The 72,089-nt window shown below is 38.8% G+C and overlaps 1 protein-coding gene across 1 annotated transcript; it reads left to right on the top strand.

The window, feature by feature from the left end:
* Positions 1 to 7,582: 7,582 nt before the first annotated feature.
* Positions 7,583 to 18,277, top strand: LOC133876787 (uncharacterized). The gene is made up of 5 exons (XM_062315033.1): positions 7,583 to 7,706; positions 15,182 to 15,198; positions 16,452 to 16,922; positions 17,015 to 17,146; positions 17,435 to 18,277. The coding sequence occupies exons 1-5, from the start codon at positions 7,583 to 7,585 to the stop codon at positions 18,275 to 18,277; spliced, it is 1,587 nt and encodes a 528-aa protein (XP_062171017.1).
* Positions 18,278 to 72,089: the final 53,812 nt, after the last annotated feature.

The raw sequence follows: 72,089 nt of genomic DNA on the forward strand, positions 1-72,089 counted from the left end.
AACAACAACATTACATAAAAGTGATTTGGTCAACAGAATACAACCAATCAAAAACTAACAGGTTGGATTCATTGAATGATTTAATATGCATTCTTACGGAACTTTGTACAATGTAAAAGGCCTATTTGTTTATCGGTTGTATGAGTAAAATACAAGAATATGGTATTTGATTTGGCGAGATGGATTCTGAAAACCTTAGTGCTTTCCATCAATTGTGTTTGTTAGTATTTTTGTTGGCTACATTCTGGATAAAACAAAAACACTTTATGTAATGGTTGTGTTTTAACAGGACAGTCGGTTTTTCAATCTTCATGTTTTAGGGTAGACGGTTTTCAAATCATAATCTTCATATATTCAGACATCTACTGTTCCCAAGCTTCTAGAAGATATCCATGAAGAGTCCATTACAAAAACCAAGACAAATCAGTCGGTTCCTATGCAACTGTCTAGACGAGTCTTTGAAAATGTTCGGACGCCCTGCAGTGTCTTACAGATAAACATGGAAGACTTCTGGACGTCAGAACAACACCGTCTGGACATTTGGTCAATCAATATTCGACAAGGAGTCTGTTTTCAGAAATTGACACTGTTTGGGAAGTCTTTGCAATCTGTACAGACGACTCGGCTACATGTCCGGACGATGTTCAGTATTTGCAGACCGTCCGGACAACTTGGCAACACGTCCGGACGATATCCAGTAGTTCAGATAAACTCCAGATTTCCGTTCGAAAAGGATTTTAGCGAAGACCGTCCGGACGCTCGGTTAAGCCATCCGGACACAAACCTGATAAGGATAGAATTGTGCTGTTTCTAAAGGATATCGCAGAAATCCGTCCGGATGTGGCAAACTTCCGCCTGGACGTTCGACAGACAGAGTCTGAATCTCAGCAGTTTTTTAGGTCTCTTAAAGCCTATAAATAGGGGACTCTAGGTCTGTGTTTTGTACAAAATTCGGTGGTGAATGCCATAGTGCTTTGAGGGGTGTATAGGGAGAATTGAAGATCCGCTAGCTCTCAAGCCGTTGCCGGTGTGTGCTCGTTGTTTGTGTGAAGTCTATCGTAGGGGTCATCCCTAAAGTAAAGGAATCCATCAAAAACCCCTTCAGATGGAAGATCTGGTTGGTAAGCGTTCGTGTTGGGCTACACGTCAGAGTTAAAGGTATGACTACTGTATAGGGTTATGTGAGTACGAGTGTCTTGTAACTAGCTTTGTTTTTGGATAGTGGATTTCCTGGGTTTGGCTGCCCTGGAGTGGTTTTTTCTCTTCATAGAGTTTCCACTTCGTAACAAAAATCTTGTCTTATTTAAATTATGTATTTAAGATATTTGTTTGCACACAAACACACACACTTGGTTTAAATTAGAAGTCAATAATTATTTTCGATTGGTATCAGAGCTTGGTACACTCTGGTTAAGATTCATTTCTTGAGTGTGATCTTTTATTGACTTCTTGTTTTTAATGGAAAAATCCTGTGATATGGGTGATAATAATACTACATCTTCCTCACATGCTATGCCTACTCATAGAACTATGTTTGTTAAGCCTGGCATGTCTACTCATTATTCGTCTAGTAGGAATATAGATAAAAGGTACAAATCTATCCCTACTTGTCATTATTGTGGTATTATTGGTCAGACTTATCCTAACTGCTTTCAAATACGTTCTTAGGAACCATGGGATAGAAAGCATGTTCTTAAGGAAAATGAGCCTGGTATTAGAAATCAGATCAATAATCTATGTGATCAAGTAAAACTCATCAGTGAAAAATTAGAAAATCCTACCCTTTTTAATAAAAATTATGTCATGGCCAAAAAGGAAAAAGATGTCTCTAAACATCTGTGGGTTAAGAAAAGTGACAATCTATGTTTAGTTGCTAATACTACTTTAAAAGTCCTACATACTTGCTTGTGGTATTTGCATAGTGCTTGCTCCAAACATATTGAAAAATAAATGGACTTATAATTTAACAGTGTGTGTGAACAGTGTACAACAAAATATTAAATGTGGAATTAAAGGAGATAAATATTTTGTTGAAGAAGTGGAAATTCAATTAAGAGAAAAACCACTCCGGGGCTGCCAAACCCAGGATATCCACTATTAAGAAGACAAGACTAGATACAAAGTAGTAACACTCACATACCTCTGATGCAGTGGTTGTACCTTGCTCTCTAACGTGTAACCCAACACAAACGCCTCCCAACCAGGTCTCTTACTTCAAGGGGTCTTCAATGGAATCCTTTACCTTAGGGCCAACCCCTAAAATAGACTTTAAAGCTGATCAAATCACACACTGGCAAAGCTAGAGAGCTAGCAGATCTTCAATATCTCCCTCAACACCCTCTCTAAGCTGTAGAGAATTCACCACTGAATTCTATCTTGAAAGCATGCCTCAAGCCTCTTATTTATAGGCTTTGGAGACCCAAAATCGAGTCAAAAACGGATTCTGAGGCATGTGCGTCCGGACGAGAGCCAGGGCCATCCGGACGGGCCAAGTTTTTCTTGTCTGGAAAGTAATTCTTGAATTTTCTGCAGGGCCCTCCGGACGGAAAAATCTTTCCGTCCGGACGCTATTAATGGCCGTCTGGACACTCAATTTACACAACTTTTTCTTAGCTTTCCAACGACACCAATTTCGTCCCAATCCGATATTTGAGTAAAACGTTATGACCAAAATACCCGAGGGTGTCCGGACGGTTGACTGAGCGTCCGGACTGTCAACTGCAACTGCCTTTCCAAAATAGCGCTGAAAGCTTTTCATAATAAGGCTGCGTTCGGATGGTGTTGCCCTAGCGTCTGGACGGTTGCACTTTGAAGGCACGTAATTACCATAATAAGGCTTTGGAACGTCCGGACCCTGAAGGCTGATATCCAGATGGTTGAACTAGTGCACGCAATTTCCATATATGAAGCTTGATCGTCCGGACCATGAAGACTGACGTCCGGATGGTTGAACTTTGTATGCACGTCTTGCCTTATAGAGAACATCGTCCGGACGGGATCGCACATCGTCTGGACGGTAGCAGCCGTCTTCCCATAATTGTGTCTTGAGTCAGAAACCCTAATGCTTGTCAAACACTGAATGGTGTCCGGACTGATGCGCTGGAACTTTGGGATCTTCTCAAACTCTGAAGAGCATCCGGACGATTTGCCATTACGTCCGGACGGATGCAACCTTGAACTGTTCGAAGCTTCTAGACACTGATGGGCATCCGGACGGAAAGATCTCGTCGTCTGGATGGATGTTGCTGACTGATGAGCGTCCGGACGGAATACCACGTCGTCCGGATGGCTGATAGGGAACCGAAATAAATCTTTAAAAACTTCACAGAATCTTCTCGAAGAACATAGCTTAAGAGTAGACTCTGGATAAAGCAGCATCCCTGTGAAAGCATCAACATTACCTAGAAGTGATTTTGTCCAACAGAATGCAGCCAACACAAAAACTAACACATATGATAGGTGACAGGGGACTTCTTAAAGACATTCAAATGGCTAGAGGAGGAAGAATTACTTTTGGAGATGAAAGCCAAGCCAAAGTGATTGGAAATGGGCAGATTAGCATTCCATGGTTAGAAGTATCTCAAAAAGCCCTATATGTAGAGGGTCTCAAGGTAAATCTTCTCAGTATCAGCCAATTGTGTGATGATGACCTGGTTGTCCAATTCTCTAAGAAGGAATGCAACATCTTTGACAGCAATGGAAAATGGCTAATGGGAGGAGAGAGGACTAGTGACAACTGTTATGGCATTCCAAATCTCTCTTCAAATTCTCAAATCATCTGCAATAAAACTACCATTAAAGAAAGTGAACTATGAAATCAACGGTTGGGTCATTTAAACTTTACCAACATGTTCAAAATTGCAAGCAAGGAAGTTGTCAAAGATCTTCCTAAAATGAAAGATACTGGGAAAGGAGTTTGTGGTCCATGCCATCTGGGAAAACAGGCTCGTACTGCTCACAAGAAAACATCAGGTATCCTTACTTCTAGTAATTTTGAATTGCTGCATATGGATCTCATGGGTTCCACCCGAACCTCTAGTCTCGGTGGGAAGAAATATATTCTGGTTATTGTAAATGACTATTCCTGATACACTTGGGTTCTTCTTCTTCGGGAAAAATCTGATGCTTTTGAAGCTTCTCAGCAGTTGTTCAAAAAAATTTAGATAGAGCAAAATAGTCATATCATGAGGATTCGCAGTGATCATGGCAAAGAATTTGAGAATGCTTGGTTTGAAGAATACTGTCATTGATATGGCATTCAACATGAGTTTTCTTCTCCTATTACTCCACAACAAAATGGAGTTGTGGAGCGGAAAAATAGAGTTTTACAGGAAATGGCTCGAGTATCATATCATCAATAGAGTCTATCTGAGGCCAGAAACTAGCAAGAACCCATACGAGATTTGGTGAGGTAAAAAACCCACTGTTAAATATTTTTGAACTTTTGGTAGTATATGCTATATTCTACGAGATAGGAAAAATCTGGGAAAGTTTGATCCAAAAAGTGATGAAGGCATATTCTTGGGATACTCCACCAATAGTCGTGCCTACAGAGTCTATAACACCAGGACAGAAACAGTGATGGAGTCTATAAATGTGGTCATTGATGATGAGATTAGGGCACATAGCAAGGGGGAGATTTCTCAGTCCACCCTAGAGACACTACCTTCTCTCACAGGTAATGTAAGTGAGACTTCCTCTATAGTAATAGAACTTGTATCTATTCTTCCTATCTCTCCTACAGCAACAAATGTTCTTCTTGACTCACCGGATGCTGTACCGTCTGAGGAAACTGATCCTACTTCAGATCAAGATTCAGAGCCGATAAATCCTCCGATTGAACCCGCATCTTGGGTCAAACTCAATCATCCTTCCAGGCAGCTTATTGGGAATCTCAATGAAGGTAGATGATTAAGAAGTAGAATAATCAACCCCTTTAACGAGATTGCTAATCAAGTGACTTACAATTGCTATCTGGCTCAATTTGAACCAAAGAAAGTGGAGGAAGCCTTACAAGATGACAGTTGGGTCATTGCTATGCATGATGACTTACATCAGTTCTCTTGTAATGATGTCTGGACTCTAGTTTCCAAACCATCTGATCAAAATATCATCAGCACAAAGTGGATTCTTGAGAACAAGTCAGACGAACATGGTACGGTGATTTGAAATAAAGTACGGCTTGTTGCTCAAGGGTACATCCAGATTGAAGGAATAGATTTTGACGAAACTTTTGTTCCAGCTGTCCGCCTTGAATCAATCAGAATTCTGCTCTCTGTATCTTGTCATCTAGGCTTCAAGCTTTATAAAATGGATGTTAAGAGTGCTTTTCTGAACGGCATTCTTCAAAAAGAAATTTATGTAGAACAACCAAAAGGATTTATGGATCCTCACTATCCTTCTCATGTCTATAAGCTGAAGAAAGCCTTGTATGGTCTGAAACAAGCTCCACAAGCATGGTATGAGAGACTAACCACTTATCTTCTGGAAAAAAGGGTTCACAAGAGGACAGGCAAATTGGACCCTTTTCATCCGAAATCAAGGATATCACAAACTCGTTGTACAAATCTATGTAGATGATATCATCTTCGGAGCAACCTTAGATTCTCAAGCTCATGAGTTTGCCGAAGAAATGAAACAAGGATTTGAGATGAGTATGATAGCTGAGTTGACCTATTTTCTGGGGATGCAAGCCAAACAAACTTGTGAAGGGATATTTATTTCTCAAGCTAAATATGCAAAAGATCTTGTAAAACGGTTGGGTCTGGATGGGAAAAGCCATGCTCGTACTCCCATGAGCACAAATGTCAAGATTAGTTCTGATCCAACAAGCAAACAAGTAGATCCCACCCTTTATAGAAGTATGATTGGCAGTCTTCTCTATCTTATGGCAAGTCGAATAGATATTGCTTTTCAGTTGGAGTTTGTGCTAGATTTCAAGCTAATCCTAAGGAATCTCATCTTACTGCAGTCAAGTGCATCATTAGGTACGTAAATGCCACTGTTAATTATGGTATATGTTTTTCTAGAGAAAAAAAATTTGTGCTTGCAGGATACTCTGATGCAAATTGGGCTGGAAATGCTGATGATAGAAAAAGTACCTCTGGTGGTTGTTTTTATGTTGGTACAAATCTGGTAGCTTGGACGAGTCAGAAACAAGCCTCAATTTCTCTTTCTACTGCAGAAGCTGAGTATATTGCTGCTGGAAGTTGTTGTACCCAGTTATTGTGGATGAAGAAATTACTTTGTGATTATGGCTTCACTCAAGACACTATGGTCATTCACTGTGATAATACCAGTGCCATCAATATTTCAAAGAATCCAGTTTAGAATTCTCAGACCAAGCACATTGACATCCGGCATCATTTCATCTGTGACCTTGTCGAATCCAGGGAAGTAGCTCTTATGTTTATTCCCACAGAAAATCAATTGGCCGATATCCTTACCAAACCTCTTGATGGAAGCAGGTTTGAATCTCTTAGAAAAGCCATTGGCATTTGTGACATGTCCTAGACATGTTTTTAATTCATGCTCAGATACGTTTTTTCTTTTCCTCTTAGTCTCTTCCGTGGGTTGCATGATTTTTTATAATAAAAAGAAATAAAAAATTTTGGGGGAATTTGGTGCAAGGGTTCTGCTTCAACATCTTTCAGCTATCTCATGTATATTTATCTGTGTCGACAGTTCTCTATGCTTTGATAACATATACATTCATATGGTTCAGTTTCTAAATCTGATATGTGCTGAATTTTCCTGCTGCATCTCTACTAGATAGTTACTTTTCTCATGCGATGAAACCCGTGCACTATCCAAGGCTCCCTTAAGATATTTTTTTTCTCTCCTCTGACTTGTAGCTTCTAGATTTTTTTTAAAAAAAAATGGGAGAGATTTTTGCCAAGATGGTCAAATTGACCAACTCGCTAGGTGAACCTAGAACCCATAAACTCTAGTATTCTTTCTAGGTTGCAGCACCAAGTGATAAAAGACATTGAAAACTGAATAATCATGGATAAATAAAAAGATCCACTTCTTATAGTAAATATGTTCTTGATCTTGTCCCTAGAGAAACAGTTAGTGACCACATCATTGCGAAAATAGACATCACTAAAGGACATAGTAAAAGAAAAGTGCTGCAACTTTGGGGGAGTATACCAGATGAGGGTATCTAGGCCCTAGCATAAAAAGGTTTGACTTTTGACTGATCTAACATCGGTTTTCTCTCTTCTTTGAAAAATCTGGGTGTTTTAAGTCATATCAGTGAACTTTATATCTTATTGAGAAAGCTTTCACACACACACGCATTGCATGAGTGAAGTTTACTGTTTAAAAAGTTCTGTTTGAAGAGAGCAAAGATTTGTAAGAAATGAAGATTGAAAAGTTAGTGGGATCTCTTCAAACTTATGAGCTGTCCTCGTCCCCAGTTAAGAAGCTAAAAACCATTGCTCTGAAAGCTTCCAAGAAGAAGGTCGAAGTCTCATATGGAGATGACTCTGAGGAAGAAGAAAAAGCTGTGGCCATTCTAGCCAAGAACTTCGGAAAATTAATGAGAAATGAGCGGTTCAAAAAGAAATGTTTCGAAAAAATGAAGAAGGTTCCCAGAGATGCTGAACCTGAGGAAGCCGAGAAGAAAGATCCTAGGGACCCAAGATGTTATGAATGCTCAGGGTTTGGGAATATCCGAGCCAATTGTGGGAATCTCCGGCAAGGTAATGGGATGCTTATTGAAAAATTGAAATGACTTCTAAAATTAAAGTGTGTGCATAAGTGTGAACAAAAATTAAAGCACAGCGGAAAGTAAATGACACAGAGATTTTTGTTGACGAAGTGGAAACTCAGTTAAGAGAAAAACCACTCCGAGGCAGCCAAACCCAGGAATTCCACTATTCAGAAGACATAGCTAGATACAAGACAGTAACACTCACATGTGCCGATGCAGTGGTCGTACCTTGATCTCTGACGTGTAACCCAACACGAACGCTTCCCAACCAGGTTCACCTACCTGAAGGGGTTTTCAATGGAACTCCTTACCTTAGAGCCGACCTCTAAGATAGACTTCGGTTTACAGCACAGCACACTTGTAAAACGGCTTCAGAGGGATTGATGTCTTCTCTAAGCTCTAATGGAATTCACACCCTTGGCAAGGCTTTAAAGGAAATATCACGTCTCAAAGCTGTAGAGAATTCACCACCGAATTCTGTGTTGAAAGCATGCCTCAAGCCTCTTATTTATAGGCTTTGGAAATCCAAAATCGACTAAAAAACGGAGTCTGAAACACGCGCGTCCAGACGGGAGCCAGGGCCGTCCGGACGGGTCAAGTTTTTCTTGTCCGGAAAGTAATTCTGGAATTTTCTGCAGGGCCGTCCGGATGCTTCTAGGGTCCGTCCGGACACTCAAATTACAGCATTTTTTCTAAGCTTTCCAATGAAGCCAATTTTGTCCCAATCCAATATTTGAGTAAAAAGTTATGATCAAAATACCCGAGGGTGTCCAGACGGCTTGACCGAGCGTCCGGACGGTCAACTGCAACCGCCTCTCCAAGATAGCGCTGAAAGCTTCCATAACAAGGCCGCGTCCGGACGGTTACACTTCGGCTGCACAAAATTACCATAATAAGGCTTGGAGCGTCCAGACCTTGAAGGCTAATGTCTAGACGGTTGAACTGGTGCACGCAATTTCCATATATGAGCTTAATCGTCCAGACGGTAGCAGCCGTCTTCCCATAACTGTGTCTTGAGGCAGAAACCCTATTTCTTGTCAAATACTGAATGGCGTCCGGACGGTATAACCACATCGTCCTGACGGATGCGTTGGAACACTGGGATTTTTTCGAACTCTAAAGAGCGTCTGGACGATTTGCCATTATGTACGGACGGATGCAACCTTGAACTATTCAAAGCTTCTAGACACTGATGGGCGTCCAGACGGAAAGATCTCATCGTCCGGATAGATGTTGCTAACTGATGAGCATTCGGACGGAATACCACACCGTCCGGACGGCTGACAGAGAACCGAAATAAATCCTTGAAAACTTCACAGAATCTTCTCGAAGAACATAGCTGAAGAGTAGACTCTGGATAAAGCAACATTCCTATGAAAGCAGCAATATTACATAGAAGTGATTTTGTCCAACAGAATGTAGCCAACACAAAAACTAACAAACTCCACTTTTGCCATTCTGGGACAAAAATCACTTGACCGGTTAAAAATACAATCCCAGTCCAAATCAACAATTACTCCCCCTTTTTGTCACAAAGGGACAAAGGGTAAAACAGAGTAATGAGAAAAACCACACAACAATTTCTCCCCCTCAATGTCTCAGAAGTACAAGGGTAAACGGAGTAATAATATCCACAGACAAAAACTTTCTAAAATCCAAAGCAATAGGAAAAAAGAGAAATGTCTGTAAATGGCCCAAAAGAGAGGAACAGAAATCCTCCAAGTATCAAATCCCAAGACCTTTGGAAATTAAACATCCGACTTTAACAATAGTCAGTTTTCCAAAGGATGCATCTGTCAATCACTGTGCTGGAAGCCGCTGGATGTCGTATCCCTGAAAAACCAATCAGAAATATCTCCAAAAATACCATTAGATCCTGTTAGTTCCAAACATAATGTGGTATTTAACACGGCTGTCAAATGGATGCCAAAAAGAAATATAAGCAATGCAGCTACTCATAAGGCATAAATATATCATGATCAGCCCAACACACAGACAGAAAAAGGATTATTCATGCACAATATCTCAAGAAAATATCCCAACAAATATTCCAATATTCTAAAAGCACAAAGACTTAAAAGAATAACGGAAGACACAAAGAAGATCATGGGATGAGAAGAGATGTGCAACAAATGCCAAAATCTCGGGAGAAATCCACAAGAAAAACACACAAGATGCCATGATAAATCAATAAAAATGCAAAGATGTGTGTATGGCAGAGAAAGAGAAGCAAGTCTTAAACCTATAGAGATCCTGACCGGATGAGCAATTGCTAGGTCAGCATATGGTAAGACTGCTCTCGTTTTGGACATAAGAATAAGTCCGTCCAAACACAACACACTGAAAATTTTGAAACTTGAGGAAAATTTGCAAACAAATAATTTTTCCAAAGGCATTTTGAGAAACACGCATGTATAATCAACTGATAACACAATCAGAGAGCATCTCAAAACTATGCAGAGATAAAAAAGAGAGTTGAGATTTCAATAAGCACAAATAACTTTTCCTGATCACAGAAAATTCAAATAGGCAACTCAACTCAAGCAATGCGTGTGTGTGTGGAGACTCTTTTCACACAAGGTATGACTTTCCAAGACATGACAAAGAGCAACTAGATTTTCTAGGCACGAGAGAAAATCAGAGACAGATAAGCCAAAAGTCAAACCTTATAACTTACTAGGGCCTAGCCACCCTTATCTGATACACTCCCCCAAAGAAACAGCACATATTCTGGTTTACTTGTACCATGTAGGACAAGATAAATTTTTACTTGCTCATAGAGGGCAAGGTAAATTTAAGCACATAAGCAGTGATTAAACAAATTTAAAGCACATAACTTTTTATGAATTACTGCTCTAATCTTATGGTACTGCAAACTGAAGGGAGTGCCAGAATTTATAGATGCTAGGTTCAACTAGCCTGTGGTCAATTTGGCCATCTAATCAAGGACTTCTACTCATATCCAAAATCTCCAAAAGCAACGAGTCAGAGAAGGAAAGAAGTACCTTAGGGGAGCTCGGGATAGTGCACTTTTTCCATCGCATGAGGAAAGAAGCTATCCTAATTTTGCATAAACAGGAAAAACACTTGGCTAATATAGTCAAAACTCTCGAATATATCTAAGCATAGTAAATTAATGCTCACAGAGGAAAGATATCAGGTAAGGATACATATAGTACCTAATAAGCCAAGAGAAAGAAAATCCTGCAAATTCTCCCCAATTTTTATTTTTTTTTTGTTGAAAACCGATAAACAGAAAAACAACAAACACATGCTCAGAAAAGGAAATGACATCTAATCCCAGCATGTAAGGTAAAACCAAACCTATCCACATGGAGAGAGGTTTAGAAATACCAAGACAGAGAAGCAGCCACCCGACGTACTTTAACTGTCATCCCAAAAAATATTTGCAGAAGCTTCTCAAGATAACAAGAGAAAATATGGGGATAAAATAAACAGTTCCTCAAACAGAATGCAAGGCATGAATAAAATATGACAAGATAGACAATGCAATGCAAACATACCTGACATGCACTAGGATTAAGGAACCACAATCCTAGGCATGGGAGACTTCACCTTTACTAGGTAAGTCCACTCCCCCTCAAGGGGTGAATGGTCACATCCTTCCTGACCCATACCTGCTTCACCCGAGGCGGTAGCTTGCAGGTTTTACCCATGTTGTCCATTCTCCGTAGCATACCTTGTATTAGGTTCAGCAATCCTTCATGGGCATGGTTGCCATTGGGCTTATGCGGCTTTCTCTTGTAACACCTTGATTTGCCACTTTGATTAGCAGGGACAAACTTCTGCTGATGCCGTAGAGCCTGAAGAGCCATCTGAGGTGTAGGTCTTATTGGCAGCTTCCTCTAAACCTTCAACTTCTGGAGTTGTGGACATTTGGGTCAGATGTGACCGGTGATGCCGCAGTGATGACAGGTGGGCAAGCTTCTTTTGTTTGAATGCTTATTGACATTCTTTGCAAAATTATGGTTAGCATTCTTACACATAACAGTGCCCTTACCTTCTATATGTCTCCTATGCGGAGGAACATATTTTGATGAGGAAGAATCTTCAACTTTACATTTCCTCATAGCATCCTGCTTGATCCAAGGCCTGTGGGATTTCAACAAACAACAATTTGGCCTAATATGACCAATCTTCCCACAATTATGACAAGTAGGGACAAACTTACCATGAGCTTGTGTACCTGTGTCTTTGGATTTTGGCATCACACAATCATTCAAGCAAGAATTATCCAAACAAGTAGTATCTACTATCATAGGCTCAATAATAAAGGAATCTAATTCAGAATCAGAAACATTTAAAGTAGAAGCACTCAAATCATCAACAACTAAATCAAGCTTGTTGGAAATATCTGAATGAATACACATCATGCTTTTCAAATTATCACTAAAGAAAACAGAATCTTTTAATTTAATCTCTAGTGAATCAATAATTTTAAACAGCATGGTATTCTCAGATCTCAAAGAGCCAATTAAGGCATGTGATTCAGACAATTGAACAATCAAAGACTCTTTTTCTTGCTTCACCTTTTTAAGCTCTTTATGTGAAATTTTAGAATGATGATCATTCTTCAATTTATTAAAAACCTTCAAGAGCTTAATATCAGAATCGTCATTTGATAACAGAGAAGAATTCATGATAAAAGGTGTAATAAAAAAAATAAAAGTCACAAAGAGATGAGGATCACACTCAGGAATTAAATTCTAGACAGAGTGTGCCGGCTCTGATACCAATTGAAAAATTGAAATGACTTCTAAAAGTAAAGTGTGAGCATAAGTGTCAACAAAAATTAAAGTACAGCGGAAAGTAAATGACACAGAGATTTTTGTTGACGAAGTGGAAACTCGTTAAGAGAAAAACCACTCCGGGGCAGCCAAACCAAGGAATTCCACTATTTAGAAGACATAGCTAGATACAACACAGTAACACTCACATGTACCGATGCAGTGGTCATACCTTGATCTCTGACGTGTAACCCAACACGAACGCTTCCTAACCAGATTCACCTACCTGAAGGGGTCTTCAATGGAACTCCTTACCTTAGAGCCGACCTCTAAGATAGACTTCGGTTTACAGCATAGCACACTTGTAAAACGGCTTTGATGCCTTCTTTGAGCTCTAATGGAATTCACACCCTTGGCAAGGCTTTAGAGGAAATATCACGTCTCTAAGCTGTAGAGAATTCACCACCGAATTTTGTGTTGAAAGCATGCCTCAAGCCTCTTATTTATAGGATTTGGAAATCCAAAATTGACTCAAAAACGGAGTCTGAAACACGCGCGTCCGGACGGGAGCCAAGGCTGTCTGGACGGGTCAAGTTTTTCTTGTCCGGAAAGTAATTCTGGAATTTTTTTGCAGGGCCGTCCGCACGGGCAAATCTTTCCATCCGGACGGAGGCCGTCCGGATGCTTCTAGGGTCCAGCCGGACACTCAAATTACAGCATTTTTTCTAATCTTTCCAATGAAGCCAATTTCGTCCCAATCCGATATTTGAGAAAAAAGTTATGATCAAAATACCCGAGGGTGTCCGGACGGCTTGACCGAGTGTCCGGACGGTCAACTGCAACCGCCTCCCCAAGATAGCGCTGAAAGCTTCCATAACAAGGCCGCTTTCGGACGGTGTTGCCCTAGTGTCCGGACGGTTACACTTCGGCTGCACGAAATTACCATAATAAGGATTGGAGCGTCCAGACCTTGAAGGCTAACGTCCAGACGGTTTAACTGGTGCACGCAATTTCCATATATGAAGCTTGATCGTCCGGACCATGAAGGCTGACGTCCGGACGGTTGAACTTGGTATGCACGTTCTTGCCTTATAGAGGACATCGTCCGGACGGTAGCAGCCATCTTCCCACAACTGTGTCTTAAGGTAGAAACCCTATTTCTTGTCAAACACTGAATGGCGTACGGACGGTATAACCACGTCGTCCAGACGGATGCGCTGGAACACTGGGATTTTCTCGAACTCTGAAGAGCGTCCGGACGATTTCCCATTACGTCCGGACGGATGCAACCTTGAACTGTTCGAAGCTTCTAGACACTGATGGGTGTCCGGACGGAAAGATATCGTCGTCCGGACGGGTGTTGCTGACTGATGAGCGTCCGGACGGAATACCACATCGTCCGGACGGTTGACAGAGAACCGAAATAAATCCTTGAAAACTTCATAGAATCTTCTCGAAGAACATAGCTGAAGAGTAGACTCTGGATAAAGCAGCATCCCTGTGAAAGCAGCAACATTACATAGAAGTGATTTTGTCCAACAGAATGTAGCCAACACAAAAACTAACACTTATAATGAGACTCTCAGTGATGAGTCCGAAGAAGAAGAAGCTCTTTAGCAAGAGAAACTTTTGCCCCATATTTCTCTTGAGAGAATATTATAGGTACTATCTGGGGAAGACAGGAAAAGCAAGTCGAGCGACTGTTTTTCTATATTGGCAACATGGAGCTTGTACAGGTTTGATATTGCCTTGCTTGTTATATGATGTCATTTCCATATAGCATTTTTTTAATAAAAATTGGTGAAGAATTTGCAGGAAATTTTTTTTCTTTACTTGGCATGTTAGATATTGCTTGTGTTTTTACCTGATATCTCAATTCTTTTTACACTAATTTACTTTGCTTAGATATGATTGAGAGTTTATGACTATATCTGCTAAGTTCTTCCTGTATATGCAAAAATTGGATAGCTTCTTTCCTCATGCGATGAAAATGTACACTATCCTAGACTCCCCTAAAGGTTGCAACATCAAAAGAATCAACCAGTTACTCTTATGACTTATGCGCTATGTATGTATATTCACTGCTTATGTGCTGAATTTGCAGTATGCCTTGTTGATAAGCGTTGAATGTTTACATTCAAAGCTCCTTAATTTACATATGTTAAACCCTAATTTGTGTTGTTAAATAATATGTTATTATGTTTTAGTGTTTTATCTCTTTTTTAGGTCTTAATTGAAAACAAGAAAAAAAATCAACAAGTTAAGCCAAATGAAGACATTTGAAGTTCAAGTGCTCCTACCTAGAAGAGGAAAATCGATCAAGTACATTCAATAGATCAAAATTTCCTTGAGTGAAACATCGATTGATCGATTCTTCAATCGACCTTAAATCGATCGATCTACATTGGATCAATCGAAATCTCCAAGGCAAAATAAATCGATCGATCGACTTCGGATATTTCAGAAAAGATCTTCAAATGTCGACAAATTTTTGTGTGGCCTAAAATCATCGTCAAGTTGTGCGGTCTTAATCAGAAGTTGTCACCCATCATTTTGTGTAGCTGAGAGTGATTGTTTTAGCTAGGTTTGTTGTACCAAATCCTCTATAAATAGAAGATGGATGTGAGAGTTAAAGGGAGAGAGAGTTTTTAGTTGATAATTTCATTTTTAGTTTTTGTGCATTCATGTGATGCACCCTTTTCTTCATGTTTTCCAGAGAGCTTAGTTTTCAAGGTATGTTGATGTTGTAACTTATTTTAAATCCATTTTTGGGAAAGTAAAGTTGGAATCTAGTTTATGCAAGTGTTCTTTACATTTTCCAGCAACTTCTTTCTTCTTCTTTCTCTTATTTGTGTTATTTTATGTTGAATACAACTCTGGAATCCTTAAATTCCAGAGTCCGTAGCTTGTTCTTTAATGTTCCTCTTAGATTTTCTTTCCTTTAAAGTTTGTTTTTGAGTATTTTTAGTTGTTAAGTTAGATTCCTTCATTAAAGTTAGTTGTTTTACATCTTGTTAGTGTGGTAGAGAAATGGGTTCTTCTTCTTCTATAAGAGAATCCCATATCTCCATGAGTAGCTAATTTAGTTGTAGGGTGTTAATGAACTCTTTCTAAGTGCCATGGGTTGATTGTGTTGTTCTTGGATTTCCATACAAGTGTAATGATTACATAGCCTAAAGATGGTTGTATAATGGTGCTTATGACACAATTTATGTGAATTTGATAACTCATGCTAGGGAACACATATTACTCCACACTCTTTTTAGTTTAAATATTGCTTAGATGCTTTTCAATTCTATTGTAATTTTATGTGGAGATTATGTGTTAACTAAGATGGTTTATGCTTTTTCCATAGATGTGTATGCTTATTAATAGGTCTTATAGTCCATACTAGGGAGCATGAATCATTCGACCCTAGTTATTAGTTGAATGACTTTTGTATAAGTAAATGGATTATCATTGTCTTTAACTAAAGTAATTTCATGTTGAGGTCGTCGTGTGATTGACAATCATTACGCACTCGTATTACACTTGTGAAGGAAATCTGGGAGGAATATAGTATGCCATGTGTATGAGGATTGAGTGAAATCAATGCCCTATACTTTCCTTGTTCTTAAACCTCTCCATTTTACTTGTTTTAGCTTAGTGATAAAACTAAACAATTCATCTTTTTCATAATTAAATTAGGCAACGTCTTAAGTATTTCATAACTAAAACAACCCCCCAATCCTTGTGGTACGATACCCTTCTTAGTTCTATACTGTAAAGTCCCGTACTATTGCGAGTTGTTACAAATATTAAAATCCACGTAGTTGTGAAAACCGATAAATTGCAAAACCAAAATTCTTATTTTTAATCATCGGTTGGAACGCTATCAATTTTTGGCGCCATTGCCGGGGATTGCAAACGGTTGTTTATGAAGTATTTAGGATTTTATCAAGTTTGATACTGTTCATATTTTATCTAGTTTGATTCTGTTTATCTAGTTTTATGAAGCATGTTTAGAGGCATTCGAGAAGCTTCACTCTCTATTATCCTCAGCTCCGATTATGAAGACTCCCAATTGGTCTCTCCCTTTTGAGATCATGTGTGATGCATCCGACTATGCAGTGGGTGCTGTTTTAGGTCAACGCGAGGACAAGCTCCCTCACGCGATATATTATGCTAGTAAGACTCTATTAGAAGCACAAGCAAATTATACCACCACAGAGGAGTTACTAGCAGTTGTTTTCGCCTTGGACAAATTCCGCTCTTATCTTTTAGGGTCCAAGGTGATTGTATACTTTGATCATGCCGCGTTGAGGCATTTAATGGCCAAAAAGGAAACGAAACCCCGTTTGATTCGATGGATACTTTTATTACAAGAGTTTGATTTAAAGATACGGGACAAGAAAGAATCTGATAATGTTGTAGCTGACCATCTTTCTCGTATATTTCTTGAGTCCTTTCTCATCCCAGTGCGTGATTTCCTTTCCGGATGAGCAACTGCTAGAGATCACGCCTCAAGGAATACCTTGGTACGCTGACATAGTTAATTATCTTGCTATAGGTAAGGTCCCTTCGTATTGGTCTAAGCAAGCTAAGGACCATTTCTTCAAGCAGATCCGATCCAATTTTTGGGAGGATCCTGAACTTTTCAAGTACTGTGCTGATCAGATTACTCGCCGTTGTGTACCTCAAGGTGAAATTCATAGTATCCTTACATTTTGCCATACTCTAGCATGTGGAGGACATTTTAGTGCGCAAAAGACTGCGGCGAAGGTTTTGCAGAGTGGATTCTTCTTGCCATCCTTATTTAAGGATTCTTTCATATTTTGTAAGCCGTTTGATCGATGTCAACGCCTTGGAAGAATGTCCCGAAGGGACATGATGCCTTTAAACCCCATCCTAATTGTGGAAATTTTTGATTTATGGGGGATAGACTTCATGGGATCATTCCTGCCATCTTTCGGATTCGAGTATATTTTAGTGTGCGGTGGACTATGTTTCAAAATGGATAGAGGATGTGGCAACCAAAACCAATGATCATAAAGTTGTTGTGAAGTTCATTCGGACAAATATTTTTAGTAGATTTGGTATGCCTCGAGCAATTATCAATGACGGAGGAACACATTTTTGTAATAGATTCATAAAAACATTACTTGGCAAATACTCTGTCACTCATAAAGTTGCCACACCCTACCATCCTCAGACAAGTGGCCAGGTGGAATTATCTAATAGGGAGATAAAGAGAATTTTAGAGAAAACGGTTCGGCCGGATCGCAAGGATTGGTCCTTGCGCCTCAATGATGCATTATGGGCCTACCGTATAGCTTTCAAGACACCAATTGGCATGTCGCCATATCGGCTAGTTTATGGCAAGGCATGCCATCTCCCTGTTGAGTTAGAGCACAAGGTTTGGTGGGCAATCAAGACCTATAATTTTGATATGAAATTTGCAGGGTCCCACAGAAGGTTACAATTGAGCGAGCTTGAAGAGCTACGCAATGATGCTTACGAAAGTGCTCGGATGTACAAGGAAAGAACAAAAGCATTTCATGATAAACACATTAGGCCGAAGACTTTCATTCCAGATCAAAACGTATGGCTTTACAATTCTAGACTTAGCCTGTTTCCTGGTAAACTCCGTTTGCGATGGGATGGGCCCTTTATAGTCACATTTGTATCCCCTCACGGAGGGGTTGAGTTAAAGGATCCCAAAACTAGCCAATTTTTTAAGGTTAACGGTCAGAGATTAAAATCCTACATTCAGGGCATTGAGCATAACGAAGATGTGGAATCCGTTGATCTAACAGATCCCATCTACTTTTGATAATTAGAGCTTCATGTTGTACAATAATTGCATAAGTATATAAGACTGTATTTTTGTTTTGTTGTAAATAAGTTTTATCACCCTTTATTCATTTTTTTTTTGTATCATTTCTTTTTACTTTTCTTGTTTCTCTGTTTTCAAGATCTTTGATAAAAAAAAAAAAAAAAATATATTGTGGAGAAGTTTCGATCGATCTCATTCCAAGTAGATCGATCGAGTTTCGATCAATCTCTTTATAAGTAGATTGATTGAGATGTCGATCGATCGATTTTAAAGTCGATCGATCGACATCGCCCAGTAGCCACGTGACAGGGTTTTAAAACCCCCGTGCCCCCACTCATTCCCTCATTTCTTCATCTTTTTTTTCAAGCCACCGAGAGCCCTCCCTCACAACTCTCGGTACTTTCTTCCCAACCTTCCCATTTTCTCAATTTCCCATCTTTCTCCTTCATTTCATTTCCATTTAATCTCTTCCTCTTCCCTTTTCTTCCATTTCCCACCAATTCAAAATCCAAAAATTTGCCTTCCTTGGCAAATTTTATTTGGCACACCACATGTTCGACAAAAGTCCTCAAAGAGCATTTTTCATGGAACCTGCCTCTCCTCCCTCTCCCGACAGTTCCGAACATCCCGGTGAGTTCATCCTAAGAGAATGGCAGCGAAGAACATTCAATGTCGAAACCCGTTTCGACATTGTCGGTGCGTTCCAAGAGAAAGAAGAAGTGAAGTGGGCTTATCGTCAATTCCGGAAGCACAACTTGTTGCCACTTTTGAAGCCTGCCAGTGATTTCTTCTACCCGCCATTTGTCCGTGTGTTCTACCAGAATCTCACATATGACACGGACAATCTGGCTTACTTGTCTTCCGTCTTCTTGGGCCAAAAAGTGTACGTGAGCGTTGACGATATTGCTAGAGCACTTGATTGCCCTACTACCGACCCGAGAGGCCACTTTGGTGAGTACCCTCCACACTGTGATTTGCATTTCATTATTTGTGACATGTTTGGAGGGGCTTACAGCGATATTCGACGCACTTGTGCAAAGAGAGCACAATTGCCACCTCACCTATTACTCGTCGACTCGTTCTTAAAGAAGAATGTGTGTCCATTGGGGCATAAGACACAGAGGATAGGTAACATTTTAGCTGGTCTTTATGCTTTTGAGAAGAAGTTTTGGGTGAGCATTCCAGAGCTGATTTGGAGGCAAATGCACAAGTCCTGGGAAGATATGATCGAGAAGAGGCTGCCGAGTGCTGCACAGAGACCACTTCCCTTTCCATGCCTCGTTACCAAGCTCATCTTAGATAGTGGCATTCCTCTTCCCGTATTCGGACTAGCTTAGTGGACGCAGAGTATTTCCCACATGCTCCAGTTGGGTGAGCCACAGGTCAACATGGAGGTTGATGATGCACGTGCAGATGAGACGCACGAGGGTGAGCAGTCATCTCCTGGGCAGGCTTCAGTTCCGTCCTCTATCACCGATTCTCATTACTGCAGATTCAGTTGGACACTTTAGCTACTGAGATGCAAGAGACTCTCACGGAGATCCTGGCTCGGCAGAGTGCTATGGAGGACATGTTACTTCAGATTCTCGGACGTCTTCCACCAACTCCTGATGCCGCGCCATGAGTGTTGTTGGGCACCTATTTTTCTTTGTTTTGTTTTGATTATGACATGTATTTTTGATAGACATTGTGTTTTCTTTTGGATATTTTATGTTTTGCACAATGTACTTTTAATATGTCATTTTGATGTAACAGACAACATTTTCGTTTTAATACTGCCATTCGGAATGTGAAATGTTTCTTTCTTGTTTCTTTTTCTCTTGTATATTATTCTTGTTTTCAGTTTTGCTTTTCAGGTTAACTGTTTCCACTCTCTATGTTTGGGGGTATGCTCTGAGCCATACTTTCCCCAATCAGGTTTTCTTTTATACCTGATCTTGTTCTTACCTTTGATATACACATTGAGGACCATGTGTCCTTTAAGTTTGGGGGTATGGAGACACTTTTCAGATTTTGTCCATAATTTTTATTTTAACATGTGCATATTTTTATGATACTCCTTAGAATACGGTTGATATATAATTGTGAATTGCATTTCATTGACAAATTTAAGCCTTTGAACACAAGATCATACAAGTAGAGACTCTTAAGTGTGTTTACTCACCTTTGGCTATGAGAATGCATGTGTTGAAGAATTTGAAAATCACGAAATACATTGGCATTTCATTTGTGGGGTATGATTTTAAGTTGTAAACCATACATAGTTGTTTAGAGTGTCTTAGATGGAATTTGAGTGTCTTGTGGGATGGATGACGTGGGCATAGTGTTCAAAAAAAAAAAAAAAAGAGAGCTTCATTGAGTAACCGGACCTCTTGCCTCATTAAGCATAGAGTGTTCGCGTCAAAAGGTGTAAGTAAATAAAAAAATGGTTAGTTTGACTTCGTAGTTCTTTTTTACTTGAGTTATTAAGCTCTTTGGGATGTTCTACATCTAGTGCCCTAAAGCCGTCCGGTTTGGGAGTCACTGGCCTAACACTTGTACATAGGTCAATTAGACGCTTAATGGAGTAGAGCATTGCACAACCATATTAATATTGTAAATAAAATTAAAACATTGCCTATGCCTTGGTTATTCCATCTTGTGAGCAATTTGAAGAAATTTGAGACATTAGAAGCACATATATGTAGGAAATACTTTGAAGCCCCATAGCTATATGTTAATATCTGAGTGCAACGATTTGAACATATCATATCTTGTCCAGCCATTTGTGAGTGAGTAGACATGAATTCTCTAAATTGTGTGAGATGGGTTTGTTAGTTTAAGATTGGTCATGAATAGGAGTCCATTATTGTGAGATACTTCATTCTTAGGGTTAACATGTATATTTTCTAAAAAAATGTTTGTAGGTATCATTTCTGCTAAACCTACACCAGAGTTCACTCGTCCACTAGGGTAGCCTATGGGTTTAAAAGGCTTGTTGCATGTGTTAACTGCAATCGTGTTTCCCACGAAAGAGGATTTATAGTAGTCGTTTATATTTAATTTTTAGATTATAATGCTAGGGACTAGCATTATGTAAGTTTGGGGGTGTGATAAGCGTTGAATGTTTACATTCAAAGCTCCTTAATTTACATATGTTAAACCCTAATTTATGTTGTTAAATAATATGTTATAATGTTTTAGTGTTTCATCTCTTTTTTAGGTCTTAATTGAAAACAAGAAAAAAAATCAACACGTTAAGCCTAATGAAGAGATTTGAAGTTCAAGTGCTCCTGCCTAGAAGAGGAGAATCGATCAAGTACATTCGATTGATCGAATTTCCTTGAGTGAAAAATCGATCGATCGATTCTTCAGTCGAACTTAAATCGGTCGATCTACATTTGATCGATCGAAATCTCCAAGGCAAAATAAATCGATCGATTGACTTCGGATATTTCAGAAAAGATCTTCAGATGTCGGCAAATTTTTGTGTGGCCTAAAAACTTCCTCAAGTTGTGCGGTCCTAATCAGAAGTTGTCACCATCATTTTGTGCAGCTGAGAGTGATTGTTTTAGCTAGGTTTGTTGTACCAAATCCTCTATAAATAGAAGATGGATGTGGGAGTTAAAGGGAGAGAGAGTTTTTAGTTGATAATTTCATTTTTAGTTTTTGTGCATTCATGTGATGCACCCTTTTCTTCATGTTTTCCATAGAGATTAGTTTTCAAGGTATGTTGATGTTGTAACTTATTTTAAATCCGTTTTTAGGAAAGTAAAGTTGGAATCTAGTTGAGCAAGTGTTCTTTACATTTTCCAGCAACTTCTTTCTTCTTCTTTCTCTTGTTTGTGTTATTTTATGTTGAATACAACTCTGGAATCCTTAAATTCCAAAGTCTGTAGCTTGTTCTTTAATGTTCCTCTTAGATTTTCTTTCCTTTAAAGCTTGTTTTTGAGTATTTTTAGTTGTTAAGTTAGATTCCTTCATTAAAGTTAGTTGTTTTATATCTTGTTAGTGTGGGTTATAGTTCTTATACCTCTTAGAGAAATGGGTTCTTCTTCTTCTATAAGAGAATCCCATATCTCCATGAGTAGTTAATTTAGTTGTAAGGTGTTGATGAACTCTTTCTAAGTGTCATGGGTTGGTTGTGTTGTTCTTGGATTTCCATACAAGTGTAATGATTACATAGCCTAAAGATGGTTGTGTAATGGTGCTTATGACACAATTTATGTGAATTTGATAACTCATGCTAGGGAACACATATTACTCCACACTCTTTTTAGTTTAAATATTGCTTAGATGCTTTTCAATTCTAGTGTAATTTTATGTGGAGATTATGTGTTAACTAAGATGGTTTATGCTTTTTCCATAGATGTGTATGCTTATTAATAGGTCTTATAGTCCATACTAGGGAGCATGAATCATTCAACCCTAGTTATTAGTTGGATGACTTTTGTATAAGTAGATGGATTATCATTGTCTTTAACTAAAGTAATTTCATGTTAAGGTCGTCGTGTGATTGACAATCATTACGCGCTCGTATTACACTTGTGAAGGAAATCCGGGAGGAATATAGTATGCCATGTGTATGAGGATTGAGTGAAATCAATGCCCTATACTTTCCTTGTTCTTAAACCTCTCCATTTCACTTGTTTTAGCTTAGTAATAAAACTAAACAATTCATATTTTTCATAATTAAATTAGGCAATGTCTTAAGTATTTCATAACTAAAACAACCCCCCCATTCCTTGGGGTACGATACCCTCCTTAGTTCTATACTGCGAAGTCCCGTACTGTAGCGCCCCAGATTTTAAGTGATTAAATAAAATGTCTTAAATTGGAATTTAAGACCGAATAAAATGGACAAGTCTAGAATTGACATTCGATTCATAAGACTTGACGCTCGAACGGCTTAATATTGTTGGAAACAATATTCACATCGATCAAATAATAAAATATGTGGCTTTAAACACGATATTATTAATCCCCGATAAATAATAAGGAATATATGGATATTTATGAAAATAAATATTCCTTAGTCTTATTATTTATAAACTGTAATTTTATAAATGAAGAATAATATTAATATACTCTAATAATATTATGGGACTAATTAATAGACAGATTGAATTAATCAGTGAATTAATTGACGCGATAATATTATCAAATAATATTAATGTGTAATATTTACTGTTTGTAATATTATTGTATAAATTATATATATATATATATATATATATATATATATATATATATATATATATATATATATATATATATATATATATATATGTTTGCAATGTATATATTGATGGTGTTATAATATTATTGAGATAATAATATTACCGATGAAACGAACTAGACACAAAACGGACTCAGATTGTAATCTTGATAAATTATACATAATAGTAAAGACCAACGTAAAAATATCTATAGGGATATTTCTATGAGAGATATTTTTAGAAGAGATTTTTACAGAAGATATTTTTATATTTTAATAAAAGATATTTTATAAAAACTTAGCTATTGAGTTTTGTACAAAATATAAGTGGATATTTAACTAAAACTTAATGATTAAGTTAATACAAATATCTCAGCTTATATTTTTATAAAAACTGAATTACTCTCTCTCCAATTCCCACGCCCAGTTCTTCCTCCCTCTTTATTATTTTCTTCTTTTTCCTCTTTACTTCTTTCTTCTTTCTCCTTCTTGTTCTTTGTTCTTCCTTCTCCTTGCTCAAACCGAAGGCAGCGGGAGAGGGAGATGCCGAGAGATTGAGAGAGAAAGAGAGACTTGAGAAATGGAGAGAGAGATGTCGAGAAAGAGACAGAGAGGGACCAAGAGATCGGGAGAGGGAGCCGAGCCCAGTAGCTCGAACCGGTGGACCCGTGAGCCCAGGGAGCTCCGATCCTCCGTGATCGGCGGCTGGGATTGAAATCTGGCGCTGGGAGAGCTTCGGCGGAACCCAGGGGTTTGAATCCGCAACCCGTCAAACCAGAGAAAGAAAACCCGCGACCCGCAAGTTAAACCCAACGGATCCGGGAGAATCCGTGTGACCCAATCCTTCCGGAGGTCCGATCCTCCATGTCTGGCGGTTCCAACGGCGGTTTCCGGTGAGCCGTGACCTGTGTGCAGCAACCCAGACGAAGACCCAAAGGCCCGTGACCCAAAACCCGACCCGGTGACCCGTCAGACCGAGAGGAAGACCCGGTTCTTCCTTTGCGTTTTCCGGAGGCTTTTCCGGCGGAATCGTTGGCTTTCTCCGGTGGATTTGCTATGAAAAATCCTTGGGGTAATTTCTAACAACCTATGATGATTAATTTTGTGGATTGGTTTATTTATTAAGGAATTAGGGTTTGATGATTTTTGGGCATTTTTAGAACTGAAATTGAATCTCTGTTTTTGATCAAATGCTCCATGTTTTTGTGCTAGCCGAATAGTGGTGATTTTAGGATGGATCAACTGTTTTGATTTAGGGTTTATGCGTGTGTGGTGTTCGGTGGCTGTAAATTCCAGTGATGTGTGTGTTTTGGGACCAGCTGTGTGTTAGTGTTGGCTGATTTAGAGTGTGTGGATTGTGGGCAGTGTATGTAGTTGTTAGACTTGTGATATTTCCTGTTGATGATTTACTTTGCTATGTTTTTTGCCCTTGACTGGTTGCTGGGGTTGAGTAGTTGGGATCCTCTATTTTGAGTGTTGAGAAATCTCAGTGGGTGTGCTAAACTATGAAGGATTTTCTGTGTTGTGGATTTTAGTTGGATAGGTGTTTTGTTCTCCTGTTTTGTGCTAGCCGGCTGGTGTAAAGATTTTTGTGTATGTCCTAAAATGTTATCTGTTTTGGGATGATTTGGCCAAGTGTGTTTGTGGGCTAAATTGAGGTGTTGGCTGGATTGTTGGCTGATTGGATATATAGACATATTATGGTGAGATGGGTGTTCAATTGGATTATTTGCTGCCTTGGTAATGGGAGATTTAATGAGTTGGCGGATTAAAAGGATAAGTGAAGAGTTTGCTGATTTTCTGATTATAAGTTTTGTTAATGAATTTAGTTATATTGAAGATGGGACAGATGGTATTGATAGGATGATTTTGGTAGATTTAATGTGATTAGCTGTGTATGAGCTGATTTGGAGTTGTTGGAAACGTTTAGTGTTCTTGCCGGCTATGTAGGGTATTGAGCAGTAATTTGTGATTTTCTTGTGTATGTGTTTTGGTTGTTCTTGGTGGAATCGATCTAGAACAAAAATTGGATTCCCTGTTTTTGGTGTTAGCTGTGAGGTGGATTCGATTATATGGAAGTGGTAATTGGTAATTGATTTTATATGATTCGATTTCTTTAATTAAAGCTTGGTTATATAATCTAAGGAGAATATATGAATATTGTTATAGAATGGTTATATGATTTAAATATGAGAACATGTTCATATGTTGAGTTCTCTTTAATTATAATTATGTTCAAATATCTTTTCTGGTTGGTTGTGTATTATGGTTAAAAGCTTTTGAAGTTGACAATGTGGTAATAATACCTTACTAAAAATATGCATGGGTTTCTTTATGACTAATTGATCTATGCTTTGGAAATGAAGTATAATATTTTAGCTGTGTTCTTTGTTATGATAGGAATATAGATTATAGTATTAATGTTTGGAAATTAACATGTTGAATTCTAGTCATGATGATTGCTTCTATGTATGTGTATATGTATAAAAATGGAATTCATGTTTAGGCAAGAGTTTCTAGAAAGAAACGATATTGACCTTGTATGCACATGTATATGTATTTGCTGCAGATGATGAACTGTGACTGCACGAAAGGGCTGTAAGTATAAATTACTTACTGAGGGTAGTACTGGATTTCAATAATGTTGTGTTTATGTTTTATTTTAATTGGATGTGTGTGATTGATCATTGCATACATTTAATAATTAACCTATTAATATTGGTTGCTACCGTCTTCCAAAGGTTCAGGATGGGAATAGTGCCTGGAACCGAAAACCCAATAATTCATATTGATTGCTACTGTCTTTCAAAGTGCTAGTGGAGTGACGTGGGACATACTCTGCTAGGGCGGAAACCATGCTAATAAAATGTAATGTAGAGGGTACGGCCTCGAGATATACGCTGACTGGGGGTACGGCCCTTATATGAGTGGAGTGTCATGACTATATTAAACTGTTAAACTTTGCATGAAAACTATCACTACATCATTATGTCATATTTCTGTTCCTTAAATAACGCATAAATCATGATGTTGTTGAATGACAGTTAGCTCACTTATGGAACTATGGGATTGTGGCGGTAACCACCTTCTCATAGATGTTTGCGCAGGTTTTGAAGATTATGGATTGGATTAATTGCTAGCTTAAGAGATTTAAAGTTGTGTACTTAGGATTTTAGTACTTTGTACTCATAAATGTTTGTACTATTTGCGTGCAACATGTTTAGACATTTACTTGTATTTATTAAGTTCCATGTATGCTTTAGTGTCATATGTGACACATGTTTCTTTGTAAATAGTGTAAAGACTTTTAATGTATTTCTAGAGGATGTCAGTTAAAGCTCTAAATGTATTGTAAGGGAATTGTCCCTAATGTTTGAAAAAAAAAAGATATTCGTATTTTCTACTGCCAGATTTATCATCTCTGAATGGTTAATGACACGTAATTATCTAGATATAATTACTTACGTTTTTTTGTAAAAAGCGGGTCGTTACACGTACTATTGCGAGTGGTTACAAATTGTTAGTTTTTGTATTGGCTGCATTCTATTGGACAAAATCACTTCTATGTAATGTTGCTGCTTTGACAAGGATGCTGCTTTATCCAGAGTCTACTCTTCAGCTATGTTCTTCGAGAAGATTCTGTGAAGTTTTCAAGGATTTATTTCGGTTCCCTGTCAGCCGTCCGGACGACGTGGTATTCCGTCCGGACGCTCATCAGTCAGCAACATCTGTCCGGAGGACGAGATCTTTCCGACCGGACGCCCATCAGTGTCTAGAAGCTTCGAACAGTTCAAGGTTGCATTCGTCTGGACGTAATGGCAAATCGTCCGGACGTACTTCATAGTTCGAGAAGATCCCAGTGTTCCAGCGCATCCGTCCGGACTATGTGGTTATACCGTCCGGACGCCATTCAGGGTTTGACAAGCATTAGGGTTTCTGCCTCAAGACACAGTTATGGGAAGACGCCTGCTACCGTCCGGACGATGTCCTCTATAAGGCAAGAACGTGCATACCAAGTTCAACTATCCAGACGTCGGCCTTCTTGGTCTGGACGATCAAGCTTCATATATGGAAATTGCGTGCACCAGTTCATCCGTCTGGACATTAGCCTTCAAGGTCCAGACACTCAAAGCCTTATTATGGTAATTTCGTGCAGCCGAAGTGCAACCGTCTGGACGCTAGGGCAACACCGTCCGGACGCGGCCTTGTTATGGAAGCTTTCAGCGCTATCTTGTAGAGGCGGTTGCAGTTGATTGTCCGGGCGCTCGGTCAAGCCGTCCGGACACCTTCCGGTATTTTGAACATAACGTTTTACTCAAATATCGGATTGGGACGAAATTGGCGTCGTTGGAAAGCTTAGAAAAAATACTGAAATATGAGTGTCTGGACGGCCCCTAGAAGCATCCGGACAGAAAGAATTTACCATCTGGACAAGAAAAACTTGACCCGTCCAGACGGCCCTGGCTCTCATCCAGATGCGCGTGTTTCAAACTCCGTTTTGGACGCGTTTTTGGGTTTCCTAAGCGTATAAATAAGAGGCTTGAGGCATGCTTAGAGACGTGATATTTCCTCTAAAGCCTTGCCAAGTGTGTGATTTGATCAGCTGTGAAGTCTATCTTAAGGGTTGGCCCTAAGGTAAAGGATTCCATTGAAGACCCTTTCAGGTAGAAGACTTTGTTGGGAAGCGTTCGTGTTGGGTTACACGTTAGAGAGCAAGGTACGACCACTGCATCAGGGGTATGTGAGTGTTACTGCTTTGTATCTAGCTTTGTCTTCTGAATAGTGGATATCCTGGGTTTGGCTGCCCCGGAGTGGTTTTTCTCTTAATTAAGTTTCCACTTTGTCAACAAAATATTTGTATCCTTTAAATTCCGCATTTAATATGTTGTTGCACACTGTTCACACACACTGTAAAATTTAGAAGTCCATTTATTTTTCAATTGGTATCAGAGCAGGTACACTCTGTTTAGGATTTATTTCCTGTGTGTGATCCTCATCTCTTGTGACTTCTATTTTTTTTATTACACCTTTTATCATGAATTCTTCTCAGTTTTCTAATGAAGATTCTGATATTAAGCTCTTTAAGGTTTTTAATAAATTGAAGAATGCTCAACATTCTAAAGAGCTTAAAAAGGTGAAGCAAGAAAAAGAGTCTTTGATTGTTCAGTTATCTGAATCTCATGCTTTGATTGACTCTTTGAGATCTAAGAATATCATGTTGTTTGACATTATTGATACACTTGAGAATAAATTAAAAGAATCTGAAGATCTCCTGAAAAAATTCTCAAGTGATAATTTGAAAAGCATGCTGTGTATTCATTCAAATATTTCAAACAAGCCTAATTTGACTGCTGATTTAAATACTTCTACTTCACGTGCTTCTGATTCTGAATTAGACTCTATTGGTATTAAGCATGTGATAGTAGATGCAGCTTGCTCTAAAAATTATTGCTTAGATAAATGTGTGATGCCTAACTCCAAGGATTCAGGAACACAAGGTAAGTTTGTTCCTATTTGTCAAAATTGTGGGAAAATTGGTCATATTAGACCAAATTGTGTTGTGTTAAAATCTCACAGACCTTGGAAGAAGCAGGAGGACTCCAAAAAGGGCGTTACTGAGAAAACCTCTTCAGATAAATATGTCCCGCCCCATAGGAGGCATATATCTCAAAGAGGTAAGGATTTTGTTGTTTGTGAAAATGCTAATCTTAAATTTGCAAAGCCCTTCAAGAAGCATTTCAGCAAACGAAGTCAGCCTACCTGCTATCATTGTGGTGTCTCTGGACACATCAGGCCACACTGTCCTCAAATTCGACATCAGCAACCTCGGATCAGGAAAATAGAGCAAAAGACAGGTAAGTCTAGCTCTAAACCTTCTAAGCCTCATCATGTTTTTCGGCAACAACGGGATTATCCTCAAAGGGATTCTCCCTCATGCTATCATTGTGGTAAGTATGGCCACATCAAAGCCGAATGCTTCAAAGTGAAGCCTCATAAGCCCAAGAAGAATCAGACCAATGAAAGGCTTGTCAACATGATGAAGAATGTCCTAGTCAGACTGGTCAATTGGGACATGGCTCACACTCATACCTCACAGGTAAAGAAGGTATGGGTAAGGAAGGATGAGACAATTCACCCCTTAAGGGGGAGTGGACTTACCTAGTAAAGGTGAAGTCTTTCATGCCTAGGATTGTGGTTCCTAAATCCTAGTGCATATCAGGTATGTTTGCATTGCATTGTCTATCTTGTCATATCTTATTCATGCCTTGCATTCTGTTTGAGGAACTGTTTATTTTATCCCCATATTTTCTCTTGTTATCTTGAGAAGCTTCTGCAGATATATTTTTGGGGATGACAGTTAAAAGCACGTCGGGCGGCTGCTTTTCTGTCTTGGTATTTCTAAACCTCTCTCCATGAGGATAGGTTTGGCTTTACCTTACATGCTGGGATTAGATGTCATTTCCTTTTCCATAAACATGTCTTTGTTGTTTTTCTGTTTATTTGTTTTCAACCAAAAAAAAAATAATAATAATTTGGGGAAAAGATGCGGAATTTTATTTTTCTCTTTATTGCCTTTCAGATATTGCATGTGTTTTTGCCTGATATCTCTCATTATGCATTGATTAACTATGCTTATATATGATTAAGAGTTTATGCATGATATCTGCTAAGTTTTCCTGTTGCATCTTAATGATAGATAGTTACTTTCCTCATGCGATGAAAATGTGCACTATCTAAGACTCCCCTAAGGTACGTCTTTTCCTTCTCTGACTTTTTGCTTCTAGAAGTTCTAGATAAGAGAAGAGGTCTTTGATTAAGATGGTCAAACTGACCACATGCTAGTTGAACCTAGAGCCTAAAAATTCTGGCACTCTCTACGATTGCAGCACCATAAGAATCAAGCAGTAAATCATATGCATTATGCGCTTTTAAATTGTATATTCACTGCTTATGTGCTGAGTTTGCTATATGCCTTGCCCTCTACGTGTAAGTAAAAATTTTACTTTGTCCTTCATGGTACAAGTAAAACAATTAGGTACTGCATCTTAGGGGGAGTGTATCAGATGAGGGTGGCTAGGCCCTAGTAAGATAAGGTTTGACTTTTGGCTGATCTTTCATTGATTTTCTCTCTTGTTTGGAAAATCTGGTTGCTTTTTATCATATCAGTGAATTTCAAACCTTATTGAGAAAGCCTTCACACACACACGCATTGCATGAGTTGAGCAATCTATTTAAAATTTCTATCTGCAGGGAAATTTGTGCTTATTGAATACTTAACTCTCATTTATATCTTTGCATATTTCTGCAATGCTATTTGACTGTTTTATCAGTTGATTATACATGCGGGTTCTGAAGCTGACAATAGGAAAAATATTTTTTTGCAATTTTTCCTTCAGTTTCTGCTTTTCAGTGTGAAGCGTCCGAACGGCCTCTCCTTGCGTCCGGATGGATGTGGCTCAGGTGTCCAAACGGTAAGGTTACACGTCGGGACCCGAGCGGCCTGTCGTATGCTTATATGGCAACGCTCGTCTGGACGGGTTAATGATAGACCGGACAAGGACTCCACAGGTTATAAGTCGAGTTTCTACCCTAGCCTCCGCCACATCATTTTTTTTTTCACTCATTTTTCTCTTACTTTTTCTTTTTGTCTTTTTGAGCGACTTTATCATGGGTTAGTGCATATTCTAGGCGTTCTTTGTCCTTTTGTGCTTATTTCTCTCCATTCCCGGCACTTTCTCTGTTCTTTCTATTCTTTTCAGTGTTTTATTCACTGTTAGAATATTAAATATTTTGGGTAATGTGTTTTGAGATTAAAAACTGCATATCTATGATATTTGTTGTGTTGGGACTGTCTATTTTGGCACTCTTTTGGACTGTATTGACGTATTCACTGTTTGTAACTATTTGGAAAGTCCACTTTTTTGCCGTTATAATGACAAATTTTTTTCTTGGTGTCTAACATTTTTAAGAATATTTTTGGCATACCTTGTTGGTAATTATTTTTGCAGAATTATTTCTGCTGACAGTCCACAGTGGAGAGTTCAACAAAGAACCGAGGAGGATGTAGCAGCTTTTAGAGCTAGAATTATGAACAGGGCAGTCATTCCAGAAAGGAATGTCATTCGCACTGATCTCTTGGTTGCTCTACTGGACAGCATCAATGACATCATCCAGACATATCATTGGGGCTGCCTCCATAACTATGCCTGCAAATTTTTCTCCAGTTTCAGATTTTCAGTGTGAAGCGTCCGGATGGACCTACTCTTACATCCGGACGAACACAGTCTTGCCATATGCTAATCTAGCAGTTGTCATCTGGATGGTTAAGTGATACATCCGGACAGGATCTCTACAGGTTTAAGACTAGAGTCTCTATCTTTTTACCATACACACATCTATGCATTTTTTGATTTATCATGGCATGTTGTGTGTTTTTTCTCGTGGGTTTCTCTCGAAATTTTGGCATTTGTTGCACATCTCTTCTCATCCCATGATCTTCTTTGTGTCTTCCATTATTCTTTTAAGTCTTTGTGCTTTTAGAATATTGGAATATTTGTTGGGATATTTTCTTGAGATATTGTGCATGAAAATCCTTTTATGTCTGTGTGCTGGGCTGATCTTTTATGCCTTATGAATAGCTGCATTGCTTATATTTCTCTTTGGCATCCATTTGACAACCGTCATGAATACCACATTATTTTTGGAACTAACAGGATCTAATGGTATTTTTGGAAGTATTTCTGGTTGGTTTGATTCAGGAATATGACATCCAGCGGCACCCAGCACAATGTTTGAAGTCCTTTGGAAAACTGACTATTGTTGAAGTCGGATGTTCAATTTCCAAAAGTCTTGGGATTTGATACTTGGAGGATTTTTGTTCCTCTCTTTTGGGCCACTTGCAGACTTTTCTCTATTCTCCTATTGTTTTGGACTTTAGAAAGTTTTTGTCTGTGGATATTATTACTCTATTTACCCTTGTACTTCTGAGACATTGAGGGGGAGTAATTGTTGTGTGGTTTTTCTCATTATTCTGTTTTACCCTTTGTCCCTTTGTGACAAAAAGGGGGAGTAATTTTTTATTTGGACCGGGAATGTATTTTTAACCGGTCAAGTGATTTTTGTCCCAGAATGGCCAAAGGGGGAGTTTATTAGTTTTTTTGTTGGCTGCATTATGTTGGACAAAATCACTTCTATGTAATGTTGCTGCTTTCACAGGGATGCTGCTTTATCCAAAGTCTACTCTTCAGCTATGTTCTTCGAGAAGATTCTGTGAAGTTTTCAAGGATTTATTTCGGTTCCCTGTCAGCCATCCGAACGATGTGGTATTCCGTCCGGACGCTCATCAGTCAGCAACATCCGTCCGGACAACGAGATCTTTCTGTCCGGATGCCCATCAGTGTCTAGATGCTTCAAACAGTTCAAGGTTGCATCCGTCCGGACGTAATGGCAAATCATCCGTACGCTTTTCAGAGTTTGAGAAGATCCCAGTGTTCCAGCGCATCCGTCCGGACGACGTGGTTATATAGTCCGGACGCCATTTAGGGTTTGACAAGCATTAGGGTTTCAAGATACAGTTATTGGAAGACGGTTGCTACCGTATGGACGATGTGTGATCCCGTCCAGACGATGTCCTCTATAAGGCAAGAACGTACATACCAAGTTCAACCGTCTGGACGTCAGCCTTCACGGTCCGGACGATGAAGCTTCATATATGGAAATTGCGTGCACTAGTTCAACTGTCCGAACGTTATCCTTCAAGGTCCGGAGGCTCCAAGCCTTATTATGGTAATTTCGTGCAGCCGAAGTGCAACCATCCGGACGCTAGGGCAACACCGTCCGGACGCGGCCTTGTTATGGAAGCTTTCAGCGCTATCTTGGAGAGGCAGTTGCAGTTGACCGTCCGGACGCTCGGTCAAGTGTCCGGACACCTTCTGGTATTTTGGTCATAACTTGCCAAGTGTGTGATTTGATCAGCTATGAAGTCTATCTTAGGGGTTGGCCCTAAGGTAAAGGATTCCATTGAAGACCCCTTTAGGTAGGAGACCTGGTTGGGAAGCGTTCGTGTTGGGTTACACGTTAGAGAGCAAGGTACGACCACTGCATCAGGGGTATGTGAGTGTTACTACTTTGTATCTAGCTTTGTCTTCTGAATAGTGGATATCATGGGTTTGGCTGCACCGGAGTGGTTTTTTTCTTAATTGAGTTTCCACTTCGTCAACAAAATATTTGTCTCCTTTAAATTCCGCATTTAATATTTTGTTGCACACTGTTCACACACACTGTTAAATTTAGAAGTCCATTTATTTTTCACAAATATTAAAATCCACGTAGTTGTGAAAACCGATAAATTGCAAAACCAAAATTCTTATTTTTAATCATCAGTTAGAACGCTATCGCTTGTCCTTTATGGTGCAAGTAAAATTTTACTTTGTCCTTCATGGTAGAAGTAAAACAATTGGGTGCGGCATCTTAGGGGGAGTGTGTCAGATAAGGGTGCTAGGCCCTAGTAATTTATAAGGTTTGACTTTTGACTAATCTTTCACTGATTTTCTCTCTTGTCTAGAAAATCTAGCTGCTTTTTGTCATATCAGTGAAAGTCATACCTTTTGGGAAAAGTCTTCACACACACACGCATTGAATGAGTTGAGTAATCTGTTCAAATTTTCTATCTACAGGAAAATCTTTGTGCTGATTGAACTCTGAACTCTCTTTTATATCTCAACACTGTTTTGAGATGCTATCTAATTGCTTTATTAGTTGATTATACATGCATGTTCTAAAGCTAACTTTAGGAAAAATATTTTCTGCAAATTTCTTCAGTTTTTGCCTTTTCAGTGTGAAGCGTCCAGACGGTCTCTCTTTGCGTCCAGACGGGAGTGGCTCAGACGGCCAGACAGTAATGTTACACGTCTGGACACACACGGCTCCAACGGCGGGATGGTAAGGTTACAAGTCCGGACGCGTGCGGCCTGTCGCATGTTTACGAGGCAGCGCTCATCTGGATGGGATAATGAGCCGTTCCGACGAGGACCTCAATGGTTATAATACGGGTTCTACCCTAGCCATCGCCGCATATTTCTTGACCCCACTCATTTTTCTCTTCTCTTTTTGTCTTCTAGTGAGTGATTTCTCGAGATGTTTGCATTATCTCGCCCTCTTTTGTCCTTTTGTGCATTACGCTCCTCATTCCAGGTATTTTTTTCTAGTTAACTTTATTCTTTTTAGGTTTTTTTTTTTTAAAAAAAAAAATTGTTACAATTTTAATTATTTTGGGAATGCTGTTGAGATTATAAAATGCATATTTGTGATATCTGCTGTGTTGGGAATAAGAGTTTCGGCATTATTGTGGACTGTATTGTGATATTTCCTTTCTGTAATTTTTGGAAAAGTCCATTTTACTGCCGTTATAATGCCGGATTTTCTATGTGAACAAACAAGAATATTTCTTTTGGATTATTATTGGCAAATCTTGTTGGTTTCTTTTGCAGAACCATGTTTGCAGACAGTCCACAACGCAGAGTTCGACAGAGGATAGAGGGAGATAGGGCAGCTTTTAGAGCTAAAATTATGGACCGACCAGTCATTGCTGAGAGAAATGTAGTTCGGTCAAACATCATGGTGGCTCCTCTGAACAGTATCCACGACACTATCCAGACCTACCATTCGGGGTATCTGCACAACTGTGCCTGTGTTGTGTACACCAAACTGGTCTGACTATTCTATGGCTTCCTCGAGGTGGTTTAGGATGATGACCGCGGGGTGGTGCTTCAGTCCACTGTGGATGGACATACTATCACCGTTGATCCCCAGATCATCAGTCAGTTCATAGGAGTGCCTGTTCGCCAGATCTCTAGCAACCCGTACAATGAGGTGGCCATACCTTCTTCTTTGGATGATCTCAAAGAATTCTTTCATGCCATTCCCCAAGAAGATTAGCGCGCCAACACCATTTGGATCGGTGCCCTATCTGCCCCACACCGCATGCTAGCCAAGATTGTCCAGCACAACCACTGGCCAGTTGTTCGGCGCAGTGACCTGATATTGAAGAGGGTCCAGTTCATATATGCCATCAGTCTTCGCTTGCCTTTCTGCCTGTGCAAGCATATTTTGGGCGTTATTCTGGAGGCCTGTGATGAGGGCAATACCGGTCTCCCATTTGGCTGCCTACTCACTCAGATTATTCTACAGTCAGGCATCAGTATTCTTGGCGGGCCGAAGATGATAATCCAGGATCCTATCAGCAAGCAGACTCTGATGAAGTCCAATGCTCAGCTGCGACGAGATGACCAGGATGATGATGTACCCCCGCCTCCTCATATTCCTGTAGGAATACCAAATGTGGCGTCCTCTTCACAGACTGCTCCTCCACCTCAGCAGGATGCCAGTTATTCCTAGATTTTGGAGGCATTGGCAGCTATACATGGGGGCATGAGTTCCATGCAGCTATCCATATCATACATGCAACAGCCCATCTCTGCCATGCACCAGGAGGTTCACTCCATTAACCTCCGTGTAGAGCAGAACCAGATTGACCTCCAGAAGTGTCTCAAGTTCCATCATCCATCCAATAGTGACGATGAGGATGATGCGCCTATGGCAGAGGCTGCTTGAGTTTAGTTAGTTTATTGTTGTTTACTTATTTGAGACATTTTTTTTTTGTTATCTTTTTGATAATTTGATACATTTGTTTAAACTCCTGGATATTTTCTAACTTTGTTTACCCTGGTCCTTCTGAGACCTTTAGGGGGAGTAATTTTTAGTGTGTTTGATTCCTATTACTCTGTTTTACCCTTTGCCCCTTTGTGACAAAAAGGGAGAGTAATTTTTATTTGGACGGGGATTGTATTTCTAACCGGTCAAGTGATTTTTGTCCTAAAATGGTCAAAGAGGGAGTTTGTTAATTTGTAATTGGCTTCATTCTGTTGGATAAAATCAGTTCTTTGTAATGATGCTTTTAAACAAGGATTCCACTATTTAGAGTGCTTACAGAGGATTCTGCACAGTCTACAAGTCAGAAAAATCGGATCCCTTGCAGCCGTCTGGATGGCGTGATATACCGTCCGGAAGCCCATCTGTCCAAAGCATCATCCGTCTGGATGACGAGAACTTTTCATTCGAACCTTCCTCTGTGTCTAGAAGCTTCGAACTACTCCAGCTTGCATCCGTCCTGACGTTTCAGCAGCACGTCCGGACGACACTCAGTGTTCGACAAGCTATGGGATTTCTTTCCAGAACACAGATATGGGAAAATCACTGCAATCGTCCGGACGATATGGATTCCCGTCCGGACGCGCTCATCCATAAGGCAAGTATCGCATTCAAAATCTAGACATTCAGACACAAGTCTTCATGGTCCGGACGCGTGAGCATCAAATATGGAAATTGCGTGCAGCTAAAGTGCAACCGTCCGGATGACAGGGCAACACCGTCCGGACGCGACTCAAATCAGGAAAGAATTTCAGCGAAATTTTTGGAAAGCTGATCGCACAGTTGTCCGTCCGGACACCCTCTGACTACCGTCCAGATGACACCTAAGTTTTTCAAGCTAGACACTCATTGGAACCTACAGCCTATAAATAGAGGTCCCTAGGCTTGAGAATAACAAGAATTCGGTATTGAATTCCTTAGTGTTAGAGAGTTAAATTGTAAGGTTATTGTGTTGAGTTAGTCTTTCTAAAGCCATTGTTGTGTGTGCTGTTGCTGCGCTGATTTGAAGTCTATCTTTGGGGTTGGCCATAAGGTAAAGGATTCCATTGAAGACCCCTTCAGGTAGGAGACCTGGTTGGGAGGCATTCGTGTTAGGTGACACGTTTGAGAGAAAGGTATGACCACTGCATCAGAGGTATATGAGTGCTACTACTTTGTAACTTGTCCTGTCTTTTGAATAGTGGATATCCTGGGTTTGGTTGCCCCGGAGTTGTTTTTCTCATATTGAGTTTCCACTTCGTGAACAAAAATTCTTGTCTCTTTTAAATTCCGCATTGATATCATTTTGTTAACAATTTGTACACACACACACACTTGCTTTGTATTAAAAGTCATTTTAAATTTTCAGGACCCATGAGATCCATATGCAGTAATTCTAAATTTCTAGAAGTTTTAATACATGAGGTCTTTTTATGAGCTGCTCGAGTCTGTTTCCCTAGTTGGCAAGAACCACAGATTCCTTTCCCAGTCTTCTCCATTTTGGATAGATCTTTGACAATATCTTTGCTAGCAATCTTCAACATATCTGTGAAATTTAGATGCCCCAACCTTTGATGCCACAATTCACTATCATCTATGGTTGCCTTGTTGCAGAAAATTTGAGGGTCTATAGTGAGACTAGGAAGACCATAGCAGTTGTCAGCAGTTCTTTCTCCCCCCATAAGCCACTTGCCACTGCTGTCAAATATATTACATTCCTTTTTGGAGAATTGCACCACCAAATCATTGTCACAAAATTGGCTGATTCTGAGGAGATTTGCCTTGAGCCCCTCCACATACAGAGCTTCTTGAGATGTTCCGAGACCTGGAATGTCGATGATTCCTTTTCCAATAACCTTGGATTCGCTCCCATCTCCATTGGTGATCCTTCCTCCTTTGCCCATCTGAACTTCTTTTAGTAGAGTCTTATCACCTGTCATGTGTTTAGAACAGCCACTATCCAAATACCCCAAACAAGTATCAAGAATATTCAGAGCAGTATGAGCAACTAAACACAGATTATCTTCCTTTTTAACCCAGACTTGTTTGGAAGCTTTCTTTTTGTTATTTACCAAGACAGATCTTTGTTCATTAGGGGAGAGATAAGCTAACTTCTCACTAATGAGCTTAACTTGATCACTTAACTTCTTGACTTGTTCTTCAAAACTGGTTCATCTATTCTAGGAGCATGAGTTTTATTCCAAGATTTTTGTGAATGAATATGGAAACAATTGGGGCGAATATGACCATTAACACCACAGTGGTGGCATGTAGGTATAGAATGATTTGCCCCTTTATCCTCACAAGTAAACTGAGTATGATTATGAGACATGCTAGGTTTAATAAACATAGTTCTATGAATAGACATAGCATGAGAAATAGAAGCAACTTTATCAATACTCAAATCCGACATGATAGAAGTCAAACAGAATAAGACCCAAGAATTTAAGCTTCGCAGAGTCTACCAAGCTCTAATACCAATTGAAAAATTAAATGGACTTCCAATATAAGCAAGTGTGTGTGTGCACAAAGTGTTAACAAAATAATATCAATGCGGAATTTAAATAACACAAGAATTTTGTTAATGAAGTGGAAACTCAATAAGAGAAAAACCAGTCCGGGGTAGCCAAACCCAGGATATCCACCATTCAGAAGACAAGACTAGTTACAAAGTAGTAGCACTCATATACCCCTAATGCAGTGGTCGTACCTTGCACTGTAACGTGTAAGCCAACATGAATGCCTCCCAACCAGGTCTCCTACCTAAAGTGGTCTTCAATGGAATCCTTTACCTTATGGCCAACCCCTAAGATAGACTTCAGATCAGCACAACAACAGCACACACAGCAATGGCTTCAGAGAGACTGACTCAACACAATAACCTTAAAATATAACTCTCTAAGCACTAAGGAATTCAATACCGAATTTTTGCTGTTCTCAAGCCTAGGGACCTCTATTTATAGGCTGCAGATTCAACTGAGCGTCTGGGTTGATAAAACCTAGGCGCCGTCTAGATGGTAGTCATAGGGCGTCCAGACAAACAACTGTGTGATCGGCTTTCCAAAATTTCGCTGAAATTCTTTCTTGATTTGAGCCGCTTTTGGACGATGTTGCCCTGTCGCCTGGACGGTCGCACTTCAGGTGCACGCAATTTCCATATTGAGGCTTTGTGCATCAGGACCAAGGGAATGGTCGTCCAGACAGTTGATTTGATGCACGCAATTTCCATATAAATAGCTCGCGCGTCCGGACGGGAATCCACATCGTCCGGACGGTTGCAGTGATCTTCCCATATCTATGTTTTGGAAGGGTATCCCATAGCTGGTCGAACACTGAGTGTCGTCCGGACGTCCTGCTGAAACGTCCGGACAGATGCAAGCTGGAACAGTTCAAAGCTTGTTGACACAGAGGAAGGTTCGGACGGAAAGTTCTCGTCGTCCAGACAGATTATGCTTTGAACAGTAGGGCGTCCAGACGGTATATCACGTCATCAGGACGGCTGTAAGGGATCTGATTTTTCTGAGTTGTAGACTGTGCAGAATCTTCTGGAAACACTCTGAATAGCATAACCCTGTTTAAAAGTATCATTACAAAGAAGTGATTTTGTCCAACAGAATAAAGCCAATTGCAAACTAACATAGGCGAGCTTGGCCAGGTCGATGTGGATCAACTCTTAAGAAGATTCCTAAATTTCCTAATTATGAACAAGCCATTGCTTTAATAGATGAGCAAATCAGAGAATTAAGGAGTCATCCTCTGGAAGACCAGCATGAGAATAGTTGACACTCTTACGAAGAGGAAGTTGGTTCAAATAATCCAATATGGGATTCTGAGGAGAAGAAAACTAAGATTGATGAAGAAACTGGGTTTGATTATGAAACTAAATCTAAGGAAGAATCTGATACAGATGATCCAGATTGGAATCCTAAGGATAAATTCCCTTTTAGAAAGAAGAAGTAGATAGCTAGAATAGATGCACTAAGAAACTCTACTAAGATAGTTTATGCATTACCTCAAAACAATGTAAAATAAACTACATGTACTATTTCCTGTATAAATAAATAAATAATGTAGATGCCAACTTTTGTATAAAATCTTTACATATTAAGTGTATTATTAAGCTGAATAAAATTTAATTTATTGATACAGACTAAATACTGCCAATATCCCAACTGCAAGGTGACAACTCCTTCGAGTTAGCACCAGAACTAAATAGGAGCAACAATGTACCTTTGCTTCCGCCACCACCACCTCCATGTGAAAGAGAGTATCTGAATGCAGCAGAAGTTGCCTGGTACTTGGCTGAAGCTATGGCCCGAGTTCTGCACCCAATAATCAGAGAGGAGCAAATAGGTTGTTCCCTTAAAAAATTTTGTGCACACCACTACCCAGCCTTTGATGGTAATCGAGGTTATTTAGCAGCAGAATTTTGGATTACTAATATCCAGAGGTTATTTGAAGTACTTGGCTGCACAAATGAACAAAGAGTTCTCTATGCCAGGTACAAGCTGACAGATTGAGGCCTCAAGATGTTGGGAGTCAAGAAGAGAACTACTAGAATTAGAGATGGGAAGAGTTGAGATTACCTGAAGTCAGTTTAAAAAAGAATTCAATGGTTGATTCTTTCCTACAGCTCAACAATAGCTTCAGGCTAGGGAATTTTAGAATCTGGTTCGTGGCACCTTAACTGTAGAACAGTATGCTGCCAAATTCACGGAGTTGGCAAGATTTTCTCTAAACCTAGTTCCTAATGAAGAGACAAAAGCTGAGAGATTTCAAGAAGGTCTTCACCCACGAATTAGGGACAGAGTTGCCTGCTTAGAGATCAAAAAATTTACCAAGTTGGTAAATGTTGCTGCCATTGCGGAAAGGGGACACCGAGACTATGTTGCTACCAGAGAGCAAAAGAAACGATTCATGCCCCAGGTCACAGGTTTTGCAAAAAGGCCTGCAATTGGTAGTAGCTCAAGACAAAGAGTAGGAAGGAATGTCCTAGCAAACCAAGGAGGAGAAAAACCCCCATGTTCAAAATGTGGGAAGATGTATGTATGAGAATGCATATCGGGAATGGTGCTTTCGATGTGGACGAGTAGATCATTTTGTTAGAGATTGTTCGATGACGAGCACAGGAAGGCCTAGGCTGCAAGGAAGCAGCAATCAGCTGCAGACTATACAGGCTAGGGTGTATGCACTTACTCCAAGCAAAGCTAATAATTAGGTAGAAGATGTTATTGTAGTAACAGGTACCATTCCTTTATATGGTAGCCTTGCATGCACACTATTTGATTCGGGTGCGAGACATTCATTTGTCTCTACCACATATGCAAAACCCTGTGATATGAATATTGAACCCTTAAGGTAGAGTATAAGGGAAGCTACACCTGTTGGAGATTCCCTAGCATGTAGAAAAGAGGTGGAAAATTTTCCTATTATCATTGGAGGGAGAATTCTATTAGCAAATCTGGTAGTATTTTAAATGCTAGACTATGACGTTACATTAGGGATGGATTGGCTATCAAAGCACGATGCAAATATTGATTGTCGAAAGAAAGAAATTACTTTTCGATTATCTAGTGCTGAGGAGTTCAAGTATTGTGGATCATGGGTACGAGCCACATCGCCACTTCTCTCAGTAGTCCAAGTAAGAAGAAGTGTTAGAGAAGGTGATTGCGTATATTTGGCTTATGTGACGGCTAAGTCAGAAAGGGAATTGAAGTTGGAGAATATTCCAATAGTATGTGATTATCCTGATGTCTTTATAGAAGAGTTTTCAGGATTACCACTTGATTAGGAGATCGAGTTCACTATTGATTTAGTGCGAAAAACTCAACCAAATCCCAAAGCACCATATCAGATCACACCAACAAAATTAAAAGAATTAAAGGAACAGCTTCAAGAGTTGTTAGACAAGGGTTTTATCCGTCCTAGTGTGTCACCATGGGGAGTACCAGTTTTATTTGTGAAGAAGAAGAATGGATCTATGCGGATGTGCATAGATTATCGAGAATTAAAATTGGTGACTATCTAAAATAAATACCCTCTACCCAGGATCGATGATTTATTTGATCAATTAAAGGAAGCTTTGGTTTTCTCAAAGGTCGATCTTTGGTTTGGGTATCATCAACTTAAAGTGCGGGAGGAAGATGTGGAGAAAACAGCTATCCAAACACGACAATATGGTCATTATGAATTTTTGGTTATGCCCTTTGGGCTGACCAAGGCACCTTCTGTGTTCATGGATCTGATGAACAGGTTATTCCATAAGTACCTTGATTTGTTTGTAGTAGTGTTTATTGATGATATATTAGTTTATGCAACTAATCATCAAGAACATGTTGAACATCTACGAAAGGTACTGGAAAATGAGCACTATCCAAGGCTCCCCTAAGATACATCATTCTCCTCTTTGACTTCTAGCTTCTAGATATTCTAATGAGAGAGATGTTTTTGATTAGATGATCAAATTGACCAATATGCTAGTTGAACCTAGAGCCTAAAAATTCTAGCATTCTCTCTAGGTTGCAGCACCAAGAACCAAGCAGTTATTCTTTTGAATTCTATGGTATTTGCTTATATTCACTGCTTCTGTGCTAAATTAACTATATATCTTGCCCTTCATGGTGCAAGTAAAGATGTTACCTTGTCTTTTATTGTAAAAGTAAAAACAATTAAATGCTGCATCTTAGGGGGAGTGTATCAGATGAGGGTAGCTAGGCCCTAGTAAATAATAAGGTTTGACTTTTGACTGATCTATCATTGATTTTCTCTCTTGTTTAGAAAATTCGATTGCTTTAAGTGAAAATTAAATTAACTTCTAAGTGTGTGTGTTTGCACAAAGTGTTAACAAAATAATAACAGTGCGGAATTTAAATAACACAAGAATTTTTTATTAACGAAGTGGAAAACTCAATGTGAGAAAAACCACTCCGGGGCAGCTAAACCCATGATATCCACTATTCAGAAGATAAGACTAATTACAAAGTAGTAGCACTCACATACCCTTGATGCAGTGGTCGTACCTTGCACTCTAACGTGAAACCCAACACGAACGCCTCCCAACCAGGTCTCCTACCTGAAGGGGTATTCAATGGAATCCTTTACCTTAGGGCCAACCACTAAGATAGACTTCAAATTAAGCACAGTAACAGCACACATAGCAACGACTTTAGAGAGATCAACTCAATTCAATAATCTCACAATATAGCACTCTAAGCACTAATGGAATTCAATACTGAATTCTTGCTGTTCTCAAGCCTAGGGACCTCTATTTATAGGCTCAGGGATCAAATGAGCGTCTGGCTTGATAAAACATAGGCGCTGTTCAGACAGTAGTCAGAGCCGTTCGGACGGACAACTGTGCGATCAATTTCCTGAGGATTTCGCTGAAATTCTTTCTTGCTTTAGAGCCCCGTCTGGACGGTGGTACCCTGTCGTCCGGACAGTCGCACTTTCGCTGCAAGCAATTTCCATATAAAGGCTTCGTGCGTCCGGACCATGGGAATGATTGTCTGGACGATGTGATATTTTTTCTGAATGACGAGAACTTTTCGTCTGGGTCTTCCTCTGTGTCGAGAAGCTTCGAATTGCTCCAGCTTGCATCCGTTCGGATGTTTCAGCAGCACATCCTGACGCCACTCAGTGTACGATCAATTATGGGATTTCTTTCCAAAACATAAATATGGGAAGACAACTACAACCGTCCGGACGATGTGGTATCCCGTCCGGACTCACTCATCCATAAGGCAAGTCATGCTTTCAAAATCAAGACTTCCGGACGACATGTTCTATGGTTCGGACGCGCGAGCTACATATATAGAAATTGTGTGCATCAAATCAATCATCCAGACCACATGTTCTATGGTTTGGACGCACAAAGCCTTGATATGGAAATTGCGTCCAGTTAAGGTGCGACCATCCGGACGGGGCTTAATTCAAGCAAGAATTTCTGTGAAATTTTGAAAGCCGATTGCAAAGTTGTTCGTCCGGACGCCTTATGTCTCCCGTCCGGAAGGCGCCTAGGTTTTTCAAGCCAGACGTTCATTTGAACCTGCAGCCTATAAAACGAGGTCCCTAGGCTTGAGAACTACAAGAATTCAGTATTGAATTTTGTAGAGCTTAGAGAGTTATATTTTAGAGTTGTTGTGCTGAGTTGATCTCTCTCAAGCCGTTGCCAAGTGCTGTTGCTATGCTAAAACTGAAGTCTATCTTAGGGGTTGGCTCTAAGGTAAAATATTTCATTGAAGACCCCTTCAAGTAGGTGACTTGGTTGGAAGGCGTTCATGTTGGGTTACACGTTAGAGTTCAAGGTACGACCACTGCATAAGGTATGTGAGTGCCACTGCTTTGTAACTAGCTTTGTCTTCTGAATAGTGGATATCCTGGGTTTGGTTACTAATAAGCGTCGAATGTTGCACATTCAAGCCCCTTAACTTATATATGTTAATTCCTTAGTATTGTTATTTGTTTGATTTTGTGTTGTTTTATTGTTTTCAGGTTTTAAATAAAGATGCAATTAATTCCATTGATTTTGGGCTTAAAGCACACTTTGAGAAGACTAGAAGATATGTTTAAGCTTAACCAATCATAATAGAATACCTATATGATGTGGTTAAGTTTAATCAAATCAAGAGAATGATTAAATCGGAATTTATCTATTAAGAGTCAGAATCGGATTGGATTCAAATTTGGATTCTGCACATGTCTCAGTGTTTGGATAATAACGTTTGCGTCAGATATCAGATTATAATGAAATTGGTGACATTGGAAAGCTAATAAAAAATGAAACAAATATGTGAGAAATAAATTGTCCCTAATTTGGACGTTTACTATGTGAAAATCGCCCAGCAATAAAAGATCGCAATTCTGCACGAATTTGGAATCCTTTTCCTAATTGGACAAGAAGACTCAAGATATGATTTTTCAGGAATTCCTAGGACTTGTGTGCTCCTTATAAATAGACCTTTAAGCTTCAAGAGGTGGGTGCTTGGGCTTATGCTTAATTAGATTTAGACACAAAATTCTTCTTGGAGGCCTGACAAGTTGAAGAGGAGAAGAACATAACAAGAGGCCATCCCAGCATCACGATGAGCAGCTAAATTCCTAATAGAGTGTTGATGTAGCCCTTTCCAAGTAACAATGGCTTAATTGTATTTTAGTTTGGGATTTTCTCTATGCATGATGATTGTATAACTGTGAGAATTGATTTTCATGTTTATATTCAATCATTATGAATTTCTTATCTTGTCTTAGAAAGTCTTTTATATTGATTGAACTCAATCCTTCATATTTTCTGTGATTATGTGAATGATTGTTATACAACGGTTTTAATTGATATATGATCAAGAGGATTAGATAGACCATGCCTAGAGAAGACGGATTGTACACTTGTCAGGCCTCTGAGAAAAAGTTTCTGTCTAAATCTAAGCACAAGCCCAAGCACCAAGCACACCTTCTCTTGATGCTTATGGGTCTATTTATAGGAGCACACAAGTCCTAGAAGCCCTTGGAATTCCAGAAAAATCGTCTCTTGAGTCTTCTTGTCCAATTAGGAAAAGGATCCCAAATTCGGCAAGAATTGCGATCATTTATTGCGAGACAATTTTAGCATAGTAAACGTTCGAATTAGAGAAAATCTATTTCTGACATATTTGTTGAATATTTTATTAGCTTTCCAACGCCACCAATTCCGATATCTGAAGCAAAAGTTATGATCCAAACACTGAGACATATGCAGAATCCAAATTTGAATCCAATCCGATTTTGACTCTTAGTGGAGAAATTCCGATTTAATCCTTCACTTGATTTGATTAAACTTAACCACATCATATAGGTATTCTATTATGATTGGTTAAGCTTAAACATATCTTCTAGATCTTCTCAAAATGTGCTTTAAGCCCAAAATTAATGGAATTAATTGCATCTTTATTTAAAACCTGAAAACATTAAAACAACACAAAATCAAACAAATAACAATGCTATGGAATTAATATATGCAAGTTAAGGGGCTTGAATGTGCAACATTCAGCGCTTATCAGTAGAAGTTGATAGACTTACGAGGAATGCTCATTTTGTTCCTTACAGAACTACTAACTTCATGCAAAAGATGACAGAATTGTACATTCGGGAGATTGTTAGGTTACATGGAGTACTTGTCTCAGTAGTATCTGATCGAGACCCATGATTTACTTCAAAATTTTGGAAAAGATTGCATGATGCAATGGGGACAAAATTGAATTGTAGTTTAGCATACCATCCGTAGACTGATGGTCAATCAAAAAGGACCATCCGAATCCTTGAAGATATGCTTAGACTATGTGTACTTGACTTTAAAAGTAATTGGATTCAATTCTTACCTTTAGTTGAGTTTGCTTATAACAATAGTTTTCAAGCGACAATTGGGATGGCACCGTATGAGGCTATATATGGACGCAAGTGTAGATCACCATTGTTTTTTGATGAAGTTGGTGAAAGGTAGCTATTGGGAACTAAGATAGTGCAAGACACCAAAGATAAGATTGTACTTATTTGAGAAAGAATGTTAACAGCTCAAAGTCAACTGAAGAGCTATGCAGATCAACATCAACGTAAGTTAGAATTTAAAGTTGGTGAACAAGTATTTCTTAAGGTTTCACCAATGAAATGTGTTATTTGGTTTGGTAAAAAGGGTAAACTGAGCCCAAGGTATATAGGCCCTTTTGAGGTGAAAGAAGTAATAGGGCAGGTGGCTTATAGAGTTGCGTTATCACCGGAGTTAGCTGGAGTACATGATGTGTTCCACATGTCAACACTATGAAAGTATGTGCATGATCCTTCACATGTAATCAGCTTTAAACCTTTACAAATTCATGAGAATTTATCATACGAAGAAATACCTATACAGTTGAGGACCAAGACAATTTCCCTTGTAAAAGTGCTATGGCGGAATCATGGCGTAGAGGAAGCTTAATGGGAATTGGAGCAAGAAATGAGAAATAAATATCCACATCTATTTCAAGGTTTAGAAATTTATTTACCATATTTTGCTATATATATAGGTGTAATTGCAGTATAAAATATAATATACTAGATTATATTTATATGGTATCTAATGATGCTATCATCCCTAGATATTACTTATATAGATGGACTCAAAAGGAAACGGAATTGTTGAAGACATTAGTCCTATAGATAGTCCAATTAGTTGGAGTACCTTCTCTGAACCAATTGTATACTTTGTGGCAATGGACAACTACCCTGGTGTTGAACCTGATCCTTTGGGTATCTTACCTCGTGATGCTGAAGCTTGGGAGCCGCCTATACCAGAGAATGGGTGGGACGAAGTTCCTCAGTCTCCAACTGAGCAAGTTTCTAATAAAGAATAGGTATGTAACATTGTAACTGCATTCGAATAATATTCTTTAGTTTTAAGTTTGCATACATATAGATTACACTTAAATTTTGATGATGAAATTCTAATAAAGAGGGGAGAATGTAACACCCAAGGAGTTTATTAAGGGGACTAATAATACTTTAAATATAAATAATAGTTTTAAGTTGGATTAAATATATTTGGAAAATATATTTGATGCCTAATTTTATATCATCAGTTTGAACTAAAAGTTGACAGTTTGAACTAGACTTTAATACGCATTATGGATGATTTAACAATTTAGATTTAAATACTTTGATTTAACGTAGATTAATTAAAATAGTATGAAATTTGTATGCAAATTATACAAAGATTAATGGGTCATTAAATTAAAATTTACTTTTGTGATTTTAGAGTGGTTTCAAGTAGGTAGCTTGAAAAGAAATAGAAGATAATATAATAATAATAATAAAAAAAAAAATAAACATAAGAAGGGTCATGTTGATATGTAGAAGAAGAAAATAAAATAATAATATATAATGGTCTTTTGAGTGGGGTGGGAATGCATGAGTTGAAAAGTCAAGATCCTGTTGTGTACAACTAGATGTGATTATGTGAACTCTAGAAATTCCTCAAAAAGGAAAACTGAAGCTGAACGCCCGAACCCACAAAATTCTGGAGGAATCACACATACTGTAGATCATTTTAGAAAGTGAACGTTGAAGCTTATTCAAGTGTATTCCAGGTTGGTTCATTGCGTGAAAAGAGTTGTCTATAGTACAACATGACGTCATGATCTAAGACTTGCTGGTGGATTTGCCGCAAATGCATGTCAATTTCAGAATTTGTTTCACCGTTTAACTTCTCCTAAAATCCCAAGTTTGTCCCAAAATGACTGCCTATAAATAGGCCAAAGCTGCGTAGAAAATTTTCATTCCAAAAAATTCACTCTCTCTTACGATACACAGTGCAATAGAAAATTAAAAGAAAAATAAATATTTAGAATAGTGAGAAAATTTTGGAGTACTTGCAATGGAATTGCTAAGTATAAATTCTTTTAGCCTTAGTTTATGTCCATGCTACTTATTAGAATTTAAATTATGTTGTTATAATGCTTAATTGTTGAGGAAAGTGTGATTGAATATCTCAGGGAAGGATATTATATTCAATCATTCTTTTAAAAAATTACAAGTGCGTCATTGTGCTGCCTAAATATTTTTAGGTATTTTACAATAGCGTCATTTTATTGCCCAAACAATACTATGAAATTTTAGATATGCCGTTGTAATGCCCAAACAATACTAGGATATTTTAGATATACCGTTGTAATGCCCTATTATTTTAGATATGTTGTTATGATGCTCAAGTTGCATTTATAATATTGTAAACAAAGGGTTATGCTGCCCGAAATTTTATAACCTTAAATAAGGCTTAAGAATGAGAAATAAAGAATATATACTAATATAAAGGTACAATATTAATGCAGAAAGTGTACGAAGCCACAAAAAATCGTCTAAAGAATATAAGGTTAAACAGTAAGTTGAAACTTAATGACTCTGCATTATTTTACAAAAGCATGTTATGTATGTTTTCTTAAGCCCTGTTATTTTGATTACATATATGAATATATTTTGAGATGTTTTACATATGTGTTAAACGAAATTTTGTTTTCAAAAGGATATGATTGAGTTTTAGAAGGAAAATGTGATTTACGAGAATGATAATATTATATAGAAATCATATATGAATGCATGAAAAGACCCAGCGATTAGGTGGGTATTATACGCCTAGCACTTCGAAGCTATAAGAGGGAAAAATTATTAGCACCTTGCAGTTAATTGCGGTATCACTTAGCAAACTCTTGAGGATAAGTGGGAGTATAAATTCACCTATTGTTATGATGAGATGTTATGTTATGCAATGTTATGTGCTAAAGTATGTTAATTTTAACTGATGTTTTACTTATCATGTTATGAACTGTTTTACTGCTTCATATTATAAAATGTGGAGTTACTTATGTAGTAAGAAAATGCAAAGAAAGATAATTATGTTTTATTATGTATCCAATTGTCTATCACTTGGTTTACTATTTAGCTATACTTTTATTGAAAACAACTTTATGAAAACCCTGCATACGTGGCTGTCTAGAAAGCACTAGTGATGAGATATTTTATAAACAACTAGGTCTCAAATTATAAATGGTCAGTTTGCTTGAACTTACTAAGCCACGGACTCACTCTTCCACCTATAAATTTTTATAGATGCGGTTGAATAGGAAGAAGAAAAAGAAGCGGACCTGTACAAATGTCAAATTTATGACGAGAGAGGTTGACTACAAGTCTCAATTTTTTGAGGAATTAGTGTACTTAATGTTAATAGTGGAAATACTAGTAGTTTTAGATGTGTGTATTTTAGTATGTCACTAATGGCAACTTCTGCTCTTCAGTGTTTTGTTAATAACCTTGTAAAGGATGTAGCCTGCTGTCTGTGGCAATTTTGGGTAAACTTAGTTCTTAGTTGTTGATATATATATATATATATATATATATATATAATATGTGAATTTTTTTCGATCCTCTGGTATGATTATATTTCTGAGGAAACTCTGATCTTTAAAAAAAAAAAAAAAAAAAAAGCCTGCTGCTATTTTATGTAGTAGTGTTTCGTGTAATTTTAGATAATTACACTTACAGCTTGTTTAGAAACCAGGGGCGCTACAGTTTGGCTGCCCCGACGTGGTTTTTCTCTTAATTGAGTTTCAACTTCGTTAACAAAATAATTGTGTTCTTTAAATTCCGCATTTACATTATTTTGTTACACATTGTGCACACACACACGGTAAGTTAGAAGTCATTTATTTTTCAATTGGTATCAAAGCTTGGTACACTCTGTTTAGATTTAATTCTTGAATGTTTTCCTTTTTGACTTCTATTTTATCTTGCTATGTCTCAAAATCATATGAATGTTCTTGCCTTTGATGGCACGAACTATGGCTATTGGAAAGCTCGTATGCGTTTCTTTTTAAAATCCATTGATTGTTAGAAAACGATTGAATCTAGTTGGGTTAAACCAGAGGATACAGCTGACAAACTTACAATTTTTCAAACCAGGGCGAGACTTTCCAATGATAAAGCCCTCCATGCTCTATGCCAAGTGCTTTCACCGTTTGAATTCACAAGAATCTCAAACTGTGAATCCGCTCAAGCAGTATGGTAAATCTTAGAAACAACATATGAGTGAACAAAACTTGTAAAATCTGCCAACCTCCATATGTTGATTTCTAGATTTGAATAGATTAAGATGCTTGAAGATGAGACATTTGGAGAGTTTTACACTAAGATGAGCGACATGAGAAACTCGATGGTGAGTCTTTGGAAGTCCGTCTCTGATGTAAAGCTCATCCAAAAAATTCTAAGATCTTTGCCTGAGCGTTTCAGAATAAAGGTGACTACCATTGAAGAAAGCAAGGATCTAGAAGAAATGAAGATTGAAGAGTTGGTGGGATCTCTTCAAACTTATGAGCTTTCCCTACCTCCAGTTAAGAATGTGAAGACTATTTCCCTCAAGGCATCTAAGACGAAGGTCAGAGTCTCATCTGAGGAAGAGTCTAACAATGAAGAAGATGCAGTGGCAATACTGTCCAAGAACTTCGGAAGACTGATGAAGAATGATGAATTCAAGAAGAAATTCACCGAAAGACTGAAGAAGGCCCTTAGAGAATTTGAGCCTAAAGAAGCTGAGAAGCACCCGAGAGGTCCCAAATGTTTTGAATGCTCAAGCTTTGGACATATTCGAGCTGACTGTGGAAATCTCAAGCAGGGTAAAGGGAAGGGCTTACAATACAACTCTCAGTGATGAGTCCGAAGAAGAAGAAACTCCTACTCAAGATCAATTTCTAGCCTTTGTGGCTCCACATGAAGATGAGGAGGATTCTTATTTCTAGTATTCTGAGCACAGTGATGAAGATGGGGAAGAACTCAAGGAAGCTTATAAAGTCCTCTATGTAGAGTGCATAAAGTTGAGGGAGACTCGCAAGCAGTACATCCATGAGCTGAACAATCTGCAGACAGAGAAGAGTTCGTTGCTGCTCAAAATTCAAGACCTAGAGGAGAAGCTATTAGTGACACAGCTGCAATTGGAGAGGGTCACTAATGAGAAACTAACCCATATGTTGTCAATCTAGAAGAGCCCAACTGACAAGACCGGACTTGGGTATGTAGCTTCTCCCTCTGATATCTCATCTACTTCTAGGACAGTATTTGTCAATCCCATAGTCCTTGAGCCACTATCCGTCGGCCTAGATAAAGGAAAGGAAGTAACTGAAGGGGATGTTCCTGTTAGTGCTAAGGCTACTCAGAAGCCTCCTATCATTAGAAGGACTCTTATATGCCACCACTATGGTTTAAGTAGGCACATCCAACCCCAGTGCTCCCTTCTCAAAGCTCAGAGATCAAAGGTCAAAAAAGAGGTGCCAAGACAAGCTACATTCGGCACTAGACCTCTTGCACAACATTAGGCTCCACGACATCAGGCTCCCCAGAATCAAGCTCCCTGGCATCAGGCCCCACAGCGTCAGGCTTCTCAGCATCAGTGGGATCAGTAGCAATTTGTTTCTACCAATCAGAATGGTAAACCCAAGAAAAACAAATCAGAGCTCTGCAGAAATATGCCACAGAAGCTTGAGGATGATCAATTCTATAGGGAGCTACCTAAATGGATGCAAAGTATGATACGGTGGATGGATCACCAGATGACGGCTTGTCCACAACCACCACCAGGTAGGTAGACATGGTTCAGAAATGATGAAGCCGTTCACCCTTTAAGGGGGAGTGGTCACGCCTAGATGGTGAGGGTACACATGTCTAGGATTTGGTTCCTAATCCTAGAGCATCAGGTTTGATTGCATTGCATTGTTTTCTCTGACATATTTCTGCTTACTTTGCAATTTAGGAACCATATTTTCTTTCCCCTATTTCTCTTGTTGTTCTTGAGAAAATACTGCAGGTACTATTTGGGGATGATAGAAAACGCACGTCGTGCAACTGTTTTTCTATATTGGTAATTATGATCCTTTCTCCTTGAGAACAGGCTTGATCTTGCCACACATACTAGGTTTAGCTTTATTTCTTTACCTTTAAAGCATGTTAAAAATAATAAAAATAATAAAATAAAATAAAATTGGGGGAAGATGCAGATTTTTAATTTTTCTCTTAAATAACTTTGCAGATATTGTATGTATTTTTGCCTGATATCTCAATTCATTGTGCATTAATTGACTATATTTAGATATGATTGAGAGTTTATGTCTGATATCGGCTAAGTTTTCCTATGCATCTTAATGCTTGATAGATACTTTTCTCATGCGATGATTTTGTGCACTATCCAAGGCTCCCCTAAGGTACATTTTTTTTTTCTCTCTAACTTTTAGTTTCTGGAAATTTTGATAAGAGAGATTTGTTTTACTAAGATGATCAAATTGACCAACTCGCTGGTTGAATCTAGCACCTAAAAATTCTGGCATTCTTTCTAGGTTGCAGCATCAAGTAATAAAAAGCATTCAAAAATCAAAAAATATGGATAAGTAAAAAGATCCACTGCTTATTGTGCCATAAATTTGTTCTTAAACTTGTCCCTATAGAATAGTCAGTGACCACATCATTGTAGAAATAGACGGTCACTAAAGGATTAAGTAAAAGAAAAGTGCAGCATCTTAGGGGGGGTATATCAAACGAGGGTGGCTAGGCCTTAGTAAAATAAGGTTTGACTTTTGACTGATCTATCATTGATTTTCTCTCTTGTTTAGAAAATTCAGTTGCTTTAAGTCATATCAATAAACTTCATACCTTATTGAGAAAGTCTTCATACACACACACATTGCATGAGTTGAGTAATCTATTTAAAATTTCTATCTGCAAGGAAATTTGTGCTAATTGAACTCTTAACCCTCAATTATATCTTTACATATTTTTTAAATGCTACATGATTGTTTTATCAGTTAATTATACATGCGTGTTTTGTAGCTATTTTTCTGGAAATTTTCCTCAAGTTTAAGATTTTCAATGTGAAGCGTTTGGACGGGAGCTGTTCAGACTGCCAGATGGTCAAGTGAGACGTCCTGACGCACGCTTCTGTTGAAGGATGACATGGCAGCCCGCGTCCAGACGAGTTAAGTGATGCGTCTGGACGGTTACCCTACATGTTTAAAATCATATCTATTTTAGTAGATTTTGCTTGCTTTTTCTCGTGTTTTCTCAAAAGTTCTTGTCCTATTTTGTCACTTTGTGCTTTATCTCTCCATTTCAGGTATTTTGCTGTCTTTTGCATTCTTTTCAGTTCTTTTTAACTGTTAGAGCTTTAAGATATATTTTGAGTTGGATATTGCACATTAATGATTATTTTCTCTACTCTTGAGATTAAAATATTTGTTATATCATTTATTTGGACTATTTTTGGGATATTATTGTATATTATTTTCTGGGAAAGTCCAAATTACTGCAGTTATAATGCTGAAATTTTGGGGACTAATGACATTTCATTGGTATTTTTTTTGGCAATCTTTTGGATTACTTTTGCAACATTATGTCTGCAGACAACTCTCAGGGCAAGGTCCGACAAAGGACGGAAGAAGCTTGAGCTGCCTCTTTAGCAAAAGTTAAGAACAGGCAAGCTATTCCAGAAAGGAATATACTCGTAGCTGATTTTATGGTAGCTTCCTTGGATTATATTGCTGAGATCAGCAGGGACAATCATTGGGGATATCTGTACAACTGTGCTTACACAGTATATCCTAGGCTGGTGAAGGAGTTTTATGGGCATCTGGAGGTGATTCAGGATAAGGACTATGGGATAATACTTCAGACTTTAGTTCAGAGCAACATGATTCAGATTGATCTCCAGGTCATCAATGTCATTATTGATGTTCCCGTACTGCCTATTTTGGCCAATCCCTTCACCGAGGTTATGGAACCCCCTACCCTGGAGTAGCTCTGGGATTACTTTCGTGCCCATCCACAGGGCCATGAGTGAGCTCATGCTTTTATCAAGATAGGTGCCTTTTGTTCCCCACACCGACTGCTTGTAAAGATTGTTTTGCACAATCTATAGCCCACAGCTCGTAGGAGTGAGCTTGTTCTGAAGAGGGCTAAGTTTTTATATGCTCTATGCATGAGGATGCCATTTTGCTTATGTAAGCACATCCTCAATCTTTTGCTGGAGATGAGGGATTAACACTCTACAGGGCTTCCTTTTGCTTGCTTGATCATAAAGCTTATTATTCTGTCCGGGATAGACTTCTCTACAGAGCCCGTGATGAGGATACAAGACTCCCTTGGCAGTCAAACTCTCATGAAGTCTAATACCCAGCTAAGGTTCGAAGGTCAAGGCGAAGCTCATCAGCCTCCTCCAGCTCAGAATGATCAGCATGCAGCAGTTTCCTTTTCTCAGACTGCTCCTCAACCTTCCCATTATGATGCTAGATATGCCCAGATACTGGCTACATTGAGTTCTATGCTGGGAGATATTAAATCTATTCAGCGGGAGGTCCGTTTTATCAAAACTCAAGTTGAGCAGTGCCAGCTCAATATCCAAGAGTGTCTCAATCACCATTATCTGGATGAGGATTGATTGATTTTGTTTTGGTGTTTTTGATTTATTTTGAGACAATTTTTATTTTCCTGTTTTGGATTTTTGTAAAACTTTTATAACCCTGGATTTTACTTACTCTGTTTACCCTTGTCCTGTTGAGACTTTAAGGGAGAGTATTTGTGGTTTTCCTAATACTCTGTTTACCCTTTGTCCTTTTGAGACAAAAAGGGGAAATAATTTTTGTTTTGGACTGGGAATGTATTTTTAAACCGGTCAAGTGATTTTTGTCGCAGAATGGCCAAAGGAAGAGTTTGTTAGTTTGTGATTGGTTGCATTTTGTTTGACAAAATCACTTTTATGTAATGTTGCTACATAATCAGGGATGCCGTTTATTTCAGAGCCTTCATTTCAAAAATGTTCTTCAAGAAGTTCAAAGAAGATTCTGTGTAGATTCCTAGTCAGAAAAGTCAGATCCCAAGCTTCTGTCCAGACGGCCCATACATGCGTCCGGACACCCATCAGTGTCTAGAAGATTTGAACTGTTCAAGCTTGCATCACTTTGGATGCCGTAGCAACGCCTCCAAACGCTCTTCAGAGTTCGAGAAGAATCCAATGTTCAAAGTGCATCCGTCTAAATGACGTGGCAATACCGTCAGGACGCCAGTCAGTGTTCGACAAGTAAATGGATTTCCTTCACAGACATAGATATGGGAAAACAGCTGCAACCGTCCGGACATCAGGTTGACACCGTTTGGACGCTATCTTTGATAAGGCAACACGTTGAGAAGAATTGCAAACCCCTAAAAGTCAGGGCAACACCGTTCGGACGTGTTGTCCATCCGAACGCTTTCAGCTACCATCCGGACGCAGCCTAGAGAAATCTATTCCAGACTCGATTTAGGTCTGCTGACCCTAGAAATAGAGGCCTCTAGACATGTATTATTTATAGAATTCGATACTGAATTTTTTAGAGCTTAGAGAGTATATTTTAGGGAGAAATTGTGAAGATCCGCTAGCTCTCAAGCTGTTGCCATTGTGTGCTATTATTGTGCTTATCTTTGAAGTCTATCTTAGGGAAGAGCCCTAAAGTAAAGGAATCTATAGAAGACCCCTTCAAGTAGGAAACTTGGTTAGGAGGCATTCATGTTGGGTTATGTGTCAGAGTGCTAAATACGATCTTTGCATCGGGTATGTGAGTGTTGCTATCTATGTACTAGCTTTCTCTTCTGATAGTGAATTTCCTGGGTTTGGCTACCCCGAGGTGGTTTTTCTCTTAATTGAATTTCCACTTTGTTTACAAAATAATTGTGTTCTTTAAATTCCGAATTTACATTATTTTGTTACAAGTTGTGAACACAAACACGGTAAATTAAAAGTCATTTATTTTTCACATGGACTACGCGTGAGTCCGAAACATATGACCGTTGCGAATTGCTTCAATCATAGTATCCCAAATACAATGCGATTGGGTCATCATTTACATCAAGTGTACTTGCAACCAAAGGAACAATGTCTATACGGTCGTGGTGTTAGCCATGTCCGCATAGGTGAAAGAGTGAGTTCATCAACTCAGCAGTATAATACTTACTAAGTTCTCGCATTGAACCGACATTTCATTATTTTATCATATATTTACAATAACAGCTATCGTTCATAAAATCCTTCCCTTTAAAGCATTTTGTTAGCATTTTATAATGGCTACATTCTGGATGACAAAAACACTTTATGTAATCGTTGAAAATTAACAGGATGATCGGTTCTTATTCAGAGGCTTCATGTATATGGACAGTGTTCATTTCAAAACATGTGACGGATCACAAGTTTTTAGAAGATGTCCATGAAGATTCCTTGCAAATTCCAAGACAGAAAAACCGGTTCCTCTGCAACCATTCGGACGAGTCATTGAAGGCGTCCGGATGCCCCGCAGTTTCTAGAAGCTTTAAAGGTGAAGACGTCCGAACGTCAGAGCAACACTGTTCGGACGCTAGGTCAAGCTTCTCCAATTTCTACATGGAGTTAGATTTCAGCAGTCGACACTGTTTGTGAAGTTCCTGCAAGACGTCCGGACTACGTGGCAACACGTCCAGACGCTGTCCCGCTTTTCAGAATATTCCAGACTTCTGTTCGAACACGGAAAGGAGTTATAGCGAAGACGATCCGGACGCTCCACCAAGTCGTCCGATCGTATACCTGTTATTGAAAGATTTGTACTATTCTGGAAGACGGTCACAAAAGACCGTCCGAACGCTCGATAGCCAGAGTTTGAAATTAAGCAGATTTAGGTTTTTTGTAAACCTATAAATAGAGGGCTCTAGGCTTGTAAATTGTATGAATTCTGTAATGAATTCCATAGTACTTAGAGAGGGTGTTTAGGGAGAATCGAAGATTTGCTAGCTCTCTAGCTGTTGCCGGTGTGTGCTCAACAGTTCGTGTGAAGTCTATATTAGGGGTTGGCCCTAAGGTAAAGGAATCCATCAAAGAGCCCTTCAAGTAAGAGACTTAGTTGGGAAGCATTCATGATAGGCTTCATGTTATAGTTAAAGGTATGACTCCTGCAATAGGTTTTGTGAGTACGAGTGCTTTGTAACTTGCTTTGTTTTTGGATAGTAGAGTTCCTGGGTTTGGCTACCCCGGAGCGGTTTTTCTCTTCACAGAGTTTCCACTTCATCAACAAATATCTTGTCTTTTTATTTTCCGCATTTAAAGATATTTTTGTTGCACACAAACATACACACTTTGTTGTTAGAAGTCAATATTTATTTTCAATTGGTATCAGAGCTTGGTACACTCTGTTTTAGACTTATGTCTTAAGTGTAATCTCTTGACATGTGTTTTGTTTATTTTTATAATGTCTCAAAATCTTAATTTAGTTCCGCCCTTTGATGGGACGAACTATGGCTATTGGAAAGCCCTCATGCGCTTCTTTTTAAAATCAATTGACGTCTAGAAAATTGTTGAAACTGGTTGGATTAAACCAGAAGAAACAGACGAAATTACTATTACTCAAACAAGCGTGCGGCTCTCCAATGATAAAGCCCTCCATGCACTATGTCAAGCACTTTTTCCATCTGAATTCGCAAGAATTTCAAATTGTGAAGTTGCTAAAGATGCATGGCAAATTCTAGAAACAACATATGAAGGCACAAAACTGGTAATCTGCCAAGCTTCAAATGTTGATTTCTAAATTTGAAGAAATTAAGATGCTAGAAGAAGAGAACTTCGGAGAGTTTCACACTAAGATTAGCGACCTAAGAAACTTGATGTGAGTCTTGGGAAGCAAATCTCGGGTGTAAAACTCATCTGAAAGATACTAAGATCCTTGGTTTAGCGTTTTAAGATTAATGTGACAACTATAGAATAAAGCAAAGATTTGGAGGAGATGAAGATTGAAGAGCTGGTAGGATCTCTTCAGACATTTGAATACTCCTTACCTCCAGTCAGAAAGGCAAAGACAATTTCTCTCAAGGCATCTAAGGCATCTAAGAAGAAATCCAGAGTCTCATCTGACGAAAACTCTAACATTAATGAAGATGCAGTGGCAATGTTAGGCAAGAACCTCGAGCAGTTCATGAAGAATAATAAATTCAAGAAGAAGTTCACTGATAGACTAAGAAAGGCTCCCCACACAGCTGAGTCAAAAGAAGTAGAGAAAAAAGATCTTTGGGGTCCCCAATGCTTCGAATGTTCAGGACTGAATGTGAAAATCTGAAGAAACTAAATGGGAAAGCCTTTGATACAACTCACAGTGATGAGTTTGAGAAAGAAGAAGAAACTCCCGAGGAGGAAAAATTTCTAGCCTTCGTGGCCCACATGAAGAAAATGAGGATTCTCAGTCCTACTACTCTGATAATAGTGAAGAAGAATATATGCAGTCAGCCTATCAACTTTGTTAGTATTTTATATTGGCTACATTCTGGATAACAAAAAACACTTTATGTGCTGGTTGCGAATTAACAAGGTGGTCGGGTCTCAATTCAGAATCTTCATGTATTCAGACAGTGTTCAAATCAAAGCATGTGACTGATCACATGCTTCTAGAAGATGTCCATGAAGAGCCCTTGTAAATTCCAAGCCAAATCAACCGGTTCTTGTGCAACTGTCCAGACGAGCCTTTGAAGGCGTCCGAACGCCCTGCAGTGTCCAGCAATTTGCTTTGAAGACGTCCGGACAATCGACCAACACCGTTCAGATAGCTAGGTCAATCAGTATTTCACACGGAGTTGGATTTCAGAAGTCTCTACAAGTCGTCCGAACGACGTGGCAACACGTCTGGACGCTATCCAGCATTTCAAAATATTCCAGTGTTCCGTTCGAACATCGGAAGGAGTTATAGCTAAGACCATCTGGACGCTTGGCCAAGCCGTCTGGACGTGGACCTGATAAGGATAGAATCGCACTATTTCTGAAAGGATATCGCAGAAGACCGTCCGGACATGGCTAACTTCCATTCGAATGCTTGATAGCCAGAGTCCGAATCTCAGCAATTTTAAGTTTTTTGTAAGCCAATAAATAGAGGGCCCTAGGCTTGTCAATTGTACAGAATTCGGTGTTGAATTCTCTTAGCTTGGAGAGGGTGTTTAGGGAGAATCGAAGATCCGCTAGCTTTCAAGCCGTTGCCGGTGTGTGCTTAACAGTTTATGTGAAGTCTATCTTAGGGGTCAGCCATAAGGTAAAGGAATCCATCAAAAACCCCTTCAGGTTAGAGATCTGGTTGGGAAGCATTCACGATAGGCTTTGTGTCAGAGTTAAAGGTATGACTACTACATAAAGGTATGTGAGTACGAGTGTCTTGTAACTAGATTTGTTTTTGGATAGTGGAGTTCCTGGGTTTGGCTGCCCTGGAGTGGTTTTTCTCTTCACAGAGTTTCCACTTCGTAACAAATATCTTGTCTTATTTAAATTCTACATTTAAGATATTTTGTTGCACACAAACACACACACTTGGCTAAATTAGAAGTCATTATTTATTTTCATTTGGTATCAGAGCTTGGTACACTCTGTTTTAGATTTATTTCTTGAGTGTAATCTCTTGACTTCTATTTTGTTTATTTTTTTTAAATGTCTCAAAATCTTAATTCAGTTTAGCCCTTTGATGGGACGAACTATGGCTATTGGAAAGCCCGCATGCACTTCTTTTTAAAATCAACTGACGTTTGGAAAATTGTTGAAACTGGTTGGATTAAACTAGAAGAAACAAATGAAATTACTGTTACTCAAACAAGAGTACGACTCTCCAATGATAAAGCCCTCCATGCACTATGTCAAGCACTTTCACCATCTGAATTCGCAAGAATTTCAAATTGTGAAGTTGCTAAAGATGCATCGCAAATTCTAGAAACAACATATCAAGGCACAAAACTGGTAAAATCTGCCAAGCTTCAAATGTTGATTCTAAATTTGAAGAAATTAAGATGCTACAAGAAAAGACTTTCGGAGAGTTCTACACCAAGAATAGCGACCTAAGAAACTCGATGGTAAGTCTTGGGAAACAAATCTCGGATGTAAAACCCATCCAAAAAATATTAAGATCTTTGCCTGAGCGTTTCAAGATTAAGGTGACCACTATCGAAGAAAGCAAAGATCTGGAGGAGATGAAGATTGAAGAGCTGGTAGGATCTCTTCAGACATATGAATACTCCCTGCCTCCAGTAAGAAAGGCAAAGACAATTGCCCTCAAAGCATCTAAGGCACCTAAAAAGAAATCCAAAGTCTCATCTGACGAAGACTCTAATGTTGTTGAAGACGCAGTGGCAATGTTAGCCAAGAACTTCGAGTGGTTCATGAAAAATAATAAATTCAAGAAGAAGTTATCTTACAGACTAAGAAAGGCTCCCCACGCAATTGAGTTAGAAGAAGCAGAGAAGAAAGATCCGAGGGGTCCCCAATGCTTCGAATGTTCAGGTTTCGGGCACATCAGGACTGAGTGTGCAAATCTGAAGAAATTAAAAGGGAAAGCCTTTAATGCAACTCTAAGCCTTGAGTTTGAGAAGGAAGAAGAAACTCCTAAGGAAGAAAAATTCCTGGCCTTCGTGGCCCCACATGAAGAAAATGAGGATTCTCAATCTTACTACTCTGAGAATAATGAAGAAGAAGATATACAGTCAGCCTATCAACTTCAATATGTAGAGCTCTTAAAACTGAGGGAGAAATACAAGCAGCAGGTATTAGAGCTTAACAGCCTCAGGACTGAGAAGACCGCCATGCTCATAAAGATCAATAATCTAGAAGAGAGGCTTCTGGAGACACAGTTACAGCTTGAGAGAGTCTCAGACGAGAAACAAATTCACATGCTCTCTATTCAGAAGTGCCCAACCGACAAGACCGGACTCGGGTATGTTCCTCCTACTTATGATACTCCTTCTACCTCCCAGACTATTTTTGTGAAGCCGGCTATTCCCGAGTCTTCACCCTCAATCGTGGATAAGGGAAAAACTGTTATGGATGGGGAAGTACCAGTTATCCCTCAGCCTTCGACCAAGCTTCCTATCAGGTGAGAGCCTCCTACATGCCGTCACTGTGGCGAGCCAGGGTACATCAGCAAGTTCAAAGGAAGAAAAAGTGGCAGGCTCCTAAAACTCTCATGTGTCACCAATGTGGAGTTAACAGTCATATCAGACCTAGGTGTCCTCCACCTAAGCCACCCAAGCATCATAGATCTCCACCCAGAAATCATGTTCCAAGGCATCAGCAGTTGCAGAAGCCTACTCAAGCAAGAAAGACTTGGGTCCCCAAGAAGTTGTATATGGAGGAACAAAAGACTACAGGATGGGAAATCTCCTATGAAGGAACATCTTCAGTCAGTTCCTTCATGCAAGATTTGATCAAATTTCTAGCACTATAGCTAAAGAAGGAAGCACAGGACAAGAAAGAGGACATCCAACCCCCAAGGGGGAGCGGATCTACCCAGTAGGTGAGGCCACACATGCCTAGGATTTTAATTCCTAAATCCTAGAGTATGACAGGTACACTTGCATAGCTTTTTTATAGCATCATATGAAATCTTTGCATGTTATTATGGAACCATCTTTTCTATCCATATATTCCCTCTCGTTTGTCTTGAGGAAATTCTGCATGTATTAAATAAGGATGACTAAAAAAGCACGTCGAGCGGCTGCTTTTCTATCATGGCACTGTCAAACCTCTCTCCCTGAAGGTCAGGTTTGCTTTTATCTTACATGCTTGTACTATACTATCTGATAAGTGCCAAATATTGCATATATGGACCCCTTAATTTGCATTTACTAAACCTTTTGTTTTGTTATTTTCTAATTTTTTTGTTAGTTTTGGTATTTTAGTATTTGCAGGTCATTGGGAGAAAACAATAGCTTCAAAGTGAAAGAAAGAACACTTTGAGAAGACCTAGATGATGTGGTTATGTTCAACCAAATCAAGGAGAGGACTAAATCGAAATTTCTCTAATTGGAGTCAAAATCGGATTCGATTAAAATTTAGATTCTGCACATGTCACAGTATTTTGGCCATACCATTTAGCTCAAGTATCTGATTAAGGTGAATTAAGTGGCATTGGAAAGCTAACTCAAAGTTCTACAAATAAATGTGAAATAAAATTTCCTTAATTCGGAAGTCTGCTATGCCAAAATCGCTCCCCAATAAAAGACTACAAATCTTGACGAATTTGGAATCCTTTTCCTTCTTGGATTGAGTTTTGAGTCTCCTACTCAAATTTGAAGACTAACCTCTGATTTTACTAGAAATTCTAGGGCTTCTAGGGTTTGTTTTCTCCCTATAAATAGACCTCTAAGTCTCAAGAAAAGTGTGAGAAGCTAGAGACCAAATATATTCTTTTCTTTTTAGTTTAGTTTTTCTTTAGTTTAGGATTTATTTTTCAATAATAATGTGTGGCTAGATTTTCAACTAAGGTTTTGGAATCCACACTCACTGAATCATAATAACATACTCTATGTTCATCAATATTAATCCGAAGTTTTCACAATTAAAATCTTAGATATGTTTTACTATGCTTGAAACAGTTAATCAAAACCATCCCATATATCTATTCTTTACACAAATCACAAAAGAAATCCAATTTAAATCAAATCATCAAGTGTATCCGTAAATCAGAACAAGATATCCAATTTAAATCAAAACAACAATTGTATCCGTATAATAAATCACAAGGGATATCCAATTGTTTTATAAATAAAAAGCAAGTAATCAATTATGTGAAATTATCTCAAATCATCAAATGTATCCTTGAATCACAAAAGATATCTAAGAATCATTCCACACATTGAAAAGAAGTAAAACAATTGAAATATAAAACCCAATAAAATCGGATAATAAAAACTTACATGAAAGTGCTATTGTTCTTCATTAATGAGGCTTCATCCTCAACCTTAGTTGAAAATCTAGCTACACATGATTATTGAAAAATAAATACTAAACTAAAGAAAAACTAAACTAAAAAAAAAAAAAAAAAAGAATATATTTGGTCTCTAGCTTCTCACACATTTCTTGAGGCTTAGAAATCTATTTATAGGGAGAAAACAAACCCTAGAAGCCCTAGAATTTCTAGTAAAATCAGAGGTTAGTCTTCTAGTTGGAGTAGGAGACTCAAAACTCAATCCAAGAAGGAAAAGGATTCCAAATTCATCCAGATTTGTAGTATTTTATTGCGGGGCGATTTTGGCATAGCAGACATCCGAATTAGGGAAATCGTATTTCATAATGATTTGTAGAACTTTGAGTTAGCTTTCCAACGCACTTGATTCACCTTAATCAAATACTTGAGCTGAAAGTTATGGCCAAAATACTGTGACATGTGCAGAATCTGAATTTTAATCGAATCCGATTTTGACTCCAATTAAAGAAATTCTGATTTAGTCTTCTCCTTGATTTGGTTGAACATAACCACATCATCTAGGTCTTCTCAAAGTGTTTTTTCTTTCATCTTAAAGCTATTGTTTTCTCTCAAGGACCTGCAAAATACTAAAATACCAAAACTAACAAAAAACATTAGAAAATAACAAAACTAAAGCTTTAATAAATGCAAATTAAGGGGTCCATATATGCAATATTTGGCACTCATCAGCTAGGTCAATCAGTATTCAACACGGATTTGGATTTCAGAAGTCAACACTATTAGGGAAGTCTCTGCAAGCCGTCTGGACGACGTGGCAACACGTCCAGACACTGTCCAACATTTCAGAATATTTTAGTGTTTCGTTCGAACACAAGAAGAAGTTATAGCAAAAACCGTCCTGACGTGGACTTGATAAGAATAGAATTGCACTATTTCTGAGAGGATATCACAAAAGACCGTCCAGACGTGGCTAACTTCCATCCAGACGCTCAACAGCCAGAGTCCAAATCTTAGAAGTTTTAGGTTTTCTGTAAGCCTATAAATAAAGGGCCCTAGGCTTGTCAATTGTACAGAATTCGGTGTTGAATTCTCTTAGCTTTGAGGGGTGTTTAGGGAGAATCGAAGATCCGCTAGCTCTCAAGCCGTTGCCGGTATGTGCTCAATAGTTCGTGTGAAGTCTATCTTAAGGGTCGGCCTTAAGGTAAAGGAATCCATCAAAAACCCCTTTAGGTAGGAGATCTGGTTGAGAAGCGTTCACGATAGGCTTTGTGTCAGAGTTAAAGGTATGACTACTGCATAAGGGTATGTGAGTACGAGTGTCTTGTAACTAGCTTTGTTTTTGGATAGTGGAGTTCCTGGGTTTGGCTGCCCCAAAGTGGTTTTTCTCTTCATAGAGTTTCCACTTCGTAGCAAATATCTTCTCTTATTTAAATTCCACATTTAAGATATTTTGTTGCACACAAACACACACACTTGGTTAAATTAGAAGTCATTATTTATTTTCAAACTTCAATATGTATAGTTCTTAAAGCTGAAGGAGAAATACAAGCAGCAGGTACAAGAGCTAAATAGCCTCAGGACTGAGAAGACCATTATGCTAATAAAGATCAATGATTTAGAATAGAGGCTTCTGGAGACACAATTGCAACTAGAGAGGGTCTCAGACGAGGAGCTAATTCACATGCTCTCCATTCAGAAGTGGCCAACTGACAAGACCGGACTCGGGTATGTTCCTCCTTCTACTTCTGATACCCCTTCTACCTCCTAGACTATTTTTGTGAAGCCGGTTATTCCCGAGTCTCCACCCTCAAGTGTGGATAAGGGAAAAACTGTTTTGGTTGGGGAAGTATCAGTCATCCCTCAACCTCTGGCCAAACTTCCTATCAAAAGAAAGCCTCCCACATGCCATCACTGTGGCGAGCTTGGGCACATCAAACTTAAGTACCCACATCAACAAGTTCAAAGGAAGATAAATTGGCAGGCTCCTAAAACTTCCATGTGTCACCAATGTGGAGTTAGCAATCATGTTCGGCCTAGGTGTCCTCCACCTAAGCCACCCAGGCATCATGGATCTCCGTCCAGAAATCATGTTCCAAGGCATCAGCAGCTGCAAAAGCCTACTCAAGTAAAAAAAAACTTGGGTTCGCAAGAAGCTGTATATGGAGAAACAGAAGACTGCAGAAAGGGAAATCTTCTATGAAGGAACATCTTCTGTCAGTTCTTTCACGCAAGATCTGGTTAGATATCTGACCCTATAGCTAAAAAAGGAAGGACAGCTCAAGAAATAGGACACCCACTCCCCAAGGGGGAGTGGACCTACCTAGTAGGTGAGGTCACACATGCCTAAGATTTTGGTTCCTAAATCCTAGAGCATGACAGGTACACTTGCATAGCATTTTTATATCATCTTATGAAATCTTTGCATGTTGTTATGGAACCATCTTTCTATCCCTATATTCCATCTTGTTTGTCTTGAGGAAATTCTGCAGGTAAAAATAGGGATAATAGAAATAGCACGTCGAGCAATTACTTTTCTATCCTGGTACTATCAAACCTCTTTCCCTGAGGTCAGGTTTGCTTTTACCTTACATGCTTGGACTATGCTATCCTCTTTAATGTGAAGCATGTTTTTGTTTTCTGTTTTTATTTAAAATAAAAAATAAAAAATAAATAAAAAAAAAAATAGGGGGAGAAAGATGTAGACATTTATTCCTAGTTTTAGCTTTTCAGATTTCTTATGTATTTTTACCTGATGTCTCAGTTCTTGGTACATTACTCTTTTTGCTTTTATATAACTGATATTTCTTGTTTGATATATGCAAAGATTTTTTGCTGCATCTATTTGAGAGATAGTTACTTTTCTCATGCGATGAAATTATGAACTATCCAAGGCTCCCCTAAGGTATATTTTTTTTCTCCTATGATTTTTTGCTTCTGAGAAGTCTTTTTGAGAGATTTTTATGTTCTAAGATGGTCAATTTGACCAACTCGCTAGTTGAACCTAGAACCCATAAATTATGGCATTCTTTCTAGGTTGCAACACCAAGCGATAAAAAGCTTTCAAAACTGATTAAATATAGATAAATAAAAAAGATCCACTGTTTTTATGCTATAAATCTGTTCTTGAACTTGTCCCTATAGAAACAATCAGTGACCCAATCACTGTGGAAATAGACGGTCACTAAAGGACGACGTAAAAGAAAAGTACTGCAGCTTAGAGGGAGTGTATCAGATGAAAGTGGCTAAGCCCTAGTAAAATAAGGCTTGACTTTTGGCTGATCCAACTGTGAAAATTCTCTCTTTAAGTACTTTCAATTGCTTTAAATCATATCAGCAAATATCATACCTTACTGAGAAAGTCTTCACACACACACACACATTGCATGAGTTAAGTAGACTGTTTAAAAATTTCTTATGCAAGAAAATTTTTGCTCGATAAATTTCTTAACTCTCTATTATATTTTAGCATTTGTGTTAAAATACTTTTGAACTGTGTTATTAGCTTTTTATACATGCGTGTTCTGGAAATTATTTTTGGAAAATATTTTTCTGTTTTCTTTTTCCTCTCTTTTTCAATCTTTTCAGTGTGAAGCGTCTGAACGGTGTTTCTAGTTGTCCGGACGGTGTGGTTGTTTCGTCCAAACGTTCCTTCTCCTTGTCTGGACGGGCGTGTTAGTGCGTTCACTTACATGGCACTACGTCCGAACGACACTTATGTTCCGTTTGGACGATGAACCCTGTAGGGTTAAATCGCATTCCCCAGCGCCGCTAACTCTCTCATTTCACTTTTCTTGATTTTTTTTTTGTCGGTTTATGCTTTTTTCTTTGCACTTTTTATGTGTACTTCTCATGTGCACTTGTCCTTTTTGCGATTTCTCTCCAACCCAGGTATGTTTCTCTACCTTTTTACTATTTTCTTTAAGTTTTTATGCTTAAAATAATGATTGTTTTTAAGGTTTTTCACATATTTAGTCTATGTGGTTTAACATGTGGTTTATATGCTCATATTCTCTGTGTTGGGTTGAGATACTGTCTTTATTTGAGTTATGATGTTTTATTGTGGTTTTCTATGTGTTTGTAATTTTTGGAATAGTCCTTTTTACAGCAGTAATAATGCCAAATTTTTTTTGGACTAATAGGATTTAATGTTTTCATGGATTTTTCTTTGAATTTTTTTTAGCCCAGGAAATATGTCTTTAGAAGACTCTCCAACCCGAGTCAGGCAAAGAATTGAAGAATCATTTGCTGACAGGCGGCTCTGCATGCAAAAGCGACAGGCCCTATTGGAGCGGAATCTCCTCTATGTCGATCTCAGGGATCCAGTCCTACTTCCTATTGGTCAGATACTTCTGGAGAACCAGTGGGAGTACCTGTAAAATTGTGCATGCCCGGCCTTTCCCAGACTGGGGCGGGAATTCTGTGGTAACATGATCATCATCCAGGATGATGACAGAGGACTGATCATGCAGACTATGGTCAGAGGACAGACGATTCAGATTGATCCACAGCTTACTAGTGTTGTGATCGGGGTACCTGTCTTACCAGTCTTAGAAGTTCCTTTTCCTCCTAGTGTTGAGGCTCCCAGCATTGACTTTTTACATGATTTCTTTGGCACAAGACCATAGAGAGAGGAGAAGTCACACTCTCAAATTAATATTGGTGCTTTTGCTCCTATGCACCAATTCTTAGCAAAGGTTGTTGTAACCAACCATTGGCCTTAAGCTTGTCGGAGTGAGCTTACTCTCAAGAAGGCCACCCATCTTTATGCCACAGTGATGAGGAATCCTTTCTGCTAGTGCAAGCACATCTTGCATACTATACTTAAGGTCTGTGATGAGAAGAACACCAGTCTGTCTTTTGGGTGTTTAATCACTCAAATCTGTCTTCAGGTCGTGACAAATATTTCAGACTCTGAGCCCAAATCACGGATTCCAGATCCTCTTGGCATACATACACCATGAACTCCAATGCGCAATTGCAGCATGAGGCTCAAGGCAATGTTCCTCAGCCTCCACCAATTACCCCCACAGCAGCTGCATCATCATCACAAGTTGTGCCTCCTTCCTTTGACATTGAAGCTGCGTTTACTCAGCTTATGTCGTCTATGGGAGCTCTCCAGCTGGAAGTTAATCTTATTGGAGAGCATGTCGAATAGTGTCAGATTTACCCAAGCGAGTGCTTGCAGTATCATCACCCCAAGCCTAATGATGAGGATTAACATTTTTTATTTTTGTTGTGTTTTGAGAACAATTTTAATTTGTTATGAGACTTTGTGTATTTCTTAAATACTTATGGCTTTTCTTAATACTTTGTTTACCCTTGTTAGTATTTTGGCTACATTCTGGATAAAACAAAAACACTTTATGTAATGGTTGCATTTTAATTGGACAGTCGGTTGTTCAATCTTCATGTATTTGGACAACGGTTTTTAAATTAGAATCTTCATATATTCAGACATCTATTGTTCACAAGCTTCTAGAAGTTATCCATGAAGAATCCTTTGCAAAAACCAAGAAAAATCAGCTGGTTCCAGTGCAACCGTCCGGACGGGCCTTTGAAGGCGTCCGGACGCCCCGCAGTGTCTTACAGATAAACATTGATGACGTTCGAACGTCAGAGCAACACCGTTCGGACGCTCAGTTAATCAGTATTCTACAAGGAGTCTATTTTCAGAAGTCGACACTGTCTGGGAAGTATCTGCAATCCGTTCGGACGACTCGGCATCACGTCCGGACGATGTCCTGTATTTGCAGACCGTCCGGACGGCTCAGCAATACGTCTAGAAGATATCCAATAAGACCGTCTGGACGCTCGGTCAAGCCATTCGGACGCAAACCTGATAAGGATAGAATTGCGCTGTTTCTGAAGGATATCGCAAAAATCCGTCCAGACGTGGCAAACTTCCATCCAGATGCTCGACAGATAGAGTTCAATTTTCAACAGTTTTTGAGGTCTCTTAAAGACTTTAAATAGGGGGCTCTAGGTCTGTGTTTTGGTACAGAATTCGGTGGTGAATTCCATAGTGCTTTGAGAGGGTGTTTAGGGAGAATCGAAGATCTGCTAGCTCTTAAGCCGGTGCCAGTGTGTGCTCAAGTGTTCGTGTGAAGTCTATCTTAGGGGTTGGCCCTAAGGTAAAGGAATCCATCAAAAACCCCTTCAAGTGGAAGATCTGGTTGGGAAGCGTTCGTGTTGGGCTACACGTCAAAGTTAAAGGTATGACTACTGCATAGGGTTATGTGAGTACGAGTGTCTTGTAATTAACTTTGTTTTTGGATAGTGGATTTCTTGGGTTTGGCTGCCCCGGAGTGGTTTTTTTCTCTTCATAGAGTTTCCACTTCGTAACAAATATCTTGTCTCTTTTAAATTCCACATTTAAGATATTTGTTTGCACACAAACACACACACTTGGTTTGTTTAAGAAGTCAATAAATTATTTTCAATTGATATCAGAGCTTGGTACACTCTGTTAAGATTCATTTCTCGAGTGTGATCATGTATTGACTTCTTTGTGATATGAGTAATAATACTACATCTTCTTCGCATGCTATGCCTGCTCATAGAACTATGTTTACTAAGCCTGACAGGGTTACTCATGATTCATCTAGTAAGAGGTGGTAAAAGGTCCAAATCTATTCCTACTTGTTGGCATTGTGGTATTAGTGGTCATACTCGTCCTAACTGCTTTCAAATACGCTCTCAAAAGCCATGGGTTAAAAAACAAGTTATTAGGAATAATGAGCCTGGTATTAGAAATCAGATCAATAATCTTTGTGATCAAGTAAAACTCATCAGAGAAAAGTTCAAGAATCCTACCCTTTTTAAGAAAAACTCTATCATGTCTAAAAAGGAAAAGGATGTCTCACATGTTTGGGTTAAGAAAAGTGACAATCTTTGCCTAGTCGCTCATACTACTTTAAAAGTTCTAGATACTTGCTTGTGGTATTTGGATAGTGCTTGCTCCAAACATATGACAGGTGACAGGACACTTCTCAAAGATTTTCAAATGGCCAGAGGAGGACGAAATACTTTCGGAGATGGGAGCCAGGCCAAAGTGATTGGAAATGGGCAGATTGACATTCCAGGAATAGAAGTTTCGCAAAAAGCCCTATATGTAAAGGGTCTCAAGGCAAATCTTCTGAGTATCAGCCAATTATGTGATGATGACTTGGTTGTCCAATTCTCTAAAAAGGAATGCAACATCTTTGACAACAATGGAAAATGGTTAATGGGGAGGTGAGAGGACTAGTGACAATTGTTATGGCATTCCAAATCTCTCTTCAAATTTTCAAATCATCTGCAATAAAGCTACCCTTGATGAAAGTGAGCCATGGCATCAACGGTTGGGTCCTTTAAACTTCACCAACATGTTCAAAATCGCCAGCAAGGAAGTTGTCAAAGATCTTCCTAAATTGAAGGATACTGGAAAAGGAGTGTGTGGTCCTTGCCAGCTGGAAAAACAGACCCGTACTACTCATAAAAAGACATCAGGTATTCATACTTCCCGTAATTTAGAATTGTTGCATATGGATCTCATGGGTCCCACCAGAACCGCTAGTCTCGGTGGGAAGAAATATATTCTGGTTATTGTGGATTACTATTCCCGGTACACTTGGGTTCTTCTTCTTCGGGAAAAATCTGATGCCTTTGAAGCCCGCTCAGCGATTGTTCAAAAAAATTCAGATAGAGCAAGAGTGTCCTATCATGAGGATTCGCAGTGATCATGGCAGAGAATTTAAGAATGCTCATTTTGAAGAATACTGTCACTCATGTGGCATTCAGCATGAGTTTTCTTCTCCTATTACTCCTCAACAAAATGGGGTTGTGGAGCGGAAAAATAGAGTTTTACAGGAAATGGCTCAAGTAATGATTCACTCTCAAAATATTGCTCAACATTTTGGGGAGAAGCTATCAACACTACATGTCATATCATCAATAGAGTCTACCTGAAGCCAGAAACTAGCAGGACTCCATATGAGATTTGGCGAGGTAAGAAACCCACTATTAAATATTTCTAAACTTTTGGCAGTATATGCTATATTCTACGTGACAAGGAAAATATGGGAAAGTTTGATCCCAAAAGTGATGAAGGCATATTCTTGGGATACTCCACCAACAGTCGTGCCTACAGAGTCTATAACACCAGAACATAAACAGTGATGGAGTCCATAAATATGGTCATTGATGATGAGAGTAAGGCATATAGCAAAAGGGAGATATCTCAGTCTACCCTAGAGACTCTTCCTTCTCTCACAGATAATGTAAGTGAAACTTCCTCTACAAAAGTAGAGCCTGCATCTACTCCTCCTATCTCTCCTACAGCAGCGGATGTTCTTCCTGATGTAGTATGTACTGAGGAAAAGGCAGCTTCTTGGGAATCTAAATGAAGGTAGACAGTTGAGAAGCAGAATAATCAACCCCACTAATAAGGTTGCAAATCAAGTCACTTACAATTGCTATCTAGCTCAATTTGAACCAAAGAAAGTAGAAGAAGCCTTACAGGATGACAGCTGGGTTACTGCTATGCATGATGAGTTGCATCAGTTTTCGCTTAATAATGTCTGGACTTTGGTTTCCAGTCCATTTGATCAAAATATCATCGGCACAAAGTGGACTTTCAAGAACAAATCAGACGAACATGGCACGGTGATCCGAAACAAAGCACGGCTTGTTG

Source organism: Alnus glutinosa, chromosome 9, assembly GCF_958979055.1.
Source record: "Alnus glutinosa chromosome 9, dhAlnGlut1.1, whole genome shotgun sequence".
NCBI lineage: Eukaryota > Viridiplantae > Streptophyta > Magnoliopsida > Fagales > Betulaceae > Alnus > Alnus glutinosa.

What these genes read in the sequence shown, in the direction of transcription:
- LOC133876787 (XM_062315033.1), top strand. Translation starts at nt 7,583, where the DNA reads ATGAAGAAGGTTCCCAGAGATGCTGAACCTGAGGAAGCCGAGAAGAAA. An exon ending in TTGAGTCCTTTCTCATCCCA is followed by an intron (nt 16,923 to 17,014) that starts GTGCGTGATTTC and finishes ATCTTGCTATAG; the next exon opens with GTAAGGTCCCTTCGTATTGG. An exon ending in TCGCCGTTGTGTACCTCAAG is followed by an intron (nt 17,147 to 17,434) that starts GTGAAATTCATA and finishes AGTATATTTTAG; the next exon opens with TGTGCGGTGGACTATGTTTC.